The sequence below is a fragment of the Nicotiana sylvestris genome, chromosome 3 (assembly GCF_000393655.2).
Source record: "Nicotiana sylvestris chromosome 3, ASM39365v2, whole genome shotgun sequence".
NCBI lineage: Eukaryota > Viridiplantae > Streptophyta > Magnoliopsida > Solanales > Solanaceae > Nicotiana > Nicotiana sylvestris.
This window is the reverse complement of record NC_091059.1, coordinates 141,902,846-141,974,934: the sequence shown is the minus strand read 5'-3', so window position 1 is coordinate 141,974,934 and position 72,089 is coordinate 141,902,846. Positions and strand designations below refer to the sequence as shown.

The following is a 72,089-nucleotide window of genomic DNA, read 5'->3' as shown; positions in this document are numbered from 1 at the left end:
ATTTAATTATTTCTTTTTTAAAAAAGAATACCTAACATAACTGAATTATACACAAAATTTAAAATCCCTCTTTGTGTACGTCCAACATATTCTCAAAAAGAGAACATTTTTAGTTAAAAAAAGAATAAATTATACACAAAATTTAATTAAAAATACTTATATTAATGTATATGATACCTATATTAATGTATATTATTCGCAAATATCTTTATATCTTTATATTAAGCAAATGAACATAAAATAGTGTCTTGTATATGAATATTTCACTTATATAAATATTTTCTCTAATTCATGTATATTGTTTAGTTCAGTATAATAATGCGAATATATATATATATATATATATATATATATATATATATATATATATTCCTTTATTGTATAAATATGACGTTTTGATAAATTGGATGATTTTTTGGTTTACACTTATTTTTCCGCATATAACATAGTATGAGTCTAGACACGGATTACTTTAATTTGATTTTAGAAACTAAGAAAATGATAAATACAAATGAAAAGTATCTTTTTGGACAAATAATTTATTAAAAGGTCACAAGTTCCAAGTTTTTTGACAACCTTTGGAAAGTGCTTTTTGGCGTAACTGGTAAAGTTGTTATCATGGGATCAGGAGGTCACGGGTTCGAGCCGTAGAAACAGACTCTTACAGAAATGCAGAGTAAAACTACGTATGATAGACCCTTATGGTTCGGCCCTTCCTCGAACTCCGCGCATTACAAAAGCTTAGTGCATCAGGCTGCTTTTTTGTAAAATGCCTTTTGGACATCCTCTGGGAAAAAAGTTTTTTTGAACAGTTAACTTTGGTAATTAATGAAAGTTGACAGTTGCCAAAAAAAACTTTAATCCTTTCATAGTTTGGCGAAGTTTTCCATTTTATATGTGATTAATTGTCTTTGTGACTCAACATAACCATTGGACCTATACTTCAACTAAAATGTGACGATTCGGCCAGTCGTTTCACGAGTTACCTCTCTATTTTACCCATTTCTGCTTCTTTATGCTTTGTTTATCCGTGTTATGTGGTATCGAGTTAGTCGGATCGAGTTCGAAAAGGATTTGGTAAGGTTTGAGACACTTAGTCTCTTTAGAGTGAGTTTAAGTTGGAAAAGTCAACCGGATGTTGACTTGTGTGTTAGAGAGCTCGGATGTGAGTTCCGATGGTTCGGTTAGCTTCGGGAGGTGATTTGGGACTTAGTAACATGATCGGAATGAGTTGTGGAGGTTCGGAGTAGAGTTAGGCTTGAATTGGTGAAAGCAGATTTTTGGCAATTTCCGGTTGATAGGTGAGATTTTGATATAGGGGTCGGAATGGAATTCCGAGAGTTGCAGTAGTTTCGTTGTGTCATTTGGTACGTATGTGCAATATTTCAGGTCAATCGGACGTGGTTTGGTCGGGTTTTTGATCAAAAGCGGAATTTAGAAGTTTTTGGAAGCTTAGGCTTGAATCCGATGTGTTTGGTCGATTTGATGTTGTTTGAGGTGTTTTGAAGATTGGTGCAAATTTGAATAAGGTTTTGGGATATGTTGGTGCCTTTGGTTGAGGTTCCGGGGGCCTGGGTGAGTTTCGGATGGTCAATCGGGCCATTCCATGAAGTTGGAACCTACAGAAAATTGCAGGTCAGTGCTGCAGAAAAATGACCTTCGCCTTCGCGAGAAGGATACTCGCGTTCACGAAGGGTCAGTTGAGGAAGCTAAAAATTTAGCCTTCACGTTCGTGAGGGAGGCTCCGCGTTCGTGAAGGGCTGGACATCTGTGTACCGCATTCGCGGGGGTGTTGTCACTTCGCATAGAAGGAATGGGCAGCTGAGCTTCAAGGGGGAATTTGTTCATCGCGTTTGCGAGAGGCGGAACACGATCGCGAAGGTTGGTCTGAGCAAAGCATCGTGTTCGCGATGGGGGTGTCGCGATTGCGAAAGAGGAAAATTGGTCAAAGTTAAATTGTGCTTCGCGAACGTGAGACTTTGACCGCATTCGCGAAGAAGGATTTCAGGCCTGGGCAGAAGGTTTAAAAGGTCGTCTTGTCCGCGAATGTGGAGTTTATTTCTTCCATTGTTGGTCGTTTTTGGAGCTATTTGAAGGAGAATGAAAAGGGATTCTGTTACACCTTGTGTATTCGGTGTTATCATGCTGTAAATGGGCTAATTCGATAGGAAGATAATTTCTATGAGATATTTAAATGATGCGATAGTTATACATTAAGATTGGAAGTCATTTGAGTTGTGATTAAAAATTCGACAAAGATCGCCGCAAGTTACGGGTTTAAATTTCACTGGAATTTGGATAAAATGTTGATGAGCTTTTCTCTCAATATACTGGGAGTTATGGTGTGTTCTACCTATCGAATCGAAGGTCTATGAGTCTAGTTTTCAATGCAACAAACCATTCGTTAATACAACTTCGGAGTAGAGAGATATTAACCTTTTCGTACAGGGGTGCACACTGTTACGGGAACAGTGTGCTTAGTCGGGTTTAGTTAAAAAAAAATTATTTAAGTCATTCTTTAAAACTGAAACCCCTGCGTTTTATCCTCTCCAAAACAGAATCTAACACCTAGGGATTTCCTCTCAAACTTCTCCCATCCATCTAGCCAATGATAACAACAATTTAGTCATCCTCAAGATGGAGAACACCATGGTAACTTCGGAATCGTGAATTCTTCGGTGTTTCACTTTTCATAGCAAGACTCCGCCTTGAAGTAATTTCGAATTTTGAGTAATTCTGGTCACATAAGGTATGATTTAACTTCCTCTTTGATCTTTGTAAACTTCTACCATAAGAATTCCTAAGAAATAGTTGAAACCTCTATAGAAATGTTCTTGATTTTTTTAAGAAACCTCTCTTAATATGGCTTGATTGTTGGGGTTGTTCTATATGGTTTTATAGTGTTGTTTGGATCTGTGAAGACATGGATGGAATCTTGTCGATGAAGAGATGTAGTAAAGTAAAATTTGGTGGTGTGTTGGGGGGAAATTAATCTACAAAAGAGTCTACAAATTCATGGCCATAAGCTGTTCGCGTAAATGTCTAAATGAAGAATTATATAAGCTATGAGCTTGAATTTGATTTTGAATGGTTCGTATTATGTAAGAAATCATTCCTAAGGCTTTCGAGGTCTCGGAAACAGTATATAATTCCATCGACAAGGTATGTAGGGCTTTCGTTATACTTTTCGGCATGACTAGAATTCGAATAAACGTTTATCAAATTGTCTCGTCGGATTCGAGTTATTTCACCTTCAACTTATAAAGATGCTTAGACCTGATCCTTTCTCATAGATTTCTTACTCTAGAGGATATCTACGAATTCTCGGATTTCCTTGTTCTTTGCTTAAAAAGAACTAGAGCCTTTTTACTCGTTCTCTTTTCGACGTTCATATAAATCATGAATAAGTAACACTTACTTCAAAGGTACTCATAATACATAACTCTCATGTTCTTAGTACTTGTTGGCTCGTAGTAAAAAAAATTAAATATTTTAGCAACAACCATAATAGTCGAGGAATAATGATGGTAGGCCACTTTGACTCTTCTTAGAATACGTCTTTTAAGGTTGGTTTCGCATTGCACCTATATAATTCATGATTTAGTATATGTATGTATTTACTTTCATTACTGAACCACACTATAGACGGCCGGGTATGACACATATTGTGTAACCACTGATCAGTTGGGATTACCGAGCTTCACGTGGCCGGGTATGATTCTACCGAGCCTTTATTATGGCCGGGTATGTTATGGATATTATAGCCCCACAGAGGGATTTATTATTATATAATGTGATATATTATAAGTAGAAATAGTGAACGACGATTTCACGAGCATACATTTAAATCCATGTTGAATTTTAGTTTCCTACTGAGGCTAGTTTCAGAATTCAAATTGTCTCTATATCTCTTCTCTTGTTAATTACATTTTTCATGTTACACTTGTCGCCCTACATATTCAGTACATATTTCGTACTGACGCATTTTTATGCGCTGTGTTAATGCACACAAGTTCAGATAGACAGAGCGGCGTGCCTCCTCAGTAGGACCCCCAAGATCAGCGTTGGGTTTCGCACTCCACTTCTTCGGAATTGCTGACTTTGAGTCCATAGGTACTATTACAGATGTATATGTGTGGTTTTGGGCATGTCGGGGGCTTTGTCCCGCCCTGTTGAGATTGTCTTACAATCTTAGAGGCTTGCAAACTAGCGATCATTGTATATATATATTTTTTGTATGGCCCTATCGGCCTCCTGGATAGTTGTTATACTGTTGTTGCAGCCTTGTTGGCCTAGGTTTTATATATATGTCGTGTTGGGCTTTTCTGCCTGCAGGTTATTATATTTCAGATCATATCTCATGGTTGGTTCGCTCGGGCCTTCGGGCATCGGGTGCCAGCCACACCTCCCAAAGTTGGGGTGGGACAAACTTGGTAACAGAGCATGTCAATCCTAGGGAGTCTGCAAGCCGTGTCTAGTAGAGTCTTGTTTATGGTGTATTGTGCACCACACTTATAAACATGAGGCTATTGGGCATTTAGGATTATTACTTTCTTCTTGATCTAGATCGTGCAATAGAGCCTAATCATAAGTGTTCATTCCTAATTCTCTTTTTGTTTACCTTCTCAGTGATGCCTAATACTATGAGACGACAAGTGGCTATGAAATTTATTCAAAGGTTGGATGAGGAGGCGGGAGAGGGCACAAGTCAGGTTCCACCTGCTAATGTAGATCAACATGAGCCACAGAATGAGGCTGATTCTCAGGCTTCCGAGGCAGCACCCCCACCACTGCCGGAAGGGCGTAGAGGAGCTAACATACCTCCAGTCCCTCTCCCAGTTGTTCCTGATCAGGACCTAGACATGCGGAGTGCTGTACAATTGCTGACTCGAATAGTGGCCTCCCAGGCCCAACACCAGACCCTCGGTATTGCTGATAGGTCCGTGAGTGCGAGAGTTCGGGACTTTATCAACTTGGATTCTCCAGTATTTACAGGGGTTGATCCTAATGCTTACCCACAGGATTTTCTGGATCTTATGCAACAGACCTTACAAATTATACATGCCACGGATATTGAGTCAGTAGAGTTTACTTCCTATCGACTACGTGATGTTGTTGTGACATGGTATGAGACTTGGAAGCAGACTCGGGGGCCTAATGTGCCACCAGTGACATGGAAGGAGTTATATGAGGCATTTTTACAGCAATATTTGCCAATCGAGCTTCGAAGAGCCCGACGAGATAGGTTCTTACACTTAGAACAGGGTAATATAAGCGTTCGGGAATATAGCATGCAATTCAAATCTTTGGCTAGGTATGCTCCTACGATTGTTGCTGATATGAGTGATCGGGTACACTAGTTTGTTAGTGGTTTGGGGGCACATTTGATAAATGAGTGCACTACAGCTTCTCTAAACCAAGGAATGGATATTGCCCATATTCAAGCATATGCACAGGGTCTAAAGGATCGCAAGAGGCAACAACGAGCCAATCGAGACCATGATAGAGGTCAGTAGAAGAGGGTGCGGTTCGCAGGTAACACATGAGAGTTTCGAGGTGGATTTAGGCCACAGTTTCCCCGGCATCAATCTTATTCGGTAGCTAGTGTGCCGCCACAGTTTCAGGGACAGCGACATGATCGGACCACTTATTCTGGTCCAGGTCAGAGTTCACGTACCCCAAGTCCACAGTTTAGAGGTGAGTTCAGTCATATGAGGCCTCAGTTTCCTAGATGTGATCGATGTGGCCGAAATCATTTTGGACCATGTCGCCAGGGTTCTGATGCATGTTATGCATGTGCACAGCCAGGTCATATTATGAGACATTATCCGATGACAGGTGGAGGGGGTATGGCTCAGCCGACAGCATTTGTAGGGGATTCTTCTTCTTCTTCGATACGTCCTCCTAGGCAGAGTATGCAGACATCAGCTGGCAGGGGTAGGGGAAGATTTGGCGTTTCTGGTTCAGGAGGTCAGCAGAATCGCATATATGCTTTATCGAGTCGTCAGGATTTAGAGTCATCTCCGGACGTGGTTACAGGTATACTATCCATCTTTTCTATCGATATGTATGCCTTGATAGATCCTAGTTCTACATTGTCGTATATCTCCCCCTTTGTTGCTAGTAAATGGGATAGAGAGCCTGAATTGTTGCATAAGTCATTTGAGGTATCTACGCCAATGGGTGAGTCTATTATAGTTAGACGGGTATATCGAAGTTGTGACGTGAAGATTCATGACCGCCATACGTTAGCTGATTTGCATAAGCTAGAAATGGTTGATTTTGATATCATTATGGGTATAGATTGGTTGGCTTCTTGTTATGCCAATGTAGATTGCTGGACAAAGATTGTTCGTTTTAATTTTCCAGGTGAGCCTATTATTGAATGGAAAGGTGATGTTGCAGCACCTAAGGGAAAGTTTATTTCTTACCTTAAAGCTCGAAGGATGATTTTGAAAGGGTACATCTATCATTCGGTACGAGTGCATGATATGGAGGTGAAAACTCCAACTCTTCAATTGGTTCCCGTCGTGAATGAATTTCCCGATGTATTTCCTGATGAACTTCCTGGTCTTCCTCCAGAAAGAGAAATCGACTTTGCTATTGATATGCTTCCAGATACTCAGCCAATATCTATTCCTCCATACAGAATGGCTCCTGCTGAGTTAAAAGAATTGAAAGCCCAGTTGAAGGATCTTCTGAATAAGGGCTTTATCAGGCCCAACACATCTCCCTGGGGTGCACCAGTGTTGTTTGTTCGTAAGAAGGATGGTTCGTTAAGAATGTGTATTGACTATCGTTAGCTCAACAAAGTGACTATCAAGAACAAGTACCCCTTATCCAGAATTGATGATTTGTTTGATCAGTTGCAAGGTGCCAAATATTTCTCAAAGATTGACCTTCGATCTGGCTATCACCAGTTGCGAGTTAAGGAGAGAGATATTCCGAAAACGGCTTTCCGGAATAGATATGGCCATTATGAATTCCTTGTGATGCCTTTTGGTCTTACTAATGCACCAGCAGCTTTCATGGATTTAATGAATCGGGTTTTCAAGCCATTTCTAGATATATTTGTAATTGTTTTCATTGATGATATGTTGGTATATTCTCGATCAGAAGCAAAACATGAGGATCATTTGCACGTGGTGTTGCAGACTTTGAAAAATCAGAAATTATATGCTAAATTCTCTAAATGTGAATTTTGGTTGAATTCAGTGGCTTTCCTTGGGCATATCGTTTCCGATGAAGGTATTAAGGTAGATGGTCAGAAAATTGAAGCAGTACAAAATTGGCCTAGATCCACAACTCCTACGGAAGTTCATAATTTCTTGGGCTTAGCTGGTTATTATCGGAGATTTGTTGAGAACTTCTCTTCTATTGCTGCTCCCATGACAAAATTGACACACAAAGCCGTTAAGTTCCAATGGTCTGATGCATGTGAAAGGAGCTTTCATGAGTTGAAGAAACGCTTAACATCGACACCTGTTCTAGCACTTCCTGAGGGATCTGAAGGTTATATGGTATATTGTGATGCATCCAGGGTGGGATTGGGATGTGTTCTAATGTAACATGGAAAAGTTATTGCATATGCTTCGAGGCAGTTGCGGAAGCACGACTACAATTATCCGACTCACGATATTGAGTTAGCAGCCGTTATATTTGCCTTGAAAATATGGCGTCATTATATTTATGGTGTTCATGTGGATATCTATACAGATCACAAAGTTTACAATATATATTTAAGCAGAAAGACTTGAACTTGAGATAAAGGAGATGGCTTGAATTGCTAAAGGACTATGATATAGATATTTTGTACCATCCGGGCAAAGCCAATGTGGTAGCTGATGCGTTGAGTCGCAAATCCATGGGCAGCTTGAAGCATGTAGAAGTTGGGAAATTAGAAATTACTAAGGAGATATATCGATTGGCTAACCTGAGTGTGCGGCTACATGATACAGGTGACCAGGGTGTAGTAGTCCAAAATATTGCGGGGTCATCACTGGTAGCTGAGGTAGAAATGCGTCAATTTGAGGATCCGGAGCTAGTCAAGATTAAAGAGAGCATCCCTTTTCAGAAGAAGCAGTTGTTCGAGCAATCTGATGATGGAATTCTAAAATATAAAGGCCGATGGTGTGTACCTAATGTTGGGGAGCTTCGTAAGCAAATTATGACAGAGATGCACCAGTCTCGGTACTCAGTTCATCCTGGTTCAACCAAAATGTATCATGATCTTCGTCAGCTATACTGGTAGAACGGCATGAAGAAAGATATAGCCACATTTGTGGCTCAGTGTCCCAACTGCCAGCAGATTAAAGCTGAACACTAGAAACCTGGAGGGCTACTTCAAAATATTGAGATTCCATCTTGGAAATAGGAATCGATTAATATGGATTTTATTACAGGATTGCCCAATTCTCGCCGTAAGTTCAATTCTATTTGGGTCATTGTGGATAGGCTGACGAAATCAGCTCACTTTCTCCCAGTTCGGACCACCTATTCAGCTGAAGACTATGCGAGCCTGTATATCAAGGAAATAGTTCGGCTACATGGAGTTCCGTTTTCTATTATATCTGACAGAGGTGCCCAATTTACAGCTAATTTCTGGAGGTCTTTTCAAGAAGGTTTGGGTACTCTTGTTAACCTTAGTACAACATTTCATCCGCAGACCGACGGACAAGCCGAATGCACTATTCAGACACTAAAAGATATGTTGCGAGCTTTTGTCTTAGACTTCAAGGGAAGTTGGGAAGATCATTTACCGCTTATTGAGTTTGCCTACAATAACAGTTATCACGCCGGTATTCAGATGGCACCTTATGAGGCACTATATGGGAGGAAATGCAGATCTCCTATTGGCTGGTTTGATGTTGGCGAGACAAAGTTGCTAGGACCCGAATTGGTACAGCAAGCTATAGAAAAGGTAAAGTTGATCCAGGAAAGGTTGCATACAGCTCAAAATCGACAGAAATCATATTCAGATAACCGTCGTCGAGACTTGGAATTTGCTGTGGGAGACTGGGTATTCTTGAAAGTGTCGCCTATGAAGGGTGTAATGAGATTTGGCAAGAAGGGAAAACTTAGCCCTAGATATGTCGGGCCATATCAGATTGTTCAGAGAATTGGGCGAGTAGCCTACAAACTTGACCTGCCACCGGAATTAGAAACAATCCATCCGGTATTTCACATTTTCATGCTCCGCAAATTCTTAGGTGATCCTTCTTGCATCAGCCCTATTGAGGATATTGAAGTTTCCGAGAACTTGTCATATGAAGAAATACCCGTTGCCATTCTTGACCGTCAAATCCGTAAGCTACGGACTAAAGAGGTAGCCTCAGTAAAAGTACTTTGGAGGAGCAATAATGTAGAGGAAATGACATGGGAGGCCGAAGAGGACATGAAGTCCAGATACCCTCATTTATTGAGTCTTCAGGTGATATGCTTGAGACAAATATGGCAAGTGTTGCACAGATATCAACCAGTGACAACTGAGGTAATTAAGTTACGGCTAACCTTCTTATTATCATTATTGTATAAGTAAATGGTCGTGTGAGGCCAAGTTGATGTTATTATGATGATGTGTAGCCCTGTGTGGCCTTAGATATGTATGTTTGGGCTGTTGACAGGTTTTGGATAGTCCTATATATAGGGAAAACTCTGGCGAAATTTAAAAAAAAATTCAGAAGTTAGGTTAACCGTTAACATTCGAGGACGAATGTTCTTAAGGAGAGGAGAATGTTACACCTTGTGTATTCGGCGTTATCATGCTGTAAATGGGCTAATTCAATAGGAATATAATTTCTATGAGATATTTAAATGATGCGATAGTTATACGTTAAGATTGGAAGTCATTTGAGTTGTGATTAAAAATTCGACAAAGATCGCCGCAAGTTACGGGTTTAAATTTCACTAGAATTTAGATAAAATGTTGATGAGCTTTTCTCTCAATGTACTGGGAGTTATGGTGTGTTCTACCTATCGAATCGAAGGTCTATGAGTCTAGTTTTCAATGCAACAAACCATTCGTTAATACAACTTCGGAGTAGAGAGATATTAACCTTTTCGTACAGGGGTGCACACTGTTACGGGAACAGTGTGCTTAGTCGGGTTTAGTTAAAAAAAATTATTTAAGTCATTCTTTAAAACTGAAACCCCTGCGTTTTATCCTCTCCAAAATAGAACCTAACACCTAGGGATTTCTTCTCAAACTCTTCCCATCCATCTAGCCAATGATAGCAACAATTTAGTCATCCTCAAGATGGAGAACACCATGGTAACTTCGGAATCGTGAATTCTTTGGTGTTTCACTTTTCATAGCAAGACTCCGCCTTGAAATAATTTCGAATTTTGAGTAATTCTGGTCACATAAGGTATGATTTAACTTCCTCTTTGATCTTTGTAACCATCTACCATAAGAATTCCTAAGAAATAGTTGAAACCTCTATAGAAATGTTCTTGATTTTTTTAAGAAACCTCTCTTAATATGGCTTGATTGTTGGGGTTGTTCTATATGGTTTTATTGTGTTGTTTGGATCTGTGAAGACATGGATGGAATCTTGTCGATGAGGATATGTAGTAAAGTAAAATTTGGTGGTTTTATATCCATGTTGAATTTTAGTTTCCTACCGAGGCTAGTTTCAGAATTCAAATTGTCTCTATATCTTTTCTCTTGTTAATTACATTTTTCATGTTACACTTGTCGCCCTACATATTCAGTACATATTTCGTACTGATGCATTTTTATGCGTTGTGTTCATGCCTACAGGTTCGGATAGACAGAGCGGCGTGCCTCCTCGGTAGGACCCCCAGGATCAGCGTTGGGTTTCGCACTCCACTTCTTCGGAGTTGCTGACTTTGAGTCCATAGGTACTATTACAGATGTATATGTGTGGTTTTTGGCATGTCAGGGGCTTTGTCCCGCCCTGTTGAGATTGTCTTACACTCTTAGAGGCTCAGACTAGCGGTCATTGTATATATATATTTTTTGTATGGCCCTATCGGCCTCCTGGATAGTTGTTATACTGTTGTTACAGCTTTGTTGGCCTAGGTTATATATATATATATATGTCGTGTTGGGCTCTTCTGCCTGCAGGTTATTATATTTCAGATCATATCTCATGGTTGGTTCGCTCGGGCCTTCGGGCATCGGGTGCCAGCCACACCTCCCAAGGTTGGGGTGTGACAGCTTCAAGGGGAACCACTTGGAGGTAAGAATTTTGGACTTAAAACTCGATTCTAATGTGAAATCTACCTAATAAATCATGGAATGTAAGCCTAAAATTGAGGACTTAGGGCTTGAGATTAAGAGAATTTAGAATGAGAATTTGAGGGGCCATTCGGACTCCGATTTCAGTGTTCTTGGTATGTATGGACTCGTGGGAGGATAAGGATTCCGTTGATGTAATTTTTATCGAGTTTCGAGACGTGGGCCTGAGGGTCGGGTTTGGCCAATTTCGGGATTTTTGGTATAATTTGATTATTTTCGTTTGGGCTTCGTTCTCTTAGCATATTTTGACGTCGTAATTCTGATTTTTGGATAGACTCGATGCGAGTGGAGGCCGATTTGAGGGGCAAAGGCATCGCGGAGTAGTATTTTTACCGGTTTGAGGTAAGTAACCATTGTAAATCTGGAACTGAGGGTACAAAACCACGTTATTTGACTTGTTTTGATAAATGCGGTGACACACATGCTAGGTGACGAGTGTGTGGGTATGCACCGATAGGGATTGTGACTTGGTCCGTCCCGTAGCGACTATTGAGCCGCGTATTTGATTTGGAACCTTATGATATTTCGTACATTAGTCATTTATACTTTATTATGGGTTATATGACATGTTTGGGGCCTTGTGCCGACCTGTTGATACCCTTAGGGGCATTTTTACTGTTTTCCTCACTTTATTTGTTGAAATCATATCCTCAGTCATGTTTTACCTATTTAAATGTTTAAAACTGGGTTTATCACTCCACTTCTAATTGTGAGGACTGTTTGGGTTGAGTTCCCTAAGTTCTATTGTTGTGCCCGAGAGGCTGTGAGGTTAATGACTGAAAGAGGTTGAGAACCTAATAGTGAGGATATTATATGTATATATTATGGATCGGGCTACACGTCGCAGCGATACTTATATGGATCGGGTTGCACGCCGCAGCGATATATATATTGGATCGGGCTGCACGCCGTAGCGATATATATATATTGGATCGGGCTGCACGTCGTAGCGATATGACGCTTGGGCTGTAGGAGCCCTTCCGGAGTCTGTACACCCAGTGAGCGTAGTCGACTATAAATTATGGATCGAGCTGCACACCTCAGCGGTTACTATGATCTCTATTACTATGAGATATTAATGAGCCTGAGTGCTGAGAGTGAGTATTGAGTGACGAGTGACTGAGAGGCTGCCCGAGGGGCCATATTCTGAGTGATACCTTGCCCGAGGGGCCTAGTTATGATATTTTAACTGATTTCACTCTTCTTTTAAAATAAGCCTCTGTGGTAAGAAATTGCTAAGTATATGATTTCAAGTATTTAAACTAAAATTGATGATTTTCGACGAAACTGGTTTTAAACTATGGAATTTGATCTGTTATTCAGACCTTGTTTACTTTAGTTACTGAGTTGGCATACTCATGTTACTCCCTGCACCTTGTGTGCAGATCCAGGTGTCCGAGTGGCAGAGTGAGGGTCCTCAGCTGATTCAGAGGTTGCCGGAGATTTCAAGGTAGCTGCATGGCGTCCGCAGTCCTGTTTTCTCCTTCTTATCTTGTCCTTTTCCGCATTTTCTAGACTTATGTTGTATCAGACAGTTAGTTATGTAGTAGAGGCTCTAATCTGTTATTCTGTTGTCTATTCATTCATATGAATTTTAACTGATCGTCACTGCTTTCAGACCTTATTTACTTTAGTTATTGAGTTGGCATACTCATGTTACTCCCTGCACCTTGTGTGCAGATCCAGGTGCCAGAGTGGCAGAGTGAGGGTCCTCAGCTGATTCAGAGGTTGCCGGAGATTTCAAGGTAGTTGCATTGCGTCTGCAGCCCTGTTTTCTCCTTCTTATCTTGTTCTTTTCCGCATTTTCTAGACTTATGTTGTATCAGACAGTTAGTTATGTAGTAGAGGCTCTAGACTCGTGACACCAGATATTTAGGGCTGTGTAGTTTCATGTTTATTTGACTCCCGCATATATATTTTGTTGTTTTAAACGCTTATAATGAAAATTTGGTATTTAAAACCTGTGTTAGAAAATGTCTTATTATAAAAAAAAGGATTGTGATTAGATGTTTGGGTTGACTTGCCTAGTAATGTGATAAGCGTCATCATGACTGGTATTTGGGGTCGTGACATAATATTAATTGAGAATATCATACTACACGTTTGGAATGTCTTATTTTAGTATTTACACCCTATATAACTCGGTGTTATTCCTACCTTTCAAGAAAAACCAAGCACGTCCCCCTTCTTCCATGGAAAAAAAAAAAGTAAATCTAACTTTTGTGAAAATTTCAGTAGGTTCTAAAGTATATTTTATTTCATTAACTTTTAAGCATCATGTTGTCGTGAAAAAACTTTTGTGTACAAGTGCATGAATTAAATCCATTTCAGAATTGGACAACAATTTGAACTTTTATGTTAAAGTCATTAATATATTCCATCGAGTATAAATTACTACAAAATTGGGATGTCATTATGATAACATATCAGTTATCATTGTTATTATATTACCAATAACTAATATTTATCATTAAAAGTAATTATGTTATAAGTAATCCAACCACATAAATATTTTGTATGCTAAAAAAGTTTTAAACTCTTAAAGGAGAAAAGAAGAAGCAAATAACGAGAAAAGTGTCAGTGTTGAGGGGCATTAGCATCTAATAGTCAATCAAATTGAGGCATACATGGGGGAAATTAGAAATGTCTGATTTACGACCGCCAATTCAAAATTACCCACAATTTTAAAAGTAATTGACTTTTAGTTATTTTCTAATGTAAAATAAAATCTAAAGAAAAAATTCTTAAAATTCAGAAAAATTCCAGGGTGATGAGTTGGGATCCTTTAAGGAGGGGCACGGGATTATGGTCCAGTGTAATTTACTGGAGTTCAAATTTTTTATATATGAGATTCGAACATAATATGTTGTACTGCAGTTTCAATAATATATACTGGGAGTTTAAACGCAGGAGCTCCACAATCCAACATATAATGATAAAACTTTTCGTGTTTCAACTAGAGTATTTTTGCACAGATTTTATATCCGCATAAAATAACAACTTCATAAATAACAATTATTTTTCAATTAACAATCCGAGAACTGGCTAATACATGCTAGTTTCACCATATATATATATATATAGAGAGAGAGAGAGAGCGCGCCTAGAGGCCGGAGTGGAGAAAAAATAGTGAGAGGGAAAAGACAACAACATTTGTTAGACAGCAGATACGTGAGCGCTGACGCTATACAAATGCAACTCCGCCTCTGATCACCCTATCTCACATTAATAGGAGTACTATATAACAAGAACAAACCCATAGCCATCAAATTATACATACTTCCCTAAGACATTAATTGTCAACTATACACGCCGAATTTTATAATACTATACTGTTTGTCTGCCGCTTTGCCTAACATGAATGAAATTACAAATTTATTCAGTATGAACTTAATTCTCTGTTTTATTTAAGGATTAAATTGGTGATAATTTCCGAAACTCGCGGCCTTTTTGTCGTCCACATTCTGCTCTTCTGGTTAGTCCTCCTGTTTAATGTTTTCAAATTTATAACTCTCTGACATTACTGGGCATCCTATGCGCACGCAGCATATTTGTTTTTTCACTTCCTACATTTAAGCTGTTGGCCAGTTTATATTCTCTATTTTTTTGGGGGGGTCTTTGGTTCGGTGTTATTACTGTTGTTTAAATGTTTTGTTGGATCTCGCATCTGAATTTATTATCATATTATGCTGAGTAGATTCTCGCTGCTCGATATGAAGTGACAATACATTGTTGTATAAGCACCAATTAACCGCTTCCTGTTCTCTTGGAACCGCTCTTGCTTTCAGTTTTATTTTGTGTTGTCTCACTGTCTAGCATGAAAGCAGTTGAGTGGTGTGGACTGTGGATGTATAGTAGTGATTATCTAAATCTTTATCTGTGATCACATTTATGTTGTAAATAACATATTAAGGTACATCAAGTTCTTTTTGGCATTTTTTTGGGACCTTTTTGGCTGCTGTTTTCATCTTACTTTTTGCAATAATTGATCCTAAAGTTGTGAATTGCAATAATTCTTTATCTTGCACTTTTTTTTCCACTCCTTTTTTCCTGTTTCCCCCCCACTAGAATGCTCCTTCACTAGTCTGATCAAGTTAATACATTCGTGATACCAGGAGTTGAAATGTTGAATTTGCCCATTGCATGGATTTATTGAGTACTAATTAAAGTTTAAATCTTTGGACTGAAATTTCATTTCAGGGCTTAGAAATTGGAGGAGGAGATGGAGGACATTTGGGCTGTATTTTGTGGAGCATCAGATTGCTCGAATAAGAATGGAAAGCCTTGTACTGCTGATTGGGTGTCCGTGGCACACCCTTCATCTTGTATCAATCATGCGTTGATCATTTGTTTCGATGTTATACTCCTGCTCTTCTTCCTATTGACACTGTTTTCTAAGACATCCTTAAAATACACCAATATTCCTGCTCGCTTTTCTGTGTTCTCACGTTTGCAGTTGGCTTCTGCTATTTTCAATGGTTTACTGGGGATACTGTATTTGTCCTTTTTCATTTGGGTGTTTGAAGATCAGGTGAAGAAAACCCATAGTACATTACCACTGCATTGGTGGTTACTAATCTTGTTCCATGGAATTACTTGGTTATCCATAAGTTTAACCGCAAGCCTTCGGGGAAAACATATTTCAAGAACCCCTCTGAGGCTCTTGTCAATTCTCGCCTTCGTCTTTGCTGGAATTTTTGCTGGTATGTCCGTCGTTGTGGCTATTCTTGATAAAGTGCTAACAATGAAGATAGCTCTAGATGTTTTGTCCTTTGTAGGAGCATGTTTATTGTTGTTATGCACCTACAAGGGGCTGCGGCATGAAGAGAGTGATGAAACTGATCTTTATGCTCCTTTAAATGGTGCTGCCAATGGAATCAGTAAAAGCGATTCGATTAGCTCTGTCACTTCCTTTGCTAAGGCTGGGATTCTTAATAAAATGTCATTTTGGTGGTTGAATTCACTGATGAAGAAAGGGAAGCAGAAAACTCTTGAGGATAAAGACATACCCAAATTACGTGAGGCCGATCGTGCTGAATCATGTTACTTAATGTTTATGGATATACTGAACAAACAGAAACAAGTTGATCCCTCTTCCCAACCATCCATTTTGAAGACAATTGTGTTATGTCACCGGAAGGAGCTAATTGTGTCAGGATTCTTCGCGCTGCTGAAAATAACTACTCTTTCTGCTGGTCCGCTGCTTCTTAATGCATTCATTAAGGTTGCTGAAGGAGATGTAGCTTTTAAAAATGAGGGATTTCTATTGGCCATTCTGCTTTTTATATCAAAGAACTTGGAATCCTTGTCACAAAGGCAGTGGTACTTCAGGAGCAGACTAATTGGTCTAAAAGTAAGGTCTTTACTTACAGCAGCCATTTATAAGAAGCAGATAAGACTATCCAATGCTGCTAAGCTGATGCATTCTAGTGGCGAAATCATGAACTACGTAACTGTGGATGCTTATCGAATTGGAGAGTTTCCTTTTTGGTTGCATCAGACCTGGACAACGAGTGTCCAGCTCTGCTTTGCACTTATCATTCTCTTCCACGCAGTTGGACTTGCAACTTTTGCATCCTTGGTAGTGATTGTACTAACTGTGCTGTGCAATACCCCTCTTGCAAAGTTGCAACATAAATTCCAGACCAAGCTAATGGTAGCACAAGATGATAGGCTCAAGGCTATCTCAGAAGCTCTTATAAATATGAAAGTTCTGAAATTATATGCATGGGAAACTCATTTTAAAAGTGTCATTGAAAGTATGAGGAGAGTTGAAGAGAAATGGTTATCAGCCGTTCAGTTGCGCAAGGCATATAATAGTTTCCTTTTCTGGTCATCACCTGTTTTGGTCTCTGCTGCAACATTTGGGGCTTGTTATTTCCTAGGTGTTCCACTGTACGCAAGCAATGTTTTCACCTTTGTAGCAACTTTACGTCTAGTTCAGGATCCAGTGAGAACCATTCCAGATGTTATTGGTGTGGTGATTCAAGCCAAGGTCTCCTTTGCAAGGATTGTCAAGTTCCTTGAGGCCCCTGAGCTGGAAAATGCAAATGTTAGGCAGAAGCACAACTTTGGAAGTCCTGATCATGCCATACTTATCGAATCAGCTAATCTCTCATGGGAAGAGAATCCGTCTCGGCCTACTTTGAGAAATATTAATTTGGAGGTTAGACCCGGACAGAAGATTGCTATATGTGGGGAGGTGGGCTCGGGAAAGTCAACTCTTTTGGCAGCAATGCTTGGAGAGGTTCCAAGTATCCAAGGAACTGTAAGTTGCATTGGTTAGTTACTGTTTTCCTTGCTAGGAAGGAAATGACAAGTAGGTTCTCGAAGTTGTTATTGCAGGCACATTCATAGCTTACTTCACTTCATGCATATCTAAGAAAATAATTCCGTAGTCCCAACTGATTATAGATTCTCTATGTTCTGCAGGTTCAAGTTTATGGAACAATTGCTTACGTCTCTCAATCGGCATGGATTCAGACAGGGTCAATACGAGAAAATATTTTGTTTGGTTCTCCACTGGATAGCCAGAGATACCAGCAAACTTTGGAGAAGTGTTCACTGTTAAAAGACCTTGAGTTGCTACCTTATGGTGATCTCACTGAAATAGGTGAAAGAGGAGTTAATCTTAGTGGTGGTCAAAAGCAGCGCATTCAACTTGCTCGTGCATTATATCAGAATGCTGATATATATCTGTTGGATGATCCATTCAGTGCTGTAGATGCCCATACTGCTAGTAGCCTATTCAATGTGAGAAATTTTGTTGACAGTATTGTGCTTCATAGAATTTCTTATGATTTGCAAGCTCAAGTCTGAACTGGTCTTTTGCAGGAATATGTCATGGGAGCTCTCTCAGGGAAAACTGTCTTGCTTGTGACCCACCAAGTTGATTTTCTTCCTGCATTTGATGTGGTTCTGGTTAGTTTTTCTTGATGAACTTCTCTTTCTAATACGACTTCTTATCATTTATCTTTCAAAGAAAAAAAAAAGGAAGTAAACTCTCAAACTCCTGATATATTTTCTGTAAAATCACAGTAGTCTTTGAAACTGAATGGTAATATTTACAAGAAGTGTCCTTATATATGTCTACTTTTATACACAGTTAATGTCAGATGGAGAAATTTTACATGCAGCGCCATATCATCAGTTGTTGGCCTCGAGCAAAGAGTTTCAGGACTTGGTTGATGCACACAAAGAGACTGCTGGTTCAGAAAGGGTTGCAGAGGTTAATTCTTCATCAAGGCGGGAATCTCATACAAGAGAAATTCGTAAAACTGATACCGGCAAAAAATCTATAGCCTCTGTAGGTGATCAGTTGATTAAGCAAGAAGAGAGAGAAGTGGGAGACACTGGATTTAAGCCTTATGTTCAGTATCTAAATCAGAACAAAGGGTACTTCTTCTTTGCTGTGGCTGTAATCTCGCACATAACGTTTGTGGTTGGTCAGATAACACAGAACTCCTGGATGGCAGCAAATGTTGATAATCCTCAAGTTAGCACTTTGAGACTGATTACAGTTTACTTGCTAATTGGAGGTGTATCAACGCTGTTTCTGCTCTCTAGATCCCTGTCAACGGTTTTTTTGGGTTTGCAATCATCAAAGTCCTTGTTCTCACAGCTACTAAATTCTCTTTTCCATGCTCCTATGTCATTTTACGACTCTACACCTCTGGGAAGGATTTTAAGCAGGGTAAATACATCAAATGTGATCATTGAAAAATAAGCTATAACGTTGATATTAAGGATGTTTATGGACCTAACCATTTTTGCCACCTCTCCACTACCTCCCATGTATGCAGGTCTCATCAGATTTGAGTATAGTTGATCTTGATATTCCATTCAACTTGGTTTTTGCCTTTGGAGCTACCACAAACTTCTACTCTAATCTTACAGTGCTAGCCGTTGTCACTTGGCAAGTTCTGGTTATCTCCATCCCAATGGTTTGTCTTGCCATTCAGTTGCAGGTAAGAGATGGGTGTTTGATTTATCTCAGCACCCTTTATACACCCCTTGCACATACACACTCTCAATCATTATGTAGAACATCCAGGCAATAGATCCTTCAATATATTAAATTTTGAATTTCATGTCTTTGCCCATCGGCTTCTTGTATGAAAATAGTACAGAATTTATAGTTAAACGTTTTCCATATACGCTCATAGTTTGAATATATGATAGTCTGGAGTTCAAATAAATTAGAGATTCTCTGACTAGGATTGGAGGATTATGAAAGTTCAATTCTCTGCAGCACTATTCTCTTATGTGCCAGCAGTAGCTGATAAATTGGATTCTTGACTTTCTCTTACTCTTGGCAGAAATACTACTATGCGTCTGCCAAAGAGTTGATGCGGATAAACGGTACAACCAAATCATTTGTGGCCAACCATCTTGCTGAATCTATTGCCGGATCTGTGACTATAAGAGCATTCAAAGAGGAAGACAGATTTTTCATGAAGACTTTTGAGCTAATCGATATAAATGCCAGTCCTTTCTTCCTCAATTTTGCAGCAAATGAGTGGTTGATACAACGACTTGAAACTATTAGTGCAATTGTTCTAGCATCCTCGGCACTTTGCATGGTTTTGCTTCCTCCGGGGACTTTCAGCTCAGGTATGCCATTAACTAATATTACTCTTGGGATTTGATAAAGAACTCTACGTTATTGTTTCTTAACCTTTCGCTTAAACAGAAGAGCTTTTCTGATAACAGCCGCTTATTCTTTTGCAGGATTTATTGGGATGGCTTTGTCCTATGGTCTTTCCTTAAACATGTCTCTTGTTTTTTCCATTCAAAACCAGTGCACGCTAGCAAACTACATTATTTCTGTAGAAAGACTTAACCAGTATATGCACATTCCAAGTGAAGCGCCTGAAATTGTTAAAGAAAACCGTCCGCCAGTCAATTGGCCAACAAGGGGTAAAGTTGAAATTCAAGATTTACAGGTAAATTTCTTCTCACCACCTAATTTTCTTGTATTTAGAACTGATCAAGATGCTGATCAGTGTTCTCCAAAACAGATCAGATATAGGGAAGATTCCCCGCTTGTTCTTAGGGGGATCACTTGTACATTTGAAGGAGGTCATAAAATTGGTATTGTTGGCCGGACTGGCAGTGGCAAGACTACTCTCATCGGTGCCCTATTTAGATTAGTGGAGCCAGCAGGTGGAAGGATTTTGGTAGACGGAATTGACATTTCTAAAATTGGTCTCCATGATCTAAGGTCCCGATTTGGGATTATACCTCAGGACCCTACACTCTTCAATGGAACAGTAAGATACAACTTAGATCCCTTATGTCAGCATACTGATGACGAAATGTGGGAGGTAATTTGCGTTTACTTATTATGTATTGGGTCATTTATCTTTTTCGAATTTTATGGTGAATGTGTCTAATTTCTTGATTTCATTGTCATCTTCATTGATACAGGTTCTTGGGAAGTGTCAGCTAAAAGAGGCAGTTGAGGAAAAAGAGAAGGGGCTTGACTCATTGGGTAAGCTTTTCTAAGAACATGTCTGATTGTGTTATCCAAGTGGGGTGCTTCTAACTTTGGTAGTCTTTTCAGTTGTGGAAGATGGATCAAACTGGAGCATGGGGCAGCGGCAATTGTTCTGTTTGGGACGTGCTCTTTTGAGGAAAGCCAAGATTTTGGTGCTTGACGAAGCAACTGCGTCGATCGACAATGCCACTGATATGATATTGCAGAAAACTATTAGGACAGAATTTGCTAATAGTACTGTTATTACTGTTGCCCATAGGATACCCACAGTAATGGATTGTACAATGGTTCTGGCCATTAGCGATGGTAAGACCTGTTTGTTTACTTTGAAACACTACTATGAGTATGTTTATGTTGTAATGACTTTTAACTTTGGTGATGAATACAGGAAAGCTAGTTGAGTATGATGAACCAATGAAGCTAATGAAGAACGAAGGTTCACTCTTCGGGCAGCTTGTGAAGGAGTATTGGTCTCATTATCAGTCAGCAGAATCTCATTGAAGCTAACTGCATATTTTGCATTATCTTCTTTGGCCTAAAACATACTGCCCATGTAGTTGAAACTGCTGTGGATTGCCCACAAGCCGCCATTAGGATCGATCTACTTTCCATGAGCATGTGAAGTTAATCAAGATTAGGAATCTGGAATAACATAGGGACTGTGGGGCATTAAAAGAAGTAAAGGAGTTGGTGCTCAGAATTCTAATTGCTTAACATGCTAGTGCAGATTGGAAAGCTTGGGAGGTAGTGAGCCCGTATAATTGTAGTTTATGTCAATCCTCTTGATTTTGTACGCATATTCTTCATCGGATGTATGTTCATAGATGTATACCATCTTCCACCAGTATAAATGAAGTTATTTGCCACCTCGGCACTTCAGACGTTTGTGTTATAGACGCACAATATCATCTTGTTATTCCTTATCCCCAGTTAAAGAATTCTCAGAATGTCATGACATAGTTATGCTATTATTGTCAGCTAATAAGCCGTAACATTTCTCCATCGTTATTAAGGATGAAGGGCTAGCAATTCCATAGTCAATTGGTGCAATCTAACAAATAATGAAAGAAAGGATACATCTCTTGCTAGTAATACCACGTGACGAATAACATTTTATTCGTAAAATCTGTACTATATCCTATATAGGACCAATTTTGCTTTCAACCAATTTGAACGAGTTTGCCAAAATGAAAATATTGAACAAGAGTCTGCATATGATTGCCTAAACTTCAGTGCTGCATCAGAAAATCTGTGTAGTGCAAAACATCATTAAAACGGTAAATCTCTCAGCATTTCCTAAGGAAAAAAGATCTTTGGTTTTCTGTAGCCATGCTATTCATACCAAAACCATGGTAACTAGAACAGGAATGTTGGTGGTCCAAACAACTTCATAAGCCAGGTCTTGGATCTGAATTATCGGTCTTACCACTTGTATCTGTAGACCAACTTTAATTTAATCTCTCAGCATCTTCTTATCTTTAGAATCTTGATCCTGATATTTGAACTTAAAAGTGAAAGGGGAAAAAAACACTTCAGCCAATATCACAGAGGAGCCATACAATTAAGTGGAAGTACCAACTTATAAAATCACCAAAAAAATATATATAAAAGAAAGAAGAACCCTGAATTCCGATCCATATGAATAGTTGTCTACCAACAGTATATGAACTAGCCTAAAATCCTGTTCTAATCATTTTTGTTCTGAATGACAAACATCAATAGAAGTAGATGATCATCAGCAGGTAATTTATGAAAGAGAACAATATTTCTCAAAGATCACTATACCACTTAAACTTAATCCAACCCCACAATATCTCTCTAAAGATCCCTCCTAAAATAATTAAGATTCCACTGTTATCTCTATGAGTTCTTGGGAAAAATTAATCATTAGAATTGCTTGAAATTGAGACGGATCAGCAATGCAGGTAACTGACATCCGCACGTGAAATCTTTATCCTTATGGACCTCCAAGTATGGCATTTTCAATATCTTCCCTACTCAGTGCATAGCTGAATCTTCTCTCAACATCTTTCTCAAGATTTCCAGGTCCACTCTTCAGATACCTGTATTTCAAGAAACATTCAGCATGTATTAGATCAAAGTTCAAACTGGTGATGCAGTATTCTTTGAAATATGCAATCAAGAATTGCCACAATATAGTTTGGTATGATCTAGTAATTGTTGATCACAGTACGACAATGTCAATAGGACTAGTAGTAATTTAGTTCTTCAAAATTCTTCACAACTATGTTTTGCATTTCAAAGTGAGAAAGACGGCTTATTTTTTATGACGAGAGAAAGACAATTTCTTGTTCTTCTAAAAAGGATGAAACCATCCGAAGGCCTGATTCCTCTGTAAGTAAAGACATTTATCCAATAATATCTATATATAACCAATACACAGCATTTTCAACCGCTGTCAATGTAAGTTATTATGCTGTTACCTGATTCACTTTTATTCTTTATAAACAGTAGCATCTGGGACTTCTGGTAGCTTCTTTTGCATCATACACCAAAATGTTAAAATTAATACTTTTAAGAAGTGCAAAGAAGTTTTCAATAGATTAACAAAGCGTACAATCGTACCAGAAGGAAAAAGCAAGCAACGAATGAAAAATATATATCCGCATAGTTTACTCAGGATTCATGGCGGATATTGTTTTAGCAGGTTTTTCAGCATTAAGCATGATTGAGTTATCAAATAAACCTAACACGGGACTTGCTTATCAAAAGCGGGTTCACTATTTAGTATATGTACAATTTTCTTTTTCTGGAATATAACTTGAATGAATAAAGTTTATGTTCCTTATCAAAAAAAAAAAAAAGAATAAAGTTTATGTTTAAAAATAGATTGCAATTCGAACAGTACAACCTATATATGGTAGTTTCTTACAATTAATCGACCAAACAACCCTTCTTTGTAAAACCAAATCTAAGCCAGCGTAACCTCTTCTAACTCCAACATTTAGTCATAAACAGCAGATGCTGGTGGTGAAGAAAGCAACTTCCCACATTAATAAGAACCAAATCATATTAATAAATGGGCCTTTTTCAAGCTACCCTCTTGATCATGAATTTCACACCATAAAATGAAATTTTGTTCCAGTACCCTAAAATCAGGGAAAAAATCCTATCAATCACTCAACCAATTAAGCCATAGTTGGGTTCGGCCATACAAATCCTTCATTCACATTCTTCTTCCATTAGGCCCATTTCATTCCAAAACACACGTGTAAATCAGCTAAATGTAACCAAACAAGACATATTAAAAAAGTGATCCTTTATAATAACTGTGCATATTGATAAATGGGCCATTTTCAAGCTACCCTCTTGATCATGAATTTCACACTAAAAACTGTATCTTGTTCCAAACCTAAAATCAGAAAACATCCTATTAATCACCCAATCAACCAAACTATAGTTGGGTTTGGCCATATGAATCCTCCATACACATTCTGCTCCAATTAGGCCCATTTCATTCTAATACCAAAGACATACATAAAGCAGCTCCATTAAACCAATGTATATATTTAAAAAATGATATTTAATTATAAACTGTTCATCAAGATAATACTCCCTCCGTTTCAATTTGTTTGGTGACTCGGCATGAAATTAAGAAAGAAATAAAGATTCATGAAATTTGTGATATTAAATATGTCATAACATTTGTGTAGCTATAAGACTTTTGAAAAGTGCCATTAAATATGGCACGATCTTAAACATACCATAACATTTATGTGATCATAAAAGCTTCTCATTAACAAATTTAGAAATGTATGATTCTTTTTAGAAGAGACTAATGATAAGGAAATAGTGTCAAACAAGGTGGAATGGAGGGTGTACTAAACACTAACCTTATATAGAGGTCAGTGATATCAAGTGACAAGTGAGCATGCCAATCTGGCTTTTCAACAAACCAAAGAGCTCTATCATCTCTACTCTGATAAAACCCCAAACTCCTCAACCAGGCTTCTATGCAGGGCAAACTATGAGAGTACAAAGCCTTCTTCTTATCGGGAAGTTTCTGAAGCCATTCGTCCACTGTCTGAGACACTTCTGCTTCTTCGGAAGACTTGGAACATGCCACCCTTGTCCTTGACGGTGAAGATGAAGTAAGAGGAGAGGGACGTGAACGGAATTTGGAGAGAAGTAAAGGACTTGGAAGAAAGAATCTTGAAAAATTTGAAGGTGGTGGAGAAATAATAGATAATAATAATCTGTCTGTGCTAAGCGATGCAGTCGAAATGGTCGACATTTGTGTTCTATTCCTCTACTACTCTGCTTCCGCCTATGTGGTTGAAGGAAGATGAAGATAGGATTCCAACGACGTCGTATTTGTGCATTTCAACCCAAACTAGCTATACCATTGAATTATTCTACGTCATCAATATTTGATTCATTTGCTAAGTTCCATTTCGATACAATTTTTAAAACTTCAAGAATTGAAATTGCTGCAATTTTTAAATCTACTTTATGTTCATTTCGTAATATTTAAGTTGATTTCATTTAAATACTAAACGATAAATCACGGTTATCTAACCATTAAACTTCAACCAAAGTGACAAACTGATTTAATTCAAATTAGTTTGGTAAACAAATTAATTGATTCTTTGTATCTTATGTTTTGTTAAGTTTAAAAATAATTTCTCATTTGTTAAAGTATTACATTAATTGATAGAATAAACAATTGTCTTCTTTTATGATTTTGAGCGATCTCATCTAGATCTAGTGACCCAATTTTTAGGTTGAGTTCGGTATAATTTTCAATATATATATTTCTGCAACAATACACCCCATGTTATATTATTTATGCTTCAAATTCTAGTCAATGGGAGGTGTTAGAATCCTATATTTATTGAGTTAATTTATATCTATATCTATCTATATTTATATTATATTAAATGTACGAAGGCCCTTAGCGAAATGTCGTTCGTCTTTTTTACTCTTTAAAAATTAATTTCATACTAGGTAAAATAGTCATTTCATTATTTTCCTATAGTTAGGATTTTGAAATCACCTAAAATTTTGGACCTTATATTCTTCCTTATTTGAACTCGGTAGAAACTCCTAATATTTAGAAATCGATTAAGTTTTACATTGTATAAATTAATTCCTTGTTTGAAGTACTAACATAAGTATAATTAATATCTTTCACGTTAATTTTATGACTCTTTAGGAGATTGAAATTAGCTTAAATTAGTTTTAGTTCATTGCAGAAACAAGTTACTTACAAATATATATTCACACTTTTTAAAAAGTTTAAAGATAATTGTATACTTAATATTGGAACTAATTAATCAATATGTATTAGTTTCGAAGTCAAAGTTCACCATCTTTGCTAAACAAATATACGTGGATATACTATTAAATATTTTATTCAAATATGCTATCGATCAACTCAATCATTCAGAAATAACATGCAATATAACAGAGTGAAATAAGAGATAGGATTTTTTTTTAAAAATTTAATCAAATAAACAAACAAAAAAACAAAAAAAAAGCCTATTGCACGTGTCACGACCCAAAATCCACTAAGGGTTGTGATAGCGCCGGACACCGCTGTCAGGTAAGCCAACCATAAATACTTAATTAAATTCTCATTTAAACAATTGTGAAAAACTCTGATTTTTCTTCAATTTTTACTAGTAAAAGATACTCAGTTCAAATTAAATATACATGTCAAGAAGTCAATACAAAATACCCCAGAACCCGGTGTCACAAGTGCATGAGCTATTTCTAGGAAGCAATACAATACAACAACCGTCCGTAATACAAATTGGACAGAAAATAAATACAATAATCTGGAAGAAACTCTGCTGGCTGCGGGTCGTCTCGAGAAGTGCAGCTCACCTAAGTCTCCACATCAACCATGTTGCTACGCCCGCCAGGCCACTAGTGATGCATGTGCCTATGCAACAAAAATGCATAGCAAGTGTAGTATGAGTACGAAAACAACGTGTACCCAATGAGTATCTCGTCTAATCTCGAAGAAGTAGAGACGAGAGGTTGACTTTGATACTTACTAGTGGTCCAATAATGATACGTCCGTAACATAATGAATCGATGATTTATATAAACATGATTTATAATTCAATAGAGTGAAACATGTAAACAATTCTTTCTTTTATGTGAAATTTCTAAATTTCTTTTTTCATCATTTATACACATATTCTCAAGCCAGGAAGGGGCAATAACAACTTCAATAAGTTTCAAGGCAAGCAATACAAGCATGCGCAAATCATGTCGAGGTCGTACGGCTCGATCCAACAGAAATGTAAAATGTGCACTACCAAGGGTCGAACGGCCCGAACCATAGATGCATCTATTACCCCGCTCGCGAATCATACATACAACGCGGTCAACATAAATAAACAAATACCCCGCTCACGAATCATACATGCGACGCGGGCACACATAGATACACGTAGTCAAACAACCAATTAAGAGTTTATCGGGGAATGTTTATTCCAATAAAAGCCAATTCTCTTTTAATGATTTAAGAAAAATAAAATTTAAACTTTTTAAAAATTCATTTACCAATTCGATAGGGTTTATGCAATTCAAATGTCAATAAGATTACAAATATTCCAACTATAGCATGCTTTTGGGTCCTAGGCTACCCGGACTTAAATATAATAGTAGCTACGCACGGACTCTCGTCACCTCGTGCGTACGTAGCCCCCACAAATAGGAGCACATAACCAATTATTTCATCTATGGGGACAATTCCCTCTTACAAGGTTAGAAAGGAGACTCACCTCGCTCCGAAGTTCAATAACCGGCTTCCAAGCCCCTTCCGACGACTCAAACTGATGTCCCAGCGCTTCAAAACTAGCCAAATAATGGGAAAATCAATGAAAATATACCCTAATACTCATAACAATTCAATTTATATAAAATTCTAACTCCGCTCGAAAAGTTGGCAAAATCGCCCTCGGGCCCACGTGCCCAGATTCCGAAATTTTTCTAAGATAAAGTTTATCCCAACCTCATGAACTCAAATATATAATTGGCTCTCAATTTCATATCCAAAATCATGGTCAAAATCCAACAATACAAATTTTCTAGGTTTTCTTCAAAATTTCTACTAGTTTACATGATTTTCCATGTTAAAATATAGATATAATCTAAGTAATTAAATTGCAATAGGTGAGAATCACTTACCTTGATATGGATGATAAAAATGAAGCTCCAAAATAGCTCCTAGGTCGGCTCCCATGGAGGAAATAAGATAAAATGAGCCAAACCCATTTCTTTACACTTATACACTGCCCAGATGACTCTTCTTCGCGTTCGCGAGACCCCCATCGCGTTCGCGAAGAAGAAAAATTCTCAAAAACCATTTTCCAAACTCTTCTCAGACAATCTCTAGTATAATGGCCATAACTTTTGTACAAAATTCTAAATGACAAATGGTTTAACTTTTTGAAAATTAGACACCAAGATCTACAACTTTCATGTTTTGGTCATCTACCAATTCCTTATATATTTCGAGATATAAGCCTCCAAATTCAGCCCTGTGCAACACAAATTTCTTCTTCATCTTCCCGGACAGCCTATAATGTACCAGCCATAACATTTTGTACACAAATCCAAATGCTAAATGGTTTACATTTCTTAAAACTAGACCAAAGGGCTACAACTTTCATTTTTGGATCATCTCCCAATTCCTTATATATTGTGAGATATAAGCCTCCGAAATCAGACCTGCGCAACAGAGATTTTCTTCTTCGCGAACGCAAAGAACAAAATCCCTGAAGCCCAATCCTTCGTCGCGAATGTGAAGAACAACACCAAACACCAACACTAGTTATAGCAAAATAGCCCGAAATGATCCGAAACCACCCCGAAACAAACCCGAGGCCCCCGGGACCCCATCCAATTACACCAACCAGTCCCATAACATAACACGGACCTGCTCTAGGCCTCAAATCACATCAAACAACATCAAATCGTGATTCACACTCCAATTCAAGCTTAATAAACTTTAGAATTTCAAACTTCTACATTCGATGTCGAAACCTATCAAATCACATCCGATTGACCTCAAATTTTGCACACAAGTCACATTCGACATTACGGACCTACTCCAACTTTCGGAATTGGATTCCGACCTCGATATCAAAAAGTCCTCTTCCGGTCAAACTCCTCAAAAACCTCAAATTTCTATATTTAGCCAAATGACTCCAAAATGACCCACGGACCTCCGAATTCACTTTCGATCGCGCTCCCAACACCAGAATCACCATACGGAGCTATTCCCAGACTCGGAATTCCAAACAGACATTGATAACACTAAAATGTGCTTCAACCCAAACTTATGAAATTCTTTCAAAATGCTAACTTCCACAATAGGCGCCGAAACATTTCCGGATCTTCCAAAACCCAGTCCGGACATACGCCTAAGTCCGAAATCATCATACGAACCTGCTGGAACCTTCGAATCCCGATTCCAAGGCCGTTTACTCAAAAATCCAACCTTAGTCAATTTTTCAACTTAAAGCTTCTGAAATGAGAATTCTCTTTCCAAATCAACTCCGAATTTCCCGGAATTCAATTCCGATCATGCGCACAAGTCATAATACCTGAAGTAAAGCTGCTCATGGTCTCAAACTGCTGAACGATGCGCTAGAGCTCAAAACGACCGATCGGGTCGTTACAACACGTTTAGTTTACACTTAACTCAAACAATATCGAAAATCACAATGACTTCATCATATGCCACGCCACGAAATGTATATGTAGTAATGCAATTTATATTGCAACCATGTTGATTAATATTGATTATCTATATCTATATATTGATTGTCTTTTCCCTTTAAATATATATTACACGTTAATTAAAATATTATTTAATTATTTTTATAATATTTAATACTTTGCTATCAATAAAAATTATCACTTATTAAATCTTTTGTATTGAATTATTCGAAAGTCCTAATATTTTGGACATCAATATATCAAGAAGTTGAAAGGTACGTGGTTTTGAAACAAAATTGGTTTCATATCCAAAAGTAAAAATAAAAGCTAAAAATTGTTATAAAATAAAGACTGTAAAGTAAAGATAAGTATAGAGAGAAACTGATATATTATTCGAATTCAAACTGATGTACATAATGAACTGAAATCTCCTTTATCTATAGAAGAAAGAAAGGTACTGTGTAAGCTGGTATTGCAAGCTGCTGTGTAAGCTGCTACTGCAAGCTGCTGTGTAAGCTCTGCAAGCTGCTGTGTAAGCTGCTACTATAATAGATATGGATAATCTTCTACTGAGAGTAATGTTTATCCATAACAGAGTACTGAAAGGATAAGCTCATTGTACCATGTATAGATAATCTTCTACAGGGGTAATGTTTATCCATAACGGAGTACTGAAAGGATAAGCTCATTATATCCGATATGGATAATCTTTTACCGGGGGTAATGTTTATCCATAATCGAGTATCGAAAGGATAAACTTATTATACCCGGTATGTATAATATTCTATCGGAGATAATATTTATCCATAATCGGGTACCGAAGTGATAAGCTTCTCCAGAAGGCTTATTTCCAATAGAGTACTAAATAGATAAACATATTTACGGCGGAGTCCCATATGGATAAGCTTCTTCAGGAAGCTTATTTACAACGAAGTACTAAATGAACATCCATAATATAATATATTCATAACACTCCCACTTGGATGTTCATTAAAAGATAATGTGCCTCATTAAAATCTTACTAGAAAAAACCCCGTGGAAAAAAAATCCAGTGAAGAAAAAAGAGTACACATATTTAGTAATACGCATTGCTGGCTGTCTCATTAAAAACCTTGTAAGGAAAACCTTGAGGGAAAAACCTTAGTAAGGGAAAAGAGTACAACGCGCATTTTACTCTCCCTGAAGAAAACCTTATTTCAAATATTTGAGTCTGCGCATTCCAATCTTGTATACCATATTCTCAAAAGTTGAAGTTGGTAAAGACAATATGCTGGATTGTCACTTGAACTAATTTGATGCACATCAATTTCACAATTTTCCTGAAGATCATGTGTGTAGAATAATTCTGGTGAAATGTTCTTCATTCTATCTCCTTTTATAAATCCTCCATTTAATTGGGCTATGCATGCAACATTGTCTCTGTATAATATTGTGGGTCTTTTATCACATTTCAACTCACATTTTTCTCGAATGAATCACTGATCTCAACCATATGCACTCCCTCCTTGCCGATTTGAGATCGAGTTTTATGGGGATCAGATAAATAACCTGCATCTGCATAATCAATACGATCTGCACCACTTTTGTTAGCATTAGTAAGATAAATAAGTGCACCAACAGCATTGAGATAGAGTATTTCAGGACCAAGGAGTTCCTCATCCTCTCCTGGAGGTCGGAACAGATCCTTATTCACTTCAAGTGATTGAATACCCATTAGTGTACTTAATGGGTGCAATTTGTCCATGTAAAATCATTTTTAAGACCTTTTTGGAGCTCTTATGGCGCTCCAATAAGATTTATGCCATTAATATAAATAATAAGTATAACAAATTCTGATGACATTTTCGTTATAAAAATACACAGACAAATAACAATATCTATGTAATCTTCTTTCAGCAAATGTTCACTGAGGCGATTATACCACACGCGCCCAGATTGCTTTAAACTATACAAATATCTTTATAATTTGATCGAGTACATTTCTCAAGACTTTGAATTATATGCTTCAGGCATTTTAAATCCTCCAGGGATCTTCATATAGACATAATCAAATTAGTCATATAGGTTATGCCTTGCATTTAAATGACATGATATCTCCAGGTGTCTGGACTACAAGTCCGATCCTCACAAACTTTTATAATATTGTGCACTATATTGTATCAAATATATCGTCGACGATCATTTTGTATCGGCTCCTAAGCGGCATAACTTGTTGAGATCTCATCACTTTCTTTATTTCAGGTACCTAAACTTCTTCTAGAGTTTCATGAAATGTTATGTCATGAGCTCTTCTAGAGCTCATTTCCTCCTCATTATGATCATTTTGATCATTTGCTCCTATAATTTTTCAAGGATTGTTACTTTTGGAACCAATCGGTTTACTACGCTTCATGCGTGCAGTAAACTTTATCCTTCAGAGATTTTAATTTTAATAGGAGTATTTACAGCTGAAATATGATATTTAATTTTAGATCAGCAAATGCTTCTAGCATTTGACTTGAATTATCTTCTGAGTGAGGATCATATTAATGATAATTCGATTAATATAACATATTTTTCAGTTGTTTATTCCATCCCCCAAATGTTAGAAAAACTAACATATATCCCAAATCTTCTTTGGGAAACCTATCTTTGTTCTTTGTGGTACAGAAATTAATCATGTACCATGCATCAAAAGTTATCAGATAATAAAAATATTTGGTTTCTGATCCTAAACCAATTGTGAGGGGAGGACTTATCATATATTGTTGGTCTGATACATACAAGTGTTGTTGTATGCAATTTAGAAAATCTTAGACCAACACATGAAATTTTGTTCTCATAAGCAATAGTTTAACCATTAATAGGAGGTATTCAATGCTAAACCAACTTGGATATAAACCAGAATCATCAAGATGAAATATCTTGATTTCATAATCTAAAAATTATTCTCATAATCGAGAAAAGAAATTTCAAATGTCAAACTGCAGGTTGACAATAATCGCACATGTAACCATCTCATATATGCATCTATAAATAGTTCACATGATAGGTGAATGAGCCCATATTCACCTTTTGTATATTTCAGAATTAGGGGTCTTAATCCCAACTTTAGCTGGTATAATCAATTTATTATGAGAACAAGCAACATAAGAGAATTCTTGAAGAATCTTCTAGTTCTTCGGTATATGCTTATCTGAATTCTCAAATAGCTCATTTAAAAATGGCAAATGAAAACTTCAAGTTTATCATGACATGTGCTATCTCTTAGTAAACTTCTAGTTTACTATGGCATAAACTTTTGCATTAGTAAACTTCTGATTTACTGTAGCTACTTTTGCCTCAGTAAAACTTCTTATTTACTGTGACTGCTTTTGCATTAGTAAACTTCTGATTTACTGTGATACATGATGTAGTAAAAATTGAAGAATAAGGTGGGTAACTTCTCACATGCATATTGTTTTACCCCTTTATAATTGTGGATACATGAAGATTTTCAATCTTAAGATCATTTATAGTCTCAATACGATAGCTATTTGTATTAGTAAACTTCGGGTTTACTACAAAATATGTTTTGACCCTAATCATATAATATAAATGTCATATTTGTATATAAGCTCTTCGAGAACCTTTATTTATTATCCACAATCTAATATTATTCGGACACTACTGGTGTCATGTGTTTTCTAGATAAACAGTTAGCTATTCAGGAGTTTTTGATATATTTTGTACTATCAAATATTGCTCAGATACTTCTAGTATCATGAGAGAAAATCATAATCAAATGGACAATATAAAGACAATTCTAAATTTATAAATATAAAAAAATTAAGAATTTTAGTAATTTTACCACCAACTTTGTGACAAATGTCTCCTTCAGGGAGAAACGCCGTTAACATCTGAATATATTATATCAAATCGGCAACCACATAGTCATTACATCCTTCGGCGAAAGATATATGAGTTGTTATTTCCTTCGGGGAACTCGGTAACTAACCATAACATATTAATGTGGTTGTAGTAGAAAGCATTCTACAAGAATGTTTTTGCCTTAGAATGATACTTAATAAAATATCCAAGATGTTTTACGTACAACAGGACGTGCGGTAATGATCTTTATGCCACAAAAATAATATTTATATCCTCTGTTATTCTAGCTCTTCAGGAGGTGAGTTGTGGTATTTCTTCATTCACTCCAGGAAATAAAAATGTGCTTCAAAAATAACTTTGAATAGGTTATTATTTTATTTAAGTACAGAAAGATACAGTTTCATAATATTTTCCTGCTTCAGGAGAAAATTTCAATTGTTTTACTACTTCAAGAGCAAATTAAAATACGAAATATTGAGTATTTTCTCTCGATCATATTACCTCTTCTGGAGGTGAATTGTAATATATTTACATCAAGAACGCATTTATATTTACGAACTTTATTAATATTATCACATTCACTTCAGGAAATGGATTAATATTTATCAAAAGTTCTCATCCTTCAGGGAACGGAACATAATTATCTGAACGCGCATTAATTACACAAATTGTGTGATGTCTTAGAAGCTCTTTTACGATAATGCTACTTCAGGAGCAAATCGAGGCATGCATGTACTATAGAGAATATTTCTCTAGCTTATCTTCAATTGTAACCATAGAAAGCCTAAATTATCACTTCTGGTGGTCATAGGTATATACTATTTCTGGTGGTTAACAAAAAAAATTAGTTACAATGAGATATACGAAACATAACCACTTCTGGTGGTTGTATATTTCTTGCAAACCCTGCTGGAGTATAAGTGGATCTAACAATATCATCCACTTTGTAACCCTTTATTAAAATAATACAGATAGAAACAAATACCAAAATAGGTAATGTATACGTAGCATATAACCAAGCAAACGATGATAAATATATTAAACCAAATATAAGCAACCACTACTGCCAAGAAGAAAAGCTCACCACCCAAGGATATAATCAGTCTTATGATGCTCGGAATTAACAAGATCTAATCACGGATGTAAGAGCGATGAACACTTATCAATTCTTCCATTTGAAAATACTGAATCAATCGCACAAGTCCATCTCCTTGGCGTGACTTAACTTAGTGCAAGCGGCTTCATCATAATCTATGCCCATATTTGAGCTATTTCTGCAACAAAATTCACAACAAGTAAATGATATAAACAAGTAAATGATATAGATGATGGATACCCTTTTCTTTTACTTCAGCCGCTTTTCTCTTGTATTATCTCTTTAGAATTTTTCCCCAAGTGAGCTGCTTTAATTTCTTCGCTTCCGTTTCCTTATACTTACAGATTCTCAGGATTACATGCAACTAGTAGAACACATTTAACTCATAGCTAATCTTACTACAAATGGAAACGTGATTTCTCCACCTTTTTCCACATCAAAAAAGTAGAGAAGGAATGAAGCAATCACTGAAATAGAAATTAAATTCGAAGCAAGTGCTCAGAATGGCAGAGTCTTGTGTTGATAACGTGTTATAAAATAAAGACTATAAAGTAAAGACAAGTATAGAGAGAAACTGATATATTATTTGAATTCAAACTGATGTACATAATGAACTGAAATCTCCTCTATTTATAGGAGAAAGAAAGGTGCTACTGCAAGCTGTTGTGTAAGGTGCTACAATACCAGATATGGATAATCTTCTATTGAGAGTAATGTTTATCCGTAACGGAGTACTGAAAGGATAAGCTCATTGTAACAGGTATAAATAATCTTCTATTGGGGTAATGTTTATTCATAACGGAGTACTGAAAAGATAAGTTCATTATACCCGGTATGGATAATCTTTTACCGGGGTAATGTTTATCCATAATCGAGTACCGAAAGGATAAACTTATTATACCTGGTATGGATAATCTTCTACCGAAGGTAATATTTATCCATAACCGGGTACCGAAGTGATAAGCTTCTTCAGGAGGCTTATTTCCAATAGAGTACTAAATAGATAAACATATTTACGGCGGAGTCTCATATGGATAAGCTTCTTCAGGAAGCTTATTTACTACGGAGTACTAAATGAACATCCATAATATAATATATTCAAAACACTTATTTATTAAATCCTATCTTATCCGAACTATGTTAGAAGTCTTGATATTTAAAAGTTTACAAAGCTTAGAATATTGAATAATATAACATGGCTCTAATTCAGTTGATATTATATTTGTACAATTTTTATATCATATAAAAAAAATTAAAATATTTTCTCTCCAACAATTAATAACAAAAAATGATTAAGAGTATAAAAGAAAATAAGATAACTGCTATAATTAGAGACAACACCAAAATTCATAATGAAATATATTTCTTCCTTTATTTAGGTAGCTAAATGGAATTAACTTTCATTATTTTCATAAACTTTTACTTTTTAATTTTATTTTGTTATCCAAATGCATTATTTAATAATTTTTAAAAATTATGTACTCATTGATATATGATAAACGCACAAAATGGATGCCTAAAAACTAAGAAGGAAGTATTATAAATAAAAACATGATAACTTGTGAAATCGAATAAAATTGTATAAGTGGAGTAAATTTTTATATGAATATACAAATGATTGAGTACTTCTATGCGGCATAATAGTTTCCTTTATTGAGTTAGCTAAATAGGATCAACGATCATTGTTTTTAAGATTTTATACTTTTTCTTTAAATTATGTTTTCTAATTTTAATATAATATTTATATGATTTTTAAAAACTTTATACTCATTGAAATAGGATATACGCACAAGGCGCGTAACCTAAGACTAGTAAAGGTAAAATACCTTAAACCCCTCATAAACTAGGCACGCATTATTGGTTACATTCTTAAACTATTTGTGGTCTTAATTACCTTCCTATACTTGGTTATTCTATAGTCGTTACCCCCTTGGACAATCTCATCCCAAGAAAGTGGCATGCACTCGCCTGCCACGTGGATTTTCCTGTCCATGTGGCATCTTTTTGGAATACTAAAATATGTTTTTTTTACCTTTTAAGTACAACAACAACAACAACTCAGTGAAATCCCACTAATGGGGTCTGGAGAGGGTAGTGTATACACAGACCTTATCCCTACCCCAAAGGGATAGAGAGGCTATTTCCGAAAGACCCTCGGCTCAAGGGAACAAAAGGACAAAAACAGAGAATATTAATATCACCACAGAAATAATAAGAAAAAATATGAACATGAAATCCAGAAGAAAGATGCAAGGTAAAGCGATAGCTATTAAATACATCATGCACTGAATTAGTAAGACACAACAATGACACTAGCTATCTTAGATAAAAACCCTACCAGACTAGTCTCGCAAAGGTATAAGTAAGGCAAAACTCAACTACCTCCTAGCATACAACCTTAATACTCGACCTCCACAACTTCCTATCAAGTCATGTCCTCGGAAATTTGAAGCATCGCCATATTATGCCTGATCACCTCTCCCCAATACTTCTTAGGCCGCCCTCTACCTCTTCTCGTCCCCTCCACAACTAGCCGCTCGCACCTCCTTACCGGAGCATCTGGACTTTTCCTCTGAACATGTCTGAACCATCTGATCCTCGCTTCCCGCATCTTGTCATCAATGGGAGCCACTTGCACCTTCTCCCGAATATCATCATTCCTAATCTTATCCATCCTAGTGTGCCCGCACATCCACCTCAGCATCCTTATTTTTGCTACTCTCATCTTCTGGGTATGTGAGTTCTTAACAGGCCAACACTCAGCCCCATACATCATTGTTGGTCTAATCACCACTTTATAGAACTTACCTTTGAGAATCGGTCGCACTCTCTTGTCACACAAGACTCCAGATGCTAACCTCCACTTCATCCATCCTACCCCAATACGATGTGTGACATCCTCGTTGATCTCTCCTCCCCCTAGATAATCGACCCAAGGTACTTGAAGCTTCCTTTACTTGGAATGACCTGTGATTCAAGCCTCACATCTACACACACTTCCCCCGGCTCAGCGCTGAACTTACACTCCAAGTATTCCGTCTTCGTCCTGCTCAGCTTGAAACCCTTAGACTCAAGAGCTTGTCTCCAAACCTCTAGCCTCTCGTTAAGACCGGCTCACGACTCATCAATCAGAACTATGTCATCGGCGAATAGCATTCACCATGGCACCTCCCCTTGAATATGGTGCGTTAACGTGTCCATCGCCAAAGCGAATAATAACGGACTGAGTGCAAAACCTTGGTATAACCCCATTACAAAAATGTTCAGAGTCTCCTCCTACTGTCCTAACCCGAGTCTTAGCCCCATCATATATGTCCTTGATCGCCATAATGTATGGTACTGACACACCTTTTGCCTCCAAGAATCTCCAGAGAACTTCTTTAGGAACCTTGTCATATGCTTTCTCCGAGTCAATAAACACCATGTGCAGATCCTTCTTCCTCTCTATATACATTTTCACCAACCTCCGAACAAGGTGTATAGCTTTTGTAGTAGAACGACCCGGCATAAATTCGAACTATTTGTCGGATATAGACACTGCCTTCTTCACCCTTGCTTCAACCACCCTCTCCCACACTTTCATGGTATGGCTCAGTAATTTGATACCCCTATAGTTGTTACAACTCTGGATATCACCTTTGTTCTTATACAATAGAACTATCGTACTTCACCTCCACTCTTCTAGCATCCTCTTCGCCTTAAAAATAACATTGAACAACCCAGTCAACCACTCCAAACCTGCTCTCCCCATGCTCTTCTAAAATTCCACTGAAATCTCGTCTGGCCCGGTCGCTCTACCCTTACTCATCCTACGCATAACTTCTACGACCTCCTCAACCTTGATACACCTGCAGTGCCCAGAGTCGCAGTGACTCTCAGAACGTTCCAATTTGTCTAGAACAATATCCTGATCCCCTTCTTCATTCAGAAGTTTATGAAAATAAGTCTGTCATCTTCTCTTAATCTGCGCATCCTCCGTCAAAACTCTACCATCTTCATCCTTGATGCATCTCACTTGGTCCAAATCCCGAGCCTTCCTCTCTCTCAGCTTGGCCAACCAAAATAACTTCTTTTCCCCACCCTTTTTCCCTAGTTCCTCATACATACGACCATAAGCCACAGTTTTAGCCTTCATGACCTCCAACTTAGCTTTTTTCCTATCTACCTTATACCTCTTTACGCACGCTCGCCTTTTCTCCTCACCTATGTTCCCCACTAACTTTAGGTACGTCGCCTTCTTCGCTTCCACTTTACCTTGGACCACTTCATTCTACCACCATTCTCCTTTATGCCTAATCGAAGCCAACCCTGTACTACTATGAAGTAGCAAGAGAGGTCGAAGAAGCTTTTACCCGAGAAGGTCGAGATCGATTTCCAGAGGGAGCTATATATTGGAGTTGAGTTTCTATCTAAAGTGGAGTTGTGTATTTGTTCCTAATTGCACTTCTAAATATTTTTGGGTTTGATATTAATCCTAATTTTATAATACTACAATGCTAAATTAGGCTAAGTAAAGCTAAAATTAAACTATTGCGAGTTGTTCAAATAGATAAAAGGCACTAGGGCAGTGACTTTATCCTAAGTGGCTAATTGATGAATTCTTGAGTCTAAGGCTAGATTATCACATTTGGGGAATATAATATAACCATTGCACGATTCTACTCACTCTACACCTCTCAGTAATTCGAGTGATTTTGCCCGAATTGACTTTCTCAAGACCAATTGGGTATGCAAATTTGTGCAAGCTATTAAGCTTCAAGTCGGGTATTACTATCTCTAGGTTTAACCCTTTAATTGGGGCTATCAATCTCTTAAATATGCCCCAATTACTTGTTGGACTAATTTCATGGACTTAGGCTCTCTTTCTCAAGAAGAGCCAAAGTCTACTAGGCATAAACTAGTGTTTGCAACCACTAATTCCACATTAAAATCCTAAATAAGCCCAAATAGCAAACACTCATAGACAATCAAGCATCAAAACACAAGACCCATCAATTACCCACATTAGGGTTGAGCCACAACCCTAGCTAATGGATCTAGCTGCTCATAATTAGAGAAGAAAACAAAGAAATAGATGAAGAGAAGCCCATAATAATTAATTGCTAAATAAAACTTGAAGATTCAATGTTGAAACTACGCTAAAATTACTCAAAATAGTAAAAGGAATGAGTTCATGAGCACGCTCTACGTCCAAAACTATCTGATAACCTAAAAATGGGAAAAGAAACTATTTATACTAGGCTGAAAATTCTGAACAAAAATACCCATGTGGGGCTAGTGCGGACCGTACAAAATCGAGTGCGGCCGCACTAAGGCTCTTGGCTTGACTATTCTTCTCTCTGAAGTTGGGTTTTGCGGACCGCACAAAGTCGAGTGCGACCGCGGTGGCTTCTATTGCGGTCCGCACAAAAAGGACCGTGGACCGCATTGGCCAGTTCCTCCAAAATGCCACCTCTCTGAACCTTGGCTCTGCGGACCGCATGAAATCGAGTGTGACCGCAATGAACCCAATGCGGACCGCACAAAACCCTTTGCGGTCGCATTGCCTTATGGCCTGAAAAGCATCCTCTCTAAACTTCATCTTTGAGGACCACACAGAATGGTGTGCGGCCGCACTGGCCCTATTTGACTGAGCTTGATCTTGTCTTGGTACTTGTGCAAGTTTCACTCCTTTTTGAGCTGATTTTTGACACCTTGTCACCTTGTCGATCAAACCTGCAATCAAGTACAAATTGTGAGCCTTTGGGACTATTTTGTACACATTTCTAATCAAAACTTAAGCAAGAAGGAGTGTAAAATGCATCATAATCCCTAGTTATCAACTCCCCCAAACTTAAGCTTTTGATTGTCCTCAAGTAAATAAAATAAGACCCACCCCTTAAAGAGAAAATCCATGAAAATTCAGCTATCCTAAAGTGACCTCATCTAGCATCAATTGGTACTAACAATTGCCCTCAATACAAATGAATCATTAACAACATTCACTCTTTTAAACACCATGGATTTAGTGCGACACAAGAGCATCAAGAGTTGACTCAACACATCAAAGAAACTCTTTATATTACTTTGGTCCTTGTGGAACCCAAACTCACACATCCTCAACTCTCCCTAAGCAAATCTCACCTTTAAGATAGTGGCACTCAGAACGAGGTTAATGGAAATACACTCATCTCTCTCAAGAAAAAGTCACAAGTCTGACTCTAAGTACCATATGTTTGCCCTTTATATGAGTCACCACTAATGTAAGCTTCATTCAACTAGAGATCATATAGGGCTTTTGTGGAGACATAGTGAAGGCTTTTGGTTTAGGGTAGGAATTGTTTGGTCTAAGTAGGTTCCATCTTCCCTTTAGCACTTCTTTTGCTTCATTTTTGCACACATTCACTCAACTTTTTGAGTCATTTCACTTCTTTCTAAGGGGTTAGAGAGACACAATGTCACTCTTTGTTGTTCATTTCAAATCTTTTCTCCTTTATCAACTTTCTACACCTTTTGTTCTTTGCTTTTATTGAATCCCTTCACTCATTTCTACTTTGAACATTTTTTTTGTCTTTTTTTCTTTTCTTTCTTTTCCATTGCCTTTCTTTTTCTTCATTTTGTACCTTTTTACCATTTTGTTGCAATTCTCATCTCTCCCCCCAAACTTATACTTTTGCCATGTGCTAAGGAAAGATTGGGTGCTAAGAGAGGGTATCATGGTTCTTGAAGGAAAAAGGTCTAAGGCTCAAAAGGGTTGACTAGGGATTTTATCATTGGTAGGCTATGGAAGTGTTCAAGTTATTATTTGGATCAAGGAGAGTCTATAATCATGTCTCAAGTCAAATTACACTTAGGATTTCACCTCGACAAACATTCAGGGCAAGTTCTAGACCAATGGCTCGGGACTTGGGCTTGGAATGCAATTTCTCACCACACAAGCTATGGGATCGCTAAAGACACAGAGTCGGGGCCCACAACAACCTTAGATAAGATTTGAGCACACAATGGTCCCGAAAAATCACTTGATAATTATCGTCCAACACAAGAGTCTTAAGGTCACAACTTTTACCATCCTATACACAACGATTTGTCTTTGACCATAAGATCAAAGGCAAATGTGTTAGGACCAAGTAAAGCTTTGCTTGAGGCATACTTACCACTAACTACTAAAAAGCAAAAAGGAAAAGAAAAACAGACTCAAACCCTTAAGAAAGTTATCATGCCATCCATCATCGGGAAGAGCCACCCGGTTCACACAAATTCCACCTTTGGAAAGAACCGTGGCATTAAAAAAATCAAAGGCTCATTGCAAAAATCCAAAACAAGAAGTTACGAACATAAATAAGAAGCTAAGAAAGAAAAAAATGAGGAAAGTAAAATGAATATATACAAAAGGGGATTTAATCGAATATACAATAGGGGAGATGAATATATACAATGGAACATAAATATAGACCCAATGTAAAAGTGCAAAAAACGTATTGAAATGCTGAAATTATATACATACCAAAGATAAAAAAAAATCATTCATATATATAGTCATCCAAATCCAAATAGGGCCTACCCCCTCAAATGAAAGTTGGCATTGTCCCCAATGCCAACTAAGCAAAATAAGCACCAAAAATAGAGGAAAGAGGATACAGAAACTCCCTATGAGACGTCCGTCAGCATGGGATCCTGAGTGGTCCCTGGGTCTTCTGTATGCTCGAGAACCTGAGACTGGTTCCCTATGACCTGTGGCTCTGCTACTGAGACCTAGGCCTGGACCTGGACTGTATCTTGAGGCTGACTGGAGGAAGTCTCTGGTGGGTCCGTCAACTGGATAACTGCATTATCAGACTGAGGGATCACCCTCTTCCTCTTAGGAGGCCTCTGAGACTCCTACTCTGGTTGGGGCTGGGTTGCTGGTGCTGGGTCATGCAATAGCAAATCTAAAGGCAAGTGATCTGCCTTCAATCTCTCAACCTCGACCCGCAACTCCCTCACCGACTCTTTGGAAACCCTAGTCTTCCTCATCTTCTTTGCCTCCCTAGCAAGCTCCTTGAGCGCCTTTCCGTGTGAATCAACGGCGTTCGTGAGCAATTTCTAGTTCTCAAGGATCTTCTTCTGGTTGTCCAGAAGATCCTTTAGAGTGTCCTCAATGGACTGTGGGACCTATGGAGGAGGAGGTGCTGACTGAGCTGCCACAGTAGTAGATAATATAGACAACTTAGAAGTAGTTGTCTGCATCCAGTTGTTGATGCTGATGAGGGCCTGGCTCAAATGGTGAGCAATCAATGGATAGGCAGTGGTGGAAGGTATCTCTGGATCTGCTGAAGTGGATGGGTCTAGGGCCATGTCTGCTGAAGTGGAGGGAGGCTGTGGAGTAGTCACTACCACTACAGGCTCTTCAGACTGGCCAGTTGAAGTAGTGGATTTTCCCTTGAAGTGCTTGCCTTTGGGGTTGTCATCACTCTGTAGGCTATACCACGAGAAAGATGCCTTTGCCTTCACTTTCACATCAAATTTGCGCTTCTCCACATTTTGGTCCTTCAGGTACATGGTTAGGAAGTTGGAGAATGGGTAAGACCTGTCACCCTCATCCACTACCCGTGTAATGACCCAGGACATCATATTCCCGACATTGATCGGGTACCCCGCCATGATGGATGCTACTAAGATTTCCCGGTGAATTTGGAGTGAGTTTTCATGGGTGGTAGAATCCGGCCTACTACACACAAATGTCTCCCACCCCTTTGCCTCAAAGTTCAATGTCCTCCTCAATATCTTCACCCCCGCAGTCAACCACTCGGGGGTGGTACCTGGGATTGCCAAGTAATTCACCAACCACGGATGAGCTTCTTCACCCAACTTCATCTTATCCAAGTACATGGACTCATCCTCCTCCGTGAAGCCCAAATAGTCATTGATGGTCTTGCCATCAAACTTCACTTTCAGATTCTGCACTTTGGTGACCGTGGTACCCTTTTTTATGTGGGCCACGTTGGTGTAAAATTCTTTCACCAAGTGCTCATTGTCATCATCCACCTGCCCTATGAAGTAGTCCCATCCAACTCTTTCTCTGAATTGCCTCAGCACATTGGGATTGTGAGGCAAAAGATCTCGGGTGATAATTTTTCTTTCAAGTATTAACCTCTTTTCTGGCCACCACTCTCTGAATTTTTGGTAGACAATCTCACTGACAAACCGGTCCTCCCATGCCTCCGGGTTTCTAGTCCACTCTACCCCCACCAACTTGGGGATCACCCCCTTCTGCTTATTCCCCTTCTTCTGCTACTGCATCCTCTCCAGATAATGAAGCTGTAGGAGTGGTGGAGTACTCATTTCCACTACCGGCAGTTGAGCCCTCAAACGACTTAGAAGATACGTGCACTGAAGCTTGGGTAGTAGGGGAAGGTGGGGGTGTATCCTCAACCTGTTTCTCTCCAGCCAGTGAGGAATGTACTCTGGCCAGAGTCTAATGATATATCCCGGGAGGGCTCATACTCACTCCTTGACTGGTCAATGGCCCTGTCTGCAGCTTTTATAATCTTGCATGTGTTTTTTATGTTTTGACGGGCTTGCGGGGTTAATCTTATCATCTTTTGTTTCCCACCTCGGGAGGACTCTCCTCTTCCTGTTTGTTTACCACATTTTCCTCTTGATATCACCATTGTCTGCAAACAACATTCATTCAGACATTGTTAGTGTCCATCAAAACAATGAAGTTCACAGTTGCAGAAAAAATGTTGCAGATAATATGAAAATTGTAGAGTGCGAGCCGCACAAAATGTAGTGCAGCCGTAAAAAGGCCATTGCGGTCCGCACAGAAGTGGGGTTCAAACTACCCACTCTCTGAAATTATGCACCGCGAACCGCAAAAAATGCCAATGCAGTTCGCATTGAGGCGCCGCGGACCGCACAAAATGCAATGCGGCCGCAATCCTCAAATTTCAACTTTCAGGACTTTCACCATTGTGGTCCGCACAAAATACCATTGCGGACCGCACAGGGGCATCGCAGACCGCACAAATTCCACCGCGGTCCGCACCGAGTACCCAGTAGCAGCACCAACCTAGGGTTTATGATTTGTTCAATTTTAGTCCACTTTTTCACCTATTGGAGAGTTCCTAAGTGTTGGTTCAGTCATTTAACTACCTAATCCTAATCAACACAATATTTTAACTACCCTAAGCTACAAAATCGAACGGAAAACGAGAAAGGAAAAAGAAGAACTATGAAAAAATTAAAATTCAAAGAAAATACATAAATTAAACAACTAAGAAGAAGTTAAACAACTGAGAGTGAAAAGTTCGAAAAGTTCAAAAAGAAGGGCCTCAGGTCCTATTTATACAAAAAGGTCCTGGGGACCAGTTTACATACCCACCGCGGACCGCACAAAATGGCATCGCGGTCCGCATTGCTCAAAACCATAAGGCTCAGACAAGTCAACCACTGCGGTCCGCATAAAGTGCAATGCGGCCGCAATGGACCACCGCGGACCGCATAAAATGCAATGCAGTCGCGGTGGTAAACTTCAGAGAACCCCAACTTTTTCAAATCACCAGTGCGGTCCGCATTGATTTCTTGCCCCTGCACTGAGGTCTTTGTGGCCGCACAAAATGGCAGTGCGGTCCGCATTGACAACTTCAGAGAGTGGTCATTTTTTCAACTTTTTTCCTGCACTGCATCAACACAATCCTACAGTATCTCACAACCAGTCAGTCCAAAAATAAATCCTACACTACAATGAAAATCAAAGAAAAACAAGAAGAAAAACACATGGGTTGCCTCCCAAGAAGCGCCTGATTTAACGTCGCGGCACGACACAAGTTACCATCAAATCATTTGAGATGAAGAAGTGCCACCACGTGGCTGTCATCAATTTTTCCCAAGTAGTGCTTGACCCTGTGCCCATTCACTCTGAAAACTTCCCCATTTTTGTTCTTCAAATCAAGTGCACCAAATGAGGTCACAAACACCACTTCAAAAGGTCCACTCCATTTTGACTTAAGCTTTCCCGGAAACAGACGTAACCGAGAGTTGAACAAGAGAACCAAATCACCCACTTTGAACTTCTTACCATGAGCATATTTATCATGAAGGTATTTCATCTTGTCCTTGTACAAGGACGAACTGGAGTAGGTATAGAATCAGAATTCATTAAGTTCATTAAGCTGCTCCACATAAAGATTTGCTACCACATCCCATTCAAGATTTAACTTTCTCAAAGCCCACATGGCCTTGTGCTCTAACTCAACCGGTAGATGGAAAGCTTTCCCAAACACCAACCGATATGGAGACATACTAATTGGAGTCTTGTAAGCAATCATATAAGCCCATAGAGCATCATCCAACTGTTTTGACCAATTGGTCATATTTGCATTGACTGTATTTGACAATATACTCTTGATTTCCCTGTTTGAGACTTCAACTTGGCCATTCGCTTGAGGATGATAGGGAGTAGAAACTTTGTGGTTGACACCATACTTTGCAAGCAAATTGTCAAAAGCTCTATTGCAAAAATGAGACCCTCCATCACTTATGATTGCATGAGAAGTGCCAAACCTTGTAAAAATGCTCTTCTTGAGAAATGCAACAACACTCTGGGCCTCATTGTTGGGTAAAGCCACGACTTCAACCCACTTTGAAACATAGTCTACCGCCACAAGAATGTATGTGTTCCCACACGAGCTAACAAACGGGCCCATAAAATCAATACCTCATACATCAAAAATATCAACCTCAAGAATGGTATTGAGAGGCATCTCATCTTTCTTCGAAATTCCGCCCGCTCTTTGACATTCGTCACACCTCTTCACAAGTTCACTTGCATCTTTGTACAAAGTTGGCCAATAAAACCCACAACTAAGAACTTTGGAAGCCGTCCTTACCCCGCCATGATGTCCACCATAGGGAGAGGAATGACAAGCCTCCAAGATACTCAATTGCTCTTCCTCCGGGATACACCTTTGGATCACACCATCCATGCAAATATTACAAGTACGGCTCATCCCAATAGAAATCCAAACTATCCTGTTTGAGCTTCTTCCTTTGGTTAGAAGAGAGCTCACACGGGATTATACCAGTCACAAGGAAATTAGCAACATCCGCAAACCATGTCATACCATTCACCATCACCGAAAGGAGTTGGTCATTGGGAAATGAGTCATTGATCTCTAGGCTATCACGAGGCCTCCCCTCCTCCTCCAAGCGGGACAAGTGGTCCGCCACTTGGTTTTCACTACCCTTCCGGTCCACAATCTCCAAATCAAACTCTTGAAGTAACAAGATCCATCGCATCAGTCTAGCTTTGGAATCCTTCTTCGTCATCAAGTACCAGAGTGCGGGATGATCGGTATGGACTATGACCTTGGCACCCATAAGATACGGCCGAAATTTCTCCATTACAAATACAATAGCCAAAAGTTCTTTCTCGGTCACCGTGTAGTTCACTTGAGCATCATTTATTATCTTGCTCGCATAGTACACCAGATGAAACATTTTGTTCACTCTTTGACCTAAAATCGCCCCAACAGCAACATCGCTCGCATCACACATGAGCTCAAAGGGCAAGCTCCAATTAGGTGCGGTGATGATAGGAGTGGTGGTTAACTTATGATTGAGAAGTTCAAAGGCTTGCATACATTTTTCATCACACACGAACTTGTACTACTATGAAATAGCAAGAGAGGTCGAAGTAGCTTTTACCCGAGAAGGTCAGGGTCGATTTCCACAAGGAGCTAGATATTGAAGTTGAGTTTCTATCTAAAGTGGAGTTCTGTATTTATTCCTAATTGCACTTCTAAACATTTTTGGGTTTGATATTAATCCTAATTTTATAATACTACAATGCTAAATTAGGCTAAGTAAAGCTAAAATTAAACTATTGCGAGTTGTTCAAATAGATAAAAGGCACTAGGGTAGTGACTTTCTCCTAGGTTGCTAATTGACGAATTCTTTTGTCTAAGGCTAGATTATCACATTTGGGGAATATGATATAACCATTGCACGATTCTACTCACTCTACACCTCTCGGTGGTTCGAGTGATTTTGCCCGAATTGACTTTCTCAAGACCAATTGGGTATGCAAATTTATGCAAGCAATCAAGGTTCAAGTCGGGTATTACTATCTCTAGGTTTAACCCTTTAATTGGGGCTATCAATCTCTTGAATACACCCCAATTCCTTGTTGGACTAATTTCATGGACTTAGGCTCTCTTTCTCAAGAAGAGCCAAAGTCTACTAGGCATAAACTAGTGTTTGCAACCACTAATTCCATATTAAAACCCTAAATTAGACCAAATATCAAACACCCATAGACAATCAAGCATCAAAATACAAGATCCATCAATTACCCACACTAGGGTTGAGCCACAACCCTAGCTAATGGGTCTAGCTACTCATAATTAGAGAAGAAAACAAAAAAATAGATGAAGAGAAGCCTATAATAATTAATTGCTAAATAAAACTTGAAGATTCAATGTTGAAACTAAGGTAAAATTACTAAAAATAGTAAAAGAAATGAGTTCATGAGTGCAGCTTTACGTCCAAAACTATCTGATAACCTAAAAATGGGAAAAGAAACTATTTATACTAGGCTGAAAATTCTGGACAAAAATACCCCGGCGGGGCTAGTGCGGACCGCACAAAATCGAGTGTGACCGCACTAAGGCTCTTGGCTTGATTATTCTGCTCTCTCAAGTTGGGTTTTGCGGACTGTACAAAGTTGAGTGCAACCGAGGTGGCTTCTATTGCAGTCTGCACAAAAAGGACCGCGGACCGCATTGGCCAGGTCCTCCGAAATGCCACCTCTCTGAACCTTGGCTCTGCGGACCGCAAGAAATCAAGTGCGGCCGCAATGAACCCAATGCAGACCACACAAAACCCTTTGCAGCCGCATTGCCTTGTGTCCTGAAAAGCATCCTCTCTGAACTTCATCTTTGCGGACCGCACAGAATGGTGTGTGGCCGCACTAGTCCTGTTTGACTAAGCTTGATCTTGTCTTGGTACTTGTACAAGTTTTACTCCTTTTTGAGCTGGTTTTTGACACCTTTTCACCTTGTTGATCAAACCTGCAATCAAGCACAACGTGTGAGCCTTTGGAACTATTTTGTACACATTTCTAATCAAAACTTAATCAAGAAGGAGTGTAAAATGCATCATAATCCCTAGTTATCAGTTCCCACCAGAGATGCCCGTCGAGACCCCTAACACCTCTCTCGTAGCCTCCCTTATACATTCGGATGTCACTGACCACCTAGTGCTTGCGTCGTCACTGCTCCTCCAAGCTCCCATAGCTGATAACCGCCCCTCCAACTATTGGACTTTATCCTTAGTTAAAGCTCCCCACCTGATCCTCGGTCTTCCTCGAGCAGACCTTTTTCTCCTCTTTAACATTATACCAATGTCTATCACCAATAGCCTATGCTGTGTCACGAGTATCTCATCCGGAATCACTTTGCAATCCTTGCACAACCCTCTATCACACCTCCTAGGGAGGAGATAGTCAATCTGAGTCTTTGCCACCGCATTTTGAAAAGTAACCAAATGCGCCTCTCTTTTCGGGAAGCTAGAGTTCACAATCACCAACCCAAAAGCCCTAGCAAAGTCCAAAAGTGAGGTAACTCCTCCATTCCTCTCCCCAAAACTGAAGCATCCATGCACCTCGCCATAAACACCTACGGTCGACCCAATATGACCATTGAAATCCCCTCTTATGAATAGCTGCTCAGCAGGCAGAACGTGGCGCACAATCTCATCTAACCCCTCCCAAAAGCGTCCTTTAACCTCCTCATCTAGGCCCGCATGCAGCGCATAGGCGCTAACGATGTTTATGGTGCACTCTTTGACCACCAACTTAATACTCATTAATCTATCATTCACTCGTCTAACCTCAACCACAGACTCTCTAAGTTCCATATCCACCAAGATACCCACTCCATTCTTACCTCTTTGTACTCCTGAGTACCAAAGCTTATACCCGTCTGCGTCCTTTGCTCTCGACCCTACCCACCTTGTCTCCTGGACACACGCTATATTGAACCTCCTCTTTTGGAGGATCTTTGCCAGTTCTATAGACTTACCTGTTAATGCACCTACGTTCCATGACCCAATTCTCAACCTATATACACCCTTGTTCCCTTTACCTCCCTTGCTTCCCCACCCACCCCTAACCCCTGCCCTACCTCCCGCCCCACCCCCGAGGACATGACCTCACTCAACCATCCCAGACCACAGCCACAATACCTACGGCATACTAAGGGGGAATCACTAACACACACAAGGCAACAGACCAAAATAGAAGAAAATAAGTTGCAACTGTAGGCACACTAATACGGTGAATATACTAATACAAACTAAGATGGCAGTAATTTAACTAACACAACAAAGGGAAACAGGAAAACGGAAGGTACCAACTCCAGCAAGTAGAACCTGGAAAATGTCTAGTTATATACGGTGATGCTGCTGCCACCTAGCGCGTTCGTGTCCAACTCCTGTCGCCCCTTGCTGTCACGCGCTCGGGTTGTTCTTTAATGTTTGCACATGCACGTCCTCTTCGTCGCTAACATCCACAAGCCCTAACCTGAAATACATACAAAACACCATGAATCCAAACAAAGGAGGGAGGGGTTGTCACCGCTACCACTAGTGAGCCCCCACGCATAGCAAAAAAGCAATAAATAGTAAAAGGCAAGGGGAATGAAGGGATAACAACAAAATTGAGATAGATAAAATCTTAATTTCACGAACCCTACGACTGAATCGAACAACTCTGGTGAAAAATAAAAAATAAAAAAAAAATAAAGAAGAAACAGATATGGGAAACCGAGACTGAAGAGGAGGATCTAGGATCCTCAAAGTCAAAAATCACAAAGCTCAAAAGTTGAAAACTTTAAATCAGGTAGGTATAAGACAGCAAATACGTTGAATGGAAAACTAGGTTTAATTCAAAAATTATAATCTATTATTGACTTAGCAGCGTTTACTTCACAGAGCTTATGCTTTTAATTGTTTTTTTCAAAACAACAATGAGAGAAGAGAGAGGAGAAGAAGGAGAGGGACGGAGATGCGGGAGGGGGATAACCTGTTGGAGGAGGTGGTCGTCGGCGCCGGGAATTCGCCGGCTAAGGCTGGATCTGGAACTTTCTTGACTGGGGTGGTCATTTGACAGTAACAAAATGAATCTTTTAGTTTTCACTATGGTCACCACCAATGCATACAAATTACAAATTACATTCATGTCAAGAATGTAAGCAGAAAACAAAAGATTCAGAAGGAACAGAGTTTCTCCATGTCAAGTCTCCTTTATTTCTTAAATAAACTCCATGTCCATTTTACCTTTTAAGTGTATTGCTTTTTTAGCTAATTTTTTTGGATAATATTTATAATAAAACTTGGATAGAACTACATTATTTAGGCTAATTTGTTTATTTGGCTAAAAATAATAAAGTCTTAGCTATTCATTTTTGAATTTGACCTGAAAATAAAGATTTATACAATTGAAATAAATAGTCAAGGATTCTAAAATTATATAAAAATACATAGTTTGAACTTTATTATTTTGCTATAATTTTTTATATAGCTCTAAAAATATATTTTTTACAGAGTTTACCTAAAAAAGTAAAAATACACAGTTGATATAAATAGTCATTGCATCAACAACAACAGCAACAACCCAGTGAAATCCCACTAATGGGGTCTGGGGAGGGTAGTGTGTACGCAGACCTTACCCCTACCCCGAAGGGTTAGAGAGGCTGTTTCCGAAAGACCCTCGGCTCAATAGAACAAATCAGTTGTAAATAGCCATTGCATCAAAAGAAGAAATAGAAAGAGTGTACAATTGCAAGTTTACTATTTTGGCTATGCCTTTTTTAGTTGGTAAAAATTAATAGAGTTGTACCCAATATTTTTTTACTGATTTGACTCGAAAATAAAAATACACAATTAAAATAAATAGAAATTATATCTAACGAAAAAAATAACAGAAAATACACAACTAGTACTCCATTATTTTTGCTACGAGTTTTCTATTTGCCTAAAATAATGGAGTTCCAACCAAACGTTTTGCAAATTTGACCCAAAAAAAGAAGAAATATGTAGTTAGAACAAATAGACATTATATTTATAGAAGAAATAAAAAAGAATAAACGTTATATGTTTAGATGAAGCAACAAAAAAACATAGTTGTAGCAAAATAAATCATTATATGTGACTATATGACAATTAAAAGTTGAAAAATAACCTACTTGGAAGCTGATTTTTTGATTTTCTTCACTCTCACATGCTTAAAAGAGAGTGCACTCACATTTCTTGCCATATCAGCTTCCAAGGGAGTAATGGCTCTCAAAAGGTCAAGTTCAAGGGGGGTACTTAAGACCACTAATAGTTTAGAGTTGTAACTAATAATTTGTGTCAAGTTTAGAGGGGGAGGTTAGGTATTCCACCAATTAATAAACTATTTTGGCTATGCCTTTTTTAGTTGGTAAAAATTAATAGAGTTGTGCCCAATTTTTTTTTACTTATTTGACTCAAAAATAAAAATGCACAATTAAAATAAATATAAATTATATCTAATGAAAAAAATAACAGAAAATACACAACTAGTACTCCATTATTTTTGCTACGAGTTTTCTATTTGCCTAAAATAATAGAATTTTGACCAAACTTTTTACAAATTTGACCCAAAAAAAGAAGAAATATGTAGTTGGAACAAATAGACATTATATTTATAGAAGAAATAAAAAATAATAAAAGTTATATGTTAAGATGAAGCAACAAAAAATACCTAGTTATAGCAAATAAATCATTATATGTGACTATATGACAATTAAAAGTTGAAAAATAACCTAATTGGAAGCTGATTTTTTGATTTTCTTCACTCTCACATGCTTAAAAGAGAGTGCACTCACACTCCTTGCCACATCAGCTTCCAAGGGAGTAATGACTCTCAAAAGATCAAGTTCAAGGGGGGTAATTAAGATCACTAATAGTTTAGAGTTGTAACTAACAATTTGTGTCAAGTTTAGGGGGGTTTTAGGTATTCACCAATTAATAAACTATTTTGGCTATGCCTTTTTTAGTTGGTAAAAATTAATAGAGTTGTACTCAATTTTGGTTCACTGATTTGACTTGAAAATAAAAATGCACAATTAAAATAAATAGAAATTATATCTAACGAAAAAAAATAACAGAAAATACACAACTAGTACTCCATTATTTTTGCTACGAATTTCTATTTGCCTAAAATAATGGAGTTCCAACCAAACTTTTTACAAATTTGACCCAAAAAAAGAAAAGAAATATGTAGTTGGAACAAATAGACATTATATTTATAGAAGAAATAAAAAGAATTAAAGTTATATGTTAAGATGAAGCAACAAAAAATACATAGTTGTAGCAAATAAATCATTATATGTGATTATATGACAATTAAAAGTTGAAAAATAACCTACTTGGAAGCTGATTTTTTTATTTTCTTCACTCGCACATGCTTAAAAGAGAGTGCACCCACACTCCTTGCCATATCAGCTTCCAAGGGAGTAATGGCTCTCAAAAGATCAAGTTCAAGGGGGGTAATTAAGACCGCTAATAGTTTAGAGTTATAACTAACAATTTGTGCCAAGTTTAGGGGGCTTTTTAGATATTCCACCAATTAATAAACTATTGCTTCATTATATGATTTTGAACAATATTCATCTTATTAATTAGGAACAATTATACTTAGAATCACTTCACAGGACCACATAACGCAAATTGGACCATATTTCAAATCGTTACTCGGTTTAACCCAATGTGTACATGATTTGAAAAGAAATTATTGGAAGCTACCCGATTTAGTTGTTTGGAGCTTCTACTTTAAATTTTCTACTACCTCTGTGTGAAAGTAGTAGTTGATTGTGTGAAAAAAAAAATTAAAACCTTGGCCTATTATCTTTTGGGCTACAAATTTACGAAAATTATAATAGTATCACCTAGTTGCAATGTATGCATGTGGATGTAAGAAAATTAAAGAATAAAAATGTCACAACCCAAAATCTCACATGTCGTGATGGCGCGTATCGCAATACTCACACATATTTAATTTAAAACATAGCAAAACAAACTTAAATAGTGAAAATCCCATAATGATTAATAAGAAAATATCGCAACTCAATACAAAAAATTTCAAAATTCAGGTGTCACTAAGTACATGAGCATCTGAATGACAGCATAGTCTGAATGCTAAAAACACTATCTAAAAAGATAGAACAATACAAATAACTGAAAAGAAGGAGAGTCAAGGTCTGCGGATGCCAAGGCAACTACCTCGATAGTCTCCAACAGATAAAGTTCCAAAGCTAGCAACCGCCTTAACAGGAAGTACCTGGATCTACGCACGAAGTACAGAGTATAGCATGAATACAATCGATCTAATATACTCAATAATTAACAAGCGTAACCTTGAGCTGAAAGCAGTGACGAGCTCAATAGGTACAATCCAAATACCGAATTTAAAAGTACAGAAATATAGACGTGCTTTCAAGTTTAACAATTTGAGCTTAATACGGATAAAATATGCCAAATGTGACTAAAATGAGGAATGGTACATCAATATATATATATATATATATATATATATATATATGCATGTCAATTATGCATGTCAACTGTAATGCAATACAATGATAAAATCATATGCATACTCTCGGAGTATCAATTCACTCAGTCCTCATAGTCATTCAATCCTCACAGTTACTCAGTCATCCCAATCCTTCGGCACTCGCACTCAGTAGATATCTGTGCTCACTACTTGTAAGTCAAAATCTGGAGGAGCGGATCCTGCCCAAGCGCTAAAATAAGCCAATAATGGCATGAATCAATAAAGTATGTTGTGGCATGTCGTCTGATCCTATAAAGCATCACTCACAATCAGTCCATCGACTTCACTCAGTCATCAATCTCTCCAGTCTCTCGGGCTCACAAATATTATGACAATTAGCCCAAATAATGATGATATGATGTATCAATAAATGACAATAGAGATTGAGATATGATATTCAAATGATAGATGTGACGGAGTACATAATTGCAAATTAAGAAAGTAATTTAACAACAACACGACCTCTTTAGGACCCAACAGTACCGACATATAGCCTAAGACTAATATGAATCACAGCTTAATTTCTCCAACACATGGAGAATACGTGGAAAATAATAGGTTTATATGACTACACAGTTCCACAAAAACGATCGAGTCATAATTTCTACAGTGCACGCCCACACGCCCGCCACCTAACATGTGTGTCACCTCAACACCAATCACATAATATGTAATTCATGGATTCATACCCTTAGAAGCAAGTTTAGAAGTGTTACTTACCTCAAATCGTGCAATTTCTACTCCAATAAGCCCTTGCCACGCAAATCGGCCTCCGAACGCCTCGAATCTAGCCACAAAACACTCGATACAATCAATACAAGCTATAGGAATCAATTTCATATGACAAAGCGATTTTTTTTAACAAAAGTCAAAAAGTCAACCCTAAGCCAACATCTCACAATTCAACAAAATTAACAAAATTCGAAAAACCATTCAACCACGAGTTTAACCATACCAAAATTACTCAACTCCGATCACAACTCGACCTTCAAATCGTCAAATTATAGCCTGTGAAGTTTCTATAATTTCTCCAATTTTTCCATCCTAAAACACTAATTAAATCATAAAAACAATGATATATTTTTGTACATTAACCAAATACGAGTTAGAATCACTTACCCCAATCAATTCCTTGAAAATCCCACCAAGAATCGCCTCAATCCGAGCTCCCAAAGTCCAATTATGAAATTTTATTATAACCTTCGTTTTTGAAATCTTATATTCTGCGCAGATGTCCTTCTTCGCTAACGCAAAAGTGCCTCACGTTCGCGAAGCACAAAACTCAACTGCCTAAAAATCCTCTTACGCGAACGCGAAGGCTCCCTCGCGAATGCGAAGACTTAAGGCCTGGTGCCCAAGCCGGCCTCATCCTTCTACATGAATGCGAGCTTCCCCTCGCGATCGTGATGCACAATTTTTCCAGATTTTTACGAAGAACAATTTTCACCTGCCTCCCAGACACTCTCTGCGAAAATGAGACCTCTCTCGCGAATGCGTATAAGGAAACCAGCAACAGAAAAATTAGTAGTTCTTCAAGGTTCAAAATATGCCGAACATGATCTGAATCACACCGAGGCCCCTGGGACCTCAACCAAACATACCAACAAGTCCTAAAACATCATACGAACTCAGTTGAAGCGCCAAATCACATCAAACAATACTAAAACCATGAATCATGCATCGATTCAAGCCTAATGAACTTATGAACATCAAACTTCTAAAACTAATGCCGAAACATACCAAACCAACTCCGATTAACCTCAAATTTTACACACAATTCATAAATGACACAACGGACCTATTCCAACTTTCGGAACCAAAATCCAAGTCCATTAACCATAAAGTCAACACTAGGTCGAACTTCTCAACTCCCCAAACTTCTATTTTCCAACTTTTGCCAATTCGAGCCAAAATTATATACGGGTATCAAAATCAATATCTGGAAATACTCCTAAGTCCAAAACCACCATACAGAGCTATTCCAACTATCAAAACTCCATTCTGGAGCCATTTACACATAAGTTAATATCTGGTCAAATTTTTCAACTTAGGCTTCCAACCTTGGGACTAAGTGTCCAAATTTATTCCGAAGCATCCTCGGAACCAAACCAACCACCCCGACAAGTCATATAATAATAAATGAGCATAGAATAAGCAATAAACGAGGGAAAAAGGTTGTACTACTCAAAAAGACCGGTTGGATCGTTATATCCTCCCCCTCTTAAACAAATGTTCGTCCTCGGATGGGTCTAGAATCATACCTGGAGTCTCAAATAGGCATGGATATCTGCTCTGAATCTCCCGTTCAGTCTTCCAAGTAGCCTCCTTGACTGGCTTTCCTGTTCACCGCACCTTCACTGAACCTATATTCTTTGACCTCAACTTCCGAACCTACCGATCTAAAATGGCCACCGTCTCCATATCATATGTCAAATCACCATCCAAATGAATCGTGATGAAGTCCAAAACATGAGACGGATCGCCAAAATACTTACGGGGCATGGAAACATGATACACTGGATGCACACTCGATAGACTAGGTGGCAATGCAAGCTTGTAAGCCACCTCTCCAAGTCTCTCAAGCACCTCAAAAGTCCCAATATACAGAGCCTTCTTCCCAAACCTCATAACACCTTTTATAAGTGAGTCTCTGAGCAGTACCTTCTCTCCCACCATGTAAGCAACATCACAAAACTTCCGATCGGCATAGCTTTTCTGTCTCGACTGCACCGTGCGAAGCCGATCCCGAATAAACTTAACCTTGTCCAAAGCATTCTGAACCAAGTCAGTACCCAATAGACTAGCCTCACCCGGCTCAAACAAACCAACTGGAGACCGACACCGTCTCCCATACAAGGTCTCAAATAGAGCAATCTGAGTACTCGATTGGTAGCTGTTATTGTAGGTAAACTATGAAAGCATTAGAAACTGATCCCGAGAACTCCCAAAATCCATGACACATGCGCGTAGCATATCCTCCAATATTTGAATAGTACACTCGAACTGTTCGTTCATCTAAGGGTAGAATGAAGTACTCAACTCAACCCGTGTGCCTAACTCTTAATGCACTTCTCTCTAGAATTGCGACGTGAACTGTGTGCCCTGATCTAAAATGATAGACACCGGCACACCGTGAAGGTGAACAATATCGTGGATGTAGATCTCAGCTAACCGCTCCGAAGAATAAGTAGTCCCAACTAGAATGACATGCGCGGACTTGGTCAACCGATCCATAATCATCCAAATAGCATCAAACTTCCTCAAAGTTTGTAGGAGCCCAACTACGAGTCCATGGTGATATGATCTCATTTCCACTCCGGAATCTCAAGCATCTAAATCAAACCGCCCCGTCTCTGATGCTCGTACTTCACCTGCTGATAATTTAGGCACCGAGCTACAAACCACACTATATCTTTCTTCATCCTCCTCCACCAATAGTGTTGTCTCAAGTCCTGATACATCTTTGCGGTACCCCGGATGAAAGGAATACCGCGAACTATGGGCCTTCTCAAGAATCAACTAATGTATACCATCCACATTGGGCACACAAATCTGACCCTGCATCCGCAACACCCCATCATCCCCAATAGTTACCTCCTTGGCATCACCATGTTGAACTGTATCCTTAAGGACAAGAAAAGAGGGTCATCATACTGACGCTATATGATGCAATTGTCACACCTATTTTTTACCACCCCCAAAAGGGGGTATAAGGGAGTTTTTTCCAATTTAAGTGACAATTGAAACGGGATTATTTTATTTAAAATTCAGAGTTGCCACTTGGGATAATTTATAGTGTCCCAAGTCACCGATTTAAAATCCTAAATCGAGGAAAGTTTGACTCTTATTTATGGTCCGCGAAACACAAAAATTCGGGTAAGGAATCCTGTTAACCCGGAAGAAGATGTTAGGCATTTCCGAGTTCCGTAATTTTAGCAAGGTTGCTCAACTATTATTATTGGCCTATTTATTTGATTTTAAAACATTCTTAAAACCTATGTGCATTTTTATTCCCTTTAAACCGCTTTTAGTAATCCAATTGTTATACAATCAATTATTTGATTAACGTTGTGAATCATGTCACGGGAACCGTACCCACAATCCACAACGTATTTATTTTATTAACAAGATTAAATTATGGCCAGGTCACATAAATGTGCCCCCGGATTTTAGTAATTAAGCATCACAACTACGTCATGGGAACCGTACGCAAAGCTATGACAATTTTATTTAATTAATGCGCCTAAAGCAAACTACGAAAGTTCAAGGCACCTTTCTACACTATTTAAGATAATTAATATGAGGACCATAGATTATGTGATTGGATGGCACACCTCAATTTTATTAAAGGAAAAGCATTCAACTAAGTGAACTACGGATATTCATATTTAGAACTAATTTGAAATTAAGTATCACAACCACGTCATGGGAACCATACCCGTAGTTGCGGTGATTTAATTACGTGATTAAAGTAAACTACGAATGATATAACAAGATAAACCAATATTAAGTCCAAACGCAAAATGCGAATCACTTTAAATTTCAGTCCAGACTTACAACCTTACACTTTAGATTTCCTGCACATTACTGCAGATCGATGAATGTTCTGCAAGTAATTTAATTTAAGGTAGTAAAAACGAATGATAAGCACATAGAATAACTTCCTACAGATGACCTGATGGAAACCACAAACATCAGAACATACAAGATCATAATATATAAATTGATTGATCAATAATCAAAATTTAAAATCAATGTATACCACTTGAAGCTAGAAGACACCCACAAAAATCAAGTCTGTGTAGGTCATATAGAAATTTAGTTTCTTGCTTCCCCCCCCCCCCAAATTCTATCACTGTTTCGTTGCTAATCTCCCTTAATCCTTTCTATATAACATGAACAATTACAAATAACTATTACCAACCTACTTCCTTTAAATTAAATATGATTCAGACTTATTAAATCTAAAATAACACCAATAAACAATAAATCAGCACAAATAAGCAGTAAAACCAAGCAAATAAGCAGGGGATTTCAAGACTCGACATTGAAAATGTACCCAAGCATTGAAGAAACTGAGAAGGGGTTAGAATGGATAAAAAGTCACATAGCTCACGTGATGCTAGAAACTCCAAAATCTCACATGATCCAACATTTTCAACATGATTTCACTATGAAGGTAGATACTATGACATGAAGGATGAAGTGTGGCCTATGACGCTTAAACTATTTAGGAGAAAGGGAGGGAGATTCTTGAACATTTTTCATACCAAAAACTTAAACAAGCTCGACTAAATAATACAAACTGATTTCAAAGAACAAAGCAACACTACTACACAAGCTTCATATTAAATTCTGTTTAAGAAGTTCAGTGATAGAAATGACTGTTGGAAACATGAACATTAACTTCTGTTGCCTAGAGGTGAAGCTAAATGTGTGTCGACTCACTAGTTCAAGAATGAACCAAGCACACAAGTTACTTAGTGCTCAAACTTCAGCTAGACCAACAAGGATGATCAAACAAGCAGGCTTTAGCTTTTAAGGTTTCATGAACTTGTTTCAATGCTCGAATTTAACAAAACAAATTGGACGAGTTTACACAACAGCAGCCATTGCATCAGTGCATACAATCAATCATCCAACATAGAATAAACAAAAACACAAACAGACCTGAATCAAGGCCAAAAGAGCTCAACACTTAAACAGAAGAAACAGATAATGACTTTCAAGATTTAAACAAAATCATGATGGAATATAAACACCCAATGACACAGAATCATCGAGTAATAGATAAATGGAGAAGAAATGAACCTGAAATCAGAAATTCTTTCAACAATAACAAAAGAAACAACGTTTCGCTCCAAAATTACAATTGACAACAGCAACAATATCGAGAGAAATTGCAAGCCAAATCCAAATCGCGAAAAATTCGGACAGAAATCAAAACAGCGCCGGAATTACGAAGCCAACCACAAACTCCAACTTAAAATTTAATCCAACTCCATTTTTGGGAATCAGAAATCAAGAGAGAAGAAAATGCTAAAAATTTTGTTTTGGTGATTTTTTATTTTCTCTTGAAATGAAGTAAAGCTCGAACGGAATCAAACTCATACTATTTTCTTTTGTTTTCTGAAAATGCCAACTAAAAATTGTAGATTCTGAGGAAAAGGAAACTCCAAGAACCCTAGAACTTTTACCTCCCTAGTCTTTTGAAAAAAATCTCTGACCCCTCACCAAGAAAATACTTACCTTATATATTAAGCCTATAATATTCTCGAACCTTCTGCCAAAAATCCGAAGAATTCAATCCGTTTGTAAACGATTTTAGGGACAAATGGAAGGCATGGATTGATTTTCATCCATCTACGGCTCCCATTCATCCAACAAATCGTTCAAGAGTCCAAAAAAACGTGCAAATCCGAAGGGAATATTCTCGTTTTGTCAGAAATCCGTTAGGATTAGAGAGACGTGGAGAGATGGGGCCCGTGTGTGAGTGAACTCGCCTAAGTTTCAGGCGAGTTAGGGCTGGCTCAGATGAAGGAGACGATGAACAGTAGCTTAGCGCCGTTTTTGGTCTTTTAGGTTTAGGGTTTGTTTTGGGGGAAATGTTATATGAGGTTTATATATTAAAGAGGGAAACGGGATGGGTCAGAGGGAACGAGTTAGGGGTCTGGGCTGAGGCGGGTAATTTGGTATTTGGGCTCAAATTTTGGGTGGGTTTGGGGTGAAATAATTGGGCTTCAGCAAACATTAGCCCAAATTAAACTTAAGACCAAACCCCTTTTTTCAATTCCCTTTTTAATCTTTTTTTTCTTTTTCTTAATTAATAAAAATCCTAAATTTAACCCTCAATTAATCTAAGTTGTGAAATCAAACTAATTATCAAATCCTAAGATTTACAAAAATTAATTGATCCTAAATTAAAAGAGAAAAAACTACTGATCTAGAATTAAAAGCTAAAAAAATATAAAAGTAAGCCAATTTTTGTGATTTTCGTTTTTAATGAGACACCTAATTTACTAATTAGTCCTAAAAAATGAAAACAAAATCTCAATGCAATGCATGGTGTTTATGTATTTTTTCATGATTTTAATAAAAGTAAACATGCACAGAAATGCAAACAATTAACACATATTCCTACAAAAAATCCTATAAAATTGCAAACAGTTGGAAGAATTTATTTCTTTGATTTGTAGGAGTATTTCACATAGGACAAAAATCACGTACTCACAACTGCCCCTCTTTGCTCAGAACACAAAGAGTTTTTGGGCAAAGATAAAGTGAGCGGATACAAGTATTTTTTGCCCGTTTGAATAATCCGTGTGAAGAATTTTTTGATAGATCTGACCGAACCTTGCTCTCGAGGTTGCCTACATATCCTTGGCTATAAAGGAATCAGTTCAGTGTAGTTCGGGAAGTTTCGGTAGCTGGGACTACTGAGAAGCTGTGATTTCACTGTTGCTGCTGTTGCTACTGCTTGTTGAGCCCCTTCTTACACCGAAAAATAAAAAGTAGTTAGGCTACACTATGATCTAGCAATTACAAGAATCCTATCTATATGTCTTCAAACTTGATCTTGCCGCTTCTGCAGTTCTGTTGTGCATCTTGAACTATTGAACTGCACTCTCGAGGCGAATTTCTGTTGTTTCTAACTCGAATCGAATTCTGAAATGAGTTCCCCTTGTTTTCCAGGTGGGTGCCTGATTGCCGAAACTTGAACTGTATTCCCTTGTTCTTCAGGTGGGCGCCTGGTCACCAAAAACATGAGCTATATTCCCTTGTTCTCCAGGTGGGCGCCTGATTACCAAAACTTGAACAGTATTCCCTTATTCTCCGGGTGGGCGCCTGATTGCCAAAACTCGAATTGTATTCCCTTGTTCTCCAGGTGGGCGCCTGATTACCAAACTTGAACTGTATTCCCTTGTTCTCCAGGTGGACACCTGATTGCCAAAACTTGAACTGTATTCCCTTGTTCCCCACCTTGATTGCCAAAAACTTGAACTGTATTCCCTTGTTCTCCAGGTGGGCACCTGATTATCAACTTGAACTGTATTCCCTTATTCTCCAGGTGGGCGCCTGATTACCAAAACTTGAACTATATTCCCTTGTTCTCCAGTGGGCCCCTGATTACCAAAACTCAAACTGTATTCCCTTGTTCTCCAGGTGGGTGCCTGATTGCAAAAACTCGAACTGTATTCCTTTGTTCTCCAGGTGGGCGCCTGATTGCCAAAACTCGAACTGTATTCCTTTGTTCTCCAAGGGCGTCTGATTGCCAAAACTTGAACTGTATTCCCTTGTTCTCTAGGTGGGCGCCTGATTGCCAAAACTTGAACTATATTCCCTTGTTCTCCAGGTGAGCGCCTGATTACCAAAACTTGAACTGTATTCCCTTGTTCTCCAGGTGGGCGCCTGATTACCAAAACTTGAACTGTATTCCCTTGTTCTCTAGGTGAGCGCCTAATTGCCAAATCATGAACTGTATTCCCTTGTTCTCTAGGTGGGTGTCTGATTACCAAAACTCAAATTGGATTCCCTTGTTCTCTAGGTGGGCGCCTGATTGCCAAAACTTGAACTACATTCCCTTGCTCTCCAGGTGGGCGCCTGATTACCAAAACTTGAATTGTATTCCCTTGTTCTCCAGGTGGGCGCCTGCCATTACAAAAAATAGACAAAACAAAATAAACTTTTTGCCCCAGTTTGGTACTGGGAACATCTGTGAGTGTTAATCGAATCTTGTTATCTATGAAGGTCTTGAAATTTAACTAGGTCCCATTATCCAGGAGGGTCCTGAGAACTTTTAAAATTTAACCCCATTATCCCAGAGGGCCCTAAAGTTTTTTTTTTTAAATCAAATCCCATTATCCAGGAGGGTTCTGAAGATTTACGGTTGAACTTGTTCGGTACATGCTTTCCTCACAGAGGGTTCCTTCGGAACAAACGAAATTTTCTGTCGCTGTTTCAATCAAACAAAATTTTATCAGTTTGAAAATGTGGTGGTTAGTTTGCGGCATTCTTGCTGAAGGTGGCCTTTCCACTGTCGTATTTTGTTCTGACTAACTACCTTGGACTGGCAAAAAATTGTTTGACTTTCTGACTGAATCTCAACCACAGGACCCTGAATGACCCGAGTGCTCTGCACTCAACCCGCTGTTTTACATTTCTGTCCTTCCAATCTGGACCTTTGTATTTTCCACAAAATTCACAAACCACTTGACCACTTGAACTTTCACTAACACCTTATTTTTCATTTTGCATCATGCAGTTTCTAGTATATTTTAGCCGCACTTTGCTTTGTGCAATTTAGAAGCTCGTAGTAAGCTTTGAAATCCTTTCTTACTTGCTTAAATAGGTCTGACATTAAAAAGCCTTAGAGAAATAACCCAAAAGAAAAATAAAATGCAATGACTTCGAGAGTTAGGAATAGAGAAGAAATTTCGAAACAGGAAGACTATTTGAGAAAGAAAAGGAAAGACTTATCTGAGTGAGGCGACTGGCACCAATGATCATGACATGCATTTCGGATTAATCGACCTAGCATGTTCAAACAATCACCTTTCAGTTGTCATACTTTATGCCTCGGGATTTCCATATTCCAATCTCTTTGCAAAGTCACCAACCTTGTTCGATTTGCGGCGCCGTGAAGGGTTTTCGCCAACAAATCTCTCTCATTTTAATTTCTCTCATCTTTCCATCAACCTACGGTGCCCGTGAGGGTTTTCACCAATAGGACTCTCTCATTTATTCATTTTCTTTGTGCAGAACGTAGTGTTGCCCCTGATGCGAATCATACCTCGATCTTGCTCGACTTGGAATTCTCAAATATTGATCGGAAGGTATTTCTTGGACCGTAATGTAGGCTTTTGGATATGGTTAGAAACAAAGTATATCATATAGGCTCAAAACAAACAACTGGAATGGATTCAAAATTACAACTTTTGGAATCAGATTTCTTACGAAACTGCAACTTCTACCCCAGTTTCTTTGCGTGGGGACTTTTGAGTTTTATTTTGATGGGACCGAATCGTGAGGCTGCCTACGTATCCTTTAAAGGAATCAGGTCGAACGTAGTTCATGACATAGGAATTGCTTTGTTTTTTGTTACATATCTTTTCTTTTTCTTCTTCTTTTCCTCTTTTTTTTCTTTTCTTCTCTTTTCTCTTTCTTTTTCTTTACTTACTTTTTCAATTTCTTTTTTTTTCTCTTTTCCTCTTTTTCTTATTTATTTACATTTTATATCTGTGTTTCTGAACTTTGTTACTAATTCCAAAGAGGGGTACGAAAGAAAATAAATAAGGCTCAAAGGGGTATCAAAGGATAAAGTGTTTAGATAACAGAATAAAATGTCTTAGTCATTCCAATCTTCAAAATATGCCAAGTACAAACAACAATTAGACAAACCAAAGAAATCATACATAATATCTTTTGACCGCATCAGATTTGATAGCCATATGTACACATTTGCCTTATACATCTGTTAAATACAAAGCACTATTGGACAACACTCTCGTTACAATGAACGGGCCCTGCCAATTTGGGGTGAACTTGCCTTTCGCTTCAGCCTGATGTGGAAGGTTGTGTTTCAGTACTTGCTGGCCCACTTCAAATTTCTGGGGACACACCTTCTTGTTGTATGGTCTTGCCATTCTCTTTTGATACAACTGGTCATGACACATTGTTGCCAGTCTTTTCTCATCAATCAGACTTAATTACTCTAAACGGGTTTTGACCCACTCATCGTCATCAATTTCGGCTTCAGCAAAAATCCGAAGGGATGGAATTTCAACTTCTGCTTGTATCACTGCTTCAGTACCATATACCAATAAATAAGGATTTACACCTACTGAAGTGCGAATAGTAGTGCGATAACCCAGCAAAGCAAAGGGCAACTTTTTATGCCATTGCCTGGAACCTTGCACCATTTTCCAAAGTATCTTCTTTATGTTCTTGTTGGCTGCCTCAACAGCTCCATTTTCCTTGGGGCGATACGGAGTGGAATTTCAATGCGTAATCTTGAACTGTTGGCATACTTATTTCATCAAATGACTGTTAAGATTAGCACCATTATCCGTGATGATTACCTTTGGGATTCCGAACTAAGAAATGATATTTGAATGAACAAAATTGACCACTGCCTTCTTGGTCACAAATTTGAAAGTCTTAGCTTCAACCCACTTAGTGAAATAATCGATGGCCACTAGAATGAACCTGTACCCGTTTGATGTCGCGAGCTCAATTGGTCCAATGATATCCATGCCCCAAGCAACAAAGGGCCACGGTACGGACATTGTATGCAACTCAGATGGCAGAGAATGAATCAAGTCTCCGTGTACCTGGCATTGATGACACTTACACACAAAGCTAATGCAATCTCGTTCCATGGTGAGCTAGTAATACCTTGCTCGAAGAATTTTCTTTTCCAGAACATACCCACTCATATATGGCCCGCAAACCCCAGAATGCACTTCTATCATGATAGTCGTGGCTTGTTTAGCATCTATGTATCTCAACAGTCCAAAATCTGGAGTCCTCTTGTATAAGATCTCCCAGCTCAAGAAAAATCCACTAGCCAAACGTCGAATTGTCCTCTTTTGATCACCTGAGGCCTGTATTGTATATACCCACATCCTAATGTATTCCCTGATATCATGGAACCACGGTTCACCATCAAGTTCCTCCTCAACCACATTACAATTGGCATGTTGATCACGAACTTGAATATGCAGAGGGTCAACATAAGCTTTGTCCGAATAGTGCAACATTGATGCTAAGGTGGAAAAAGCATCGTCAACCTCATTATGGATCCTTGGAATATGCATGAATTCTATTGATCGAAACCGTTGACAAAGATCATGCAAGCATTGTCGATACGGTATGAGCTTTAAATCTGAGTCTTCCATTCTCCTTGAATTTGGTGCACCAAAAGATCCAAGTCTCCCAAGACTAAGACTTCCTGGACTCCCATATCTACAGCTAACCCTAATCCTAAAATGCATGCCTCGTATTCAGCCATGTTGTTAGTACAATAGAAATGAAGTTGGGTTGTAACAGGGTAGTGATGCTCTGTTTCAGAAATGAGCACAACCCCTATTTCGACACCTTTCATGTTAGCGGCTCCATCGAAAAAAAGTTTCCAACCTGGTTTTTCAACCTTCTCAACCTCGTCAATATGCATTACCTCTTCATCGGGAAAATAAGTTCTCAATGGTTCATACTCTTCATCCACCGGGTTCTCGACCAAATGAACGGGCGACGCTTGGGATTTGATCGCGGTCTGAGTCATATAGATGATGTCAAACATTGTGAGCAAAATCTGCCACTTTGCAAGTCTTCCTGTCGGCATAGGCTTCTAAAAGATATATTTTAAAGGATCCAAGCGGGAAATGAGGTAAGTAGTGTAGGATGACAGATAATGTTTCAACTTTTGTGCCACCCAAGTCAAGGCGCAACATGTCCTTTCAAGGGGAGTATACTTAACCTCATAGGATGTGACTTCTTGCTGAGATAATAGATGGCTTGCTCCTTCCTGCCAGTGATGTCATGTTGACCCAACACACAACTGAATGAATTATCCAAGACTATCAAATAAAGAATTAAAGGCCTCCCGGGTTCCGACGGGATCAACACATGTGGGTTTAAAAAATACCCCTTGATATTATCAAATGCCTCCTGGCATTCATTAGTCCAATTGACCGTAGCATCCTTTTTCAGCAACTTAAAGATGGGCTCACACGTTGTCGTCAGCTGAGCAATAAACCTGCTAATATAGTTTAAACGCCCGAGCAAACTCATAACCTCAGTCTTATTCCTTGGTAGTGGTAAATCTTGGATAACTTTGATATTTGATGGATCTAACTTAATGCCTCGTCGACTAACTATGAATCCCAATAGTTTTCCAAACGGAACGCCAAATGCACACTTGGAGGGGTTAAGCTTAAGATTATACCTGCGAAGCCTCTGAAAAAACTTCCTCATATCTCTGACATGGTCGGACTGCTGCTTTGACTTTATGATCACATCATCTACATAAACCTCAATCTCCTTGTGTATCATGTCATGGAACACGGTAGTCATTGCCCTCATGTAAGTTGCTCTAGCGTTTTTCAAACCAAATGGAATTACCCGATAGCAATAAGTTCCCTAGGGTGTGATGAATGCTATCTTTTCTGCATCCTCCTCATCCATCAGGATTTGGTGGTACCCTGCATAGCAATCCACAAAAGACCCGATCTCATGCTTGGCACAGTTATCAATCAAAATGTGGATATTTGGCAATGAAAAATTATCATTTGGACTTGCTTTGTTGAGGTCGCGGCAATCAACTCACACCCTGGTCTTGTCATCCTTCTTTGGCACGGGTACAACATTAGCTAACCAAGTGGGGTATCGCGTGACTCGAATGACCTTTGCGTCCAACTGCTTTGTGATTTCTTCCTTGATCTTCACACTCATATCAGTTTTAAACTTTCTTAACTTTTGCTTGACGGGAGGGAATGCCGGGTCAGTGGGAAATTTGTGAACCACCAAGTTAGTACTTAGACCTGGCATGTCGTCATATAACCATGCAAAAATGTCTTTATATTCAAACAGTGCTTTGATTATTTTCTCCCTGATTTGTGGTTTCAAATGTACACTTATCTTGGTTTCCCTGATATTATCTGGATCCCCTAAATTGATTGCTTCATTTTCATTGAAATTAGGCTTGGGTTTCTCTTTAAAGTGACTTAGCTCTTTACTAATTTCATCAAATGCTTCATCTTCATCATATTCTATTTCATCATCACGCTCTATTTCTTGGATTATTATTTCAGAGTTAGATTGGCTTTTAAGACTTAGCCGAAGATTCCTCATGCATGTCATGTCATTGAAACCAACATAAAAAGAACTATACAAAGAAAGAAAAGAAAATGACACTATCAGGAATAATGGAAAAGGGAAATTGCATTTCATTGAAAATAAAGGATAGAAGGGTTTGTCCATTAAAACAGACGGAAAATAAAAATATGAATTACAACCCTGGAATAATCCGGATAACTGAAAGGAAAACAAAGCAAACTACCAAAACTCTTTCCTGGTAGGGAGAGGAGTAGCATCCCAATTGTTAAGCTTCACTTTTGGCCTAATAAACTGCACGTCTGCTTTGCTGTAACCTTCCCCGATTTCTACCATGTTCACCTCATCAAACAGACTCCGGAACCTTTTGACCAATTCCTTATCAAAATCAACCACAGGCTTTGGAATTGTTGCCACTGGACGCTTCACGACCCCTGCCTTGATGAAAGACCTGGAGAGACGTGGGACTGGCTTAGGGAGAGACCATGCCTTCTTTTTCAGTTTTCTAACCTTTTTCACATCATCCCCTGTAGGCTTGAAACCTAGACTAAATGTATCCAGATTTTCTTGCAAAGACACTAGCTGTACGATACCTTGCAGAGATGCACCCAGACCTTTGCCCGGCATAAAACCATTTTTAACATTTTAGTCGTTACCATGACGTTTTCAGAAGCTAGCTTTGGACCTGGAATGTATTCCCCTTCTGGAACCTTTTCGACCGACACTATTTCGGAAACTTGATAGACCCACGACCCCTTATCTTCTTCAGCTTCAATAAACAGGACAGATATATCATTGAACGCACATAAGTTCTCATCGCCATGCATGACGATTTCTTATCTATCCCACTTGAACTTCACCATCTGGTGTAGATAAGACGGAACTGCCTTGGCAGTATATATCCAAGGCCTACCCAACAGCAAATTGTAAGAAACAACCACATCCAGCACCTGGAACTCCATGGTAAATTCAACTGGTCCTATTGTCAACTCGAACATGATGTTGCCAACCGTTTCTTTTCCCTCTCCATCAAAACCTCGGACACATATACTGTTCTTGTGAATCCTCTCATCATCGACTTTTAACTTGTTAAGAGTAGAGAGAGGGTAGATGTTTGCACTGGAGCCATTGTCAACTAACACTCCCCACAGAATCTTCACATTGACTGTGAGATAGAGGGCTCGATTGTGTTCCGTACCCTCCAGAGGCAAATAATCATCTGAGAATGTGATCCTATTAGACTCAAATATCTTATTAGCAATCTTCTCCAAATGGTTCACTGTGATTTTGTTGGGGACATGAGCTTCATTCAGAATCTTCATCAGGGCCCGGCGGTGCTCATCCGAATGGATCAACAGTGATAGCAGGTAAATCTGAGCAGGAGTCTTTCTCAACTGTTCCACGATGGAGTAATCTTGTACCTTCATTTTTTTCAAAAACTCCTCCGCCTCTTCTTCAGTGACCGGTTTCTTCACTAGAACTGGATTGTCTCTGAGTGTTTTAGCTTTCCTTAACTCATCCGAGGTAAAGCATCTCCCCAAATAAGTTAATCCCTGGGCCTCGTTAACTTTCTCTTTCACTTTCTTCCCCTTATAGGTCACTCTCACTTGCTCATAATTCTATGGGACAGTCTTGGTGTTAGCTACCGGTAGTTGGGTCACAAGTTTGATAATGATAGGGTCCGTGCGGGCACCCTCCACAATTATGACAATCTTACTTGCTACCCCTAGCACGATCACCTTTGGCTTTTCTTGCTTTGCTACAACATCACTTGGAGGCCTCTTTTCAACTACCACAGCTGGCTTATCATTTGGAATGCTCAACTTGTCTGTCGATCCCTCAGCTTTCAAAGAGGTTGCTTTTGCGACAACCGGGTCCTTGACTAACTTGCTTTCACTAGACCGGATCATCATGACAGATTGTGAAGGCTTCTTGGGCTTCCCATCCTTATGCATTATCTCAATCATGTGCGTTTCAGCATGGGTTGGCAATGGATTCTGATTGATGTTGGGTGCTTCTGGGCTCTGGACCACAATCTAGTCCGTATCAATAAGCTCTTGGATGGCGTTCTTCAAATGCCAACACTTTTATGTGTCGTGCCCCGGAGTATTAGAACAGTAAGCACATCTGAGAGAATAATCCAGGTTCTTTGGAGGGGGGTTTGGTAGTTTTGACTCAATTAGCCTCAAAACAACCAACTGCCTCAACCTTTGAAATAGGCTGGTATAAGATTCCCCAAATGGGGTGAAAATTTTCTTCCGCTGCAACCTTTCATTCCTGAATTCTGGCTTGGCTTGAAAATTTGGACCATTAGAGCTTCGTTATGTTTGTGGAGGTGGGTAAGGGTTTCGTGGAGTTGGGGCATGCCATTGCGGGTGAGGAGGGGGTTGAGCATATGACTGTGCATGATGGACATAATATTGGGGTGGCCTGACTGAGTACTGAGGCTTTGGTGGTGGGAAGTAGTGTTGGGATTGATTATATGGAGTTGGGGTATAAGTTTGAATCCGGGGTCGAGGTCGAGTGTAGTGGGTAGGAGAATCCCCCGGCCCATGCCACGATCCTAAAATGACCATAGCGACATCCTTTTTCTTCTTTTTCCCAAGCATGCCTCCGGTGCCATTCTAGATTGCCTGTGTAGTTGCTTTGATGGCAGAGTAGCTCATGATCTTGCTTGATTTGAGCCCTTCCTCTACCATTCCTCCCATTTTTACTACTTCATTGAAAGACTTACCTATGACCGAGATCAGATGACCAAAGTAAGTAGGCTCCAAGGCCTGAAGGAAATATTCTACCATTTCATCCTCCTCCATTGGAGGGTTAACCCGCGCTGCCCGTTCTCTCCAGCGGAAACCATATTCCCTGAAACTTTCACTAGGCTTATTCTCTATCTTAGTCAAAGACAAACGATCTGGACAATTTCTATGTTGTACTGGAAATGTCGAGTGAATGCTTGGGCCAAATCATCCCAGGTATACCATTTGTTGTGATCCTGATGAGTGTACCACTCCAATGCCGTGCCACTCAGACTCTGGCTAAAGTACGCCATTAACAGCTCATCTTTCCCACCGGCTCCTCTCACTTTACTACAAAATCCCCTTAAGTGGGCCATGGGATCTCTGTGCCCGTCATACAAGTCAATTTGGGCATTTTAAACCCAACAGGTAGTTGTACGTCAGGGAACAAACACGGATCTTTGTAGGCTACACTCACTTGGCCTCCCGGCCTTTGCAAATTTCTGAGCAACTTTTCTAGGCTTCTCACCTCCCTAAACATCTCCTCCTATTCTGGGTTTTTAGGTGGTTTTCTCAATCTCAACAGGAAGGTCGAAACAAGGAGTGTAAGAGTAATAATCTGGGGCTTTGAAGGTAGGCTCTAGGGGATAGTACTGATTATCTTGGGTCTGGAATAACGACTCATTGGAAGATCGATGGAGTGTAGCTGGTATAGGTGCTACGAAAACAAGGGTAGCTGGTGGAGGGGGTGTCACACCCCCTTTTTCCCTCCGCAGTAGGAAGTCCGGTTTCGACATTCCATGGGGGTAATGACTCATTTCCTTTTTGGGAATTGGGTATTTGAAGAGTTTCCAACTAACGGATTATGGTGCGTTAGAGCACCTAGAGCGATTAACTCTTGGGTTGGTTTCCATTACCAGAGATTAGGGTAAGGGCTCAAAATAACCTCGAAGGGCAGGTGTTGGGAACCCCTCTTGGTCCACAACTGTGGGTCCCGGTCGAACTTATATTCACAAATTAGTCCATACAAATAGTTGAATCAAACAAGTTGTAAAGCTCATTGAACAAGTCAAGTAGTGACTTAAAGGTTTGAACAAACAAAGTTTTAAAAATAAGGCTTGGATTTAGGGTAAGGAGGGGTCCTAGGTTGTTTATCCTATAGGATCACCCCACGTAATATCCGGTAAACACTCCTCAATGAGGGGCTACGTGTGACATTAACGCATAGTCATCATATCCCATATCTACCATTCACATCCCCTTATTGGTCATGTAAAGCGAGTGTTTGGTCACTGATTCCTATTGCATGCTGTTACCTGTCCCTTCTTAATAGTCTCGGAGGGAATTAGGACCTCTACCTACAGGTGGTTCTAGACGTACCCCTAAGGTTTTAAAGGCGACAATCAAAAGCATTTAGGACTTCCACATAATGGTAGCAATTAAGAGGCTCACAATTCCTCCTCAAACAAGCATACAAGCAACACGACTCAGACACAAGTAAGGTCTTTGTTAATCAA

General features: G+C 38.6%; 4 protein-coding genes across 4 annotated transcripts; 2 read left to right on the top strand and 2 right to left on the bottom strand.

Annotated features, from left to right (window-relative positions):
* Positions 1-5,423: 5,423 nt before the first annotated feature.
* Positions 5,424-8,251, top strand: LOC138888102 (uncharacterized). Its single transcript, XM_070169914.1, has 4 exons — positions 5,424-5,508; positions 5,602-6,771; positions 6,874-7,520; positions 7,793-8,251. Exons 1-4 carry the CDS (start codon positions 5,424-5,426, stop codon positions 8,249-8,251), a joined length of 2,361 nt encoding a protein of 786 aa, XP_070026015.1.
* A 6,269-nt stretch (positions 8,252-14,520) lies between these two features.
* Positions 14,521-21,643, top strand: LOC104234380 (ABC transporter C family member 10-like). Its single transcript, XM_009787935.2, has 12 exons — positions 14,521-14,738; positions 15,464-17,531; positions 17,696-18,016; positions 18,098-18,184; positions 18,369-18,956; positions 19,066-19,230; positions 19,582-19,876; positions 19,994-20,208; positions 20,284-20,589; positions 20,693-20,756; positions 20,829-21,068; positions 21,151-21,643. Exons 2-12 carry the CDS (start codon positions 15,486-15,488, stop codon positions 21,261-21,263), a joined length of 4,440 nt encoding a protein of 1,479 aa, XP_009786237.1. The 5' UTR covers positions 14,521-14,738; positions 15,464-15,485; the 3' UTR covers positions 21,264-21,643.
* Positions 21,644-22,341: 698 nt separating this feature from the next.
* Positions 22,342-25,150, bottom strand: LOC104234381 (uncharacterized). Its single transcript, XM_009787936.2, has 2 exons — positions 24,617-25,150; positions 22,342-22,825 (listed from the first exon to the last, which is right to left on the bottom strand). The coding sequence occupies exons 1-2, from the start codon at positions 25,015-25,017 to the stop codon at positions 22,720-22,722; spliced, it is 507 nt and encodes a 168-aa protein (XP_009786238.1). The 5' UTR covers positions 25,018-25,150; the 3' UTR covers positions 22,342-22,719.
* A 23,190-nt stretch (positions 25,151-48,340) lies between these two features.
* On the bottom strand, positions 48,341-49,287 carry LOC138888101 (uncharacterized). Its single transcript, XM_070169913.1, has 2 exons — positions 48,746-49,287; positions 48,341-48,440 (listed from the first exon to the last, which is right to left on the bottom strand). Exons 1-2 carry the CDS (start codon positions 49,285-49,287, stop codon positions 48,341-48,343), a joined length of 642 nt encoding a protein of 213 aa, XP_070026014.1.
* Positions 49,288-72,089: the final 22,802 nt, after the last annotated feature.

Excerpts from the sequence above, each read along its gene's own strand:
- LOC138888102 (XM_070169914.1), top strand. The coding sequence starts at position 5,424 with ATGGATATTGCCCATATTCAAGCATATGCACAGGGTCTAAAGGATCGC. Across the intron at positions 5,509-5,601 it reads CAATCGAGACCATGATAGAG|CTAGTGTGCCGCCACAGTTT; the intron begins GTCAGTAGAAGA and ends CTTATTCGGTAG. Across the intron at positions 7,521-7,792 it reads AGGGATCTGAAGGTTATATG|GACTATGATATAGATATTTT; the intron begins GTATATTGTGAT and ends GAATTGCTAAAG.
- LOC138888101 (XM_070169913.1), bottom strand. The coding sequence starts at position 49,287 with ATGGAACTTAGAGAGTCTGTGGTTGAGGTTAGACGAGTGAATGATAGA. Across the intron at positions 48,441-48,745 it reads ATGTTAAAGAGGAGAAAAAG|GTTTGATCAACAAGGTGAAA; the intron begins GTCTGCTCGAGG and ends GCTTGATTGCAG.
- LOC104234380 (XM_009787935.2), top strand. The coding sequence starts at position 15,486 with ATGGAGGACATTTGGGCTGTATTTTGTGGAGCATCAGATTGCTCGAAT. Across the intron at positions 18,185-18,368 it reads CTGCATTTGATGTGGTTCTG|TTAATGTCAGATGGAGAAAT; the intron begins GTTAGTTTTTCT and ends TTTTATACACAG. Across the intron at positions 20,757-20,828 it reads GAAGGGGCTTGACTCATTGG|TTGTGGAAGATGGATCAAAC; the intron begins GTAAGCTTTTCT and ends TAGTCTTTTCAG.
- LOC104234381 (XM_009787936.2), bottom strand. The coding sequence starts at position 25,017 with ATGTCGACCATTTCGACTGCATCGCTTAGCACAGACAGATTATTATTA. Across the intron at positions 22,826-24,616 it reads ATCACTGACCTCTATATAAG|GTATCTGAAGAGTGGACCTG; the intron begins GTTAGTGTTTAG and ends CTTGAAATACAG.